Raw genomic sequence first — 72,089 nt, 5'->3', positions numbered from 1 at the left:
CTCGTCATTGACTCTCTGGAGCTTATAAATGTCACAGTAAGTGACATTACAGTAAGAAGCTTAGACTGAGTGTCTGCAGACCGTTTCTGACCAAACACAGCTGCTTTATCTTCATCGTCTGGTTTCTGAAGCTGCAGCGACAGTTTTCAAATGTCAGGACGACAGTGAACATCTCACAGACGTGTCCAACGTTCACGTATAAAATAATCATAATCTAGTTTCTCTGAGACTCCCATGGTGCCTTGCTCTTGTCGACGGCCAGTGACAGCCAGACATAATGATGACATCACTTTTTTAAAGTGCTTTTAAATGCCTCTCAGCTGATGCCTGATCTCCACTGAAGCCTGTGGTCTCCTTTGTTTCCTCTGCAGTGGTTCCTGACTTTGATTCGCTGAGAGAGAGAGAGAGAGAGAGAGAGAGAGAAAACTGTCACTCACTGTGATAATATAACAGATACTTGATATTTAATGCATTTCTTCACTGTAATTAGCGGAGCAGCGAAGCAGCAACTGCATCCAGCGGTTTGTTAAAGAGAGAAATGTTCACACAGTTCCAGTAGAAAAAAGGTTTGGGCCTCACTGTGGTCGCACTTCATTTCTACATCTCATATAGAGAGTGAATGTTCAGCAGCGACCTGACTCACAGGTGAACATGTGACTCATAAAGATTATTCAAGTGACAAACTGAGAAAACAGGAAGTAACTGCAGAAACTCTGACGGTGTTCATCTCTTTGCTTTTATCAATAAGTAACTTTTTTGTGTTAAAGCATTTTAATAACTATTTTCCCCACTGACATTGAGACATGACTAATATTAAACAACATGAATATTTAATGAGCCTGCTGGACGACGCTGTGCTGTTATTTTTTATCATCATCCAGTGGATCAGATTTAGAAGACGTGAATCTTTTCTTCGTCTTGTCACAAAAGTTAAAGTTAAAAACCGCTGAACTACTGTATTCCTACGCACGAGGTATCGTATTGTATCACTCCACAGATCAGCTGTTTGAGTCGGACAGAGCTAAGCGTAGGAATACGGTGGTTCTACGGTTGGAAAATGTAGTTCCAAAGTAGCTTCTTTTTTTTTTTTTTAGCCATTAGTCACTTTATTTTATGGATTTATTTTATTAGTATAATTATGTTGTAAATTGTATTTTTTATTCTATTTATTTAATTCTGTTCTTTTATCGTTAATGTTGTTTTTGCTTATGTTATTAAAGCTTTTTGAATCCGTCTTATTGAATCTCATTCTCAGCTTTCTTACTCGATTTGTCCTTTTTCTTTTCAGCTCATCGGTCTGTGAAGCTCTTTGAACTGCACCTGATTTGATTGATCCACGAAGCCTGGCGCCTACATTACCCATAATGCCACGTAACCACAGACAGTTATAGGTCTCAGATTCGGGTGTGTTATGCTACTAGTGGCTCGTGTTTGCATTTACAGTGAAGAGAGTCAAAGATCTGACCTGCTGGTGGCGCTACACGAGAAAGTGAGAGGATCATCGTTAAGGTTCATCCTCTGGGAACCATGAACGTCTGTGTAAAACGCTCCGGTCTGAATGTGACGGCGTCGTGCGGCAGGATTCAGTCTGATCCCGTCACATCACGTTTCCTGACGAAGAGACTGACAGTCGCTGGTGAAGGCAACAGCTTCCTCACCGAGTCTCATTCAGTGTGAATCAGCTCCGTGTCTGCGTCCTGACATTAACCTGCAGCTATCAGCCTGAAGACTTCCAACACTGTCCACCCTTAAATTAGCTTCTGCTTTATTCATTTTACTTCACTTTATTAGCTTGTTAACATTCATTCATTCCACTACTTATCTACTCAATGTTTAATATTTGAAGATATCACTGAATCTTATCTGATGTCACATTAATCACAGAGTGTAAAACAGCAGAGGTCACGTGACGACCAGCTGATATTAAACACTTCACATCACAGGGGGCTGTACAAAGTGGTTAGAGGAGAACATATGTGATTATGTATTTAATAATTAAGAGCTCGGGATCAGTGTAGTACCCGCTCTCTTAAGAACCTGGAAAGACTTCGGCGCTGCTTCAGGTTCTGGGTTCTGTCTCTTCACTGTTTTACGAGCCAGAACTTTTAGTCTTTGAGAAGGTGACACTGCTGGTGACATAAATATTTTTCACTTCCAAGCGCTGTTCAGTAGGTGAGTGCGTTTGGGTTCATGGACTTTTTAAATGTTGGTGTCCCTCCTCCTCAGCCTGTCTGTGGCAGCTCTTCAGGTTAGTGGCTTTATGAGTCTTTTTCATTTCTGAGAGAGAAACACAAAAGTCAGAACCACCCTCGAGAGACCACAAACTGAAAATGGCGTGACCCTGCTGACCTCTGTGTGAAGTGCCAGATGGCGACTCGCTGCCTGTTGAGTATTTTAAGCCGGTGTGTGAACTCGTCTGTGTCTCTCTGTCTCGTGTCCTGCAGGATCATTACGGACGCCGTCTGAGGCCGCTCTCGTCCTCCCTCCCAAAAAAGAAGAGGTTAATTACTCTCTTCCCTCCTCCGTCACATGTTTACACGAACGTGGACACACCACGACTCCCACTGAGCCGCCTGAAGGGCACTGGCTGATACGCAGTTTGATTGGCGGGTGATATTTGGGCGGGCGAGCCAGGGGGGAGAGAGAGAGTGTGACACACAAAGACTCTTGTATATGTGACCACAGGGAGGAAGACGAGGATGAACATATTTTTTTGTAGGTGCCCTGTAATAACCTCTGTTATGGCTCGTGAGGGACGTTCACCACAACAGAGTCGAATGGCAAAATAAAATAAAAAACTAGAATCGCCGCATCACGGTTGTATCCCTCCGCCCACCAACCAAGTCACAGGAAATATGGTCACAGTCGCTCCTTCCTGAGTTACATCGTTGGATAAAGGCCAGAGGTGTTTCTGTGATGTCACAGTGACGTTGACCTTTGACCTGGCGTCACCTCATTTTTATCCTTAGACATTTGAGTTAAATTGTTTCGTAACTGGCGAATGAATTTGTGAGTTTTGTGTGTGTTTAAGGATAGAGACGTGTTTAGCGAGGTCACAGTGTGCATTCACAAGAACGCCAGATCGCCGTGACCTTTGACCTTTGAAATCTCATCAGTTTTTTTGTTGAGTCCTAGTGAATGAAACCAAATCTAAATAAATTTCCTCAAGGCGGCCCAAACTGTGTTTTGTGAGGTCACCACGACGTTGATCTTTGACCTTTGACCCCCAAAATCTAATCAGTTCATCCTTAAGCCCCAGTGAATGTTTGTGCCAAATTTGAGTAACTGAAAATCAGTAAATCAGTTTCTGAATACAGGCTGTGTGCATTTCTCTGTGGACTGAGGCTTTGATACTTTCACAGTATTAATATAGAAGCTAGACCTGATCTATAATCACACTACACATGGACACAGACCTTTACACTGGAGGAGCTTTAACATGAACGTACTGTACAGAACGTCCAGGATGGACATGGCACCAAAGTTTTTTTAAAAGTTACATATTTTCAGTGGGATTTTAAACTTTCCCACTGACTCACTGTTAACATCTTCAAAGCTCACTTGTGTAATTGAATATTGTATTAAAAAGCAAAAAGGAGCCAACAGATGGAGTTTGAACTAATCCACTGTGTAATCATTATTTATTCTGATGGACTCTCGAACCTGATTACTATTCATCCTGTTGAGTGTTTACTCTGCAGCGCTGAGGCTGCTGGGACAGGGGTCAGCGGTCGGGTCCAGACGCCGCTCAGTTTGTACTCACACAGCAGCGTCCGTCTGTCGGTCTGTGGTTTCTAATCTCTGTCTGTCTGTCAGTCCAACACCGGTGGGGTCTCCGGACAACTGCTGGACACATTTCAATGAGATTCAGTTGCATACATTTATGAATCAACAGCGAATAAATTAAACCTAATGACCTTGAGCTTTTATCTTTCTCCAACTAAAACACAAGTTCCGCTGTTAGCATGCTAACCTGCTAACATCAGCGTAAAGCCTGAGAGAGACAACGGCAGCATTACTGGCGAGGAGCTGCAGACGCCTGAATGATGCAGACAGTCTGAGTTCAGTTGTATATCACTGCACAGTTTCATTAACACTCCTGCAACATCAAAACAAGCACACTGTAGTTTATAACGTCTGACTGATCCGGCAGGGATTCCCAGTTCAGGGTTAAAATTGGTCTTGATCCACATTGTGTCACATCTGAAGTGAACCGGAGTCGTGTCAGGCTCAGCCGATGGGAGAAGGATGATCACTGAGGGTGATCGCTGGTTAGAAAGACAAACCTCAGCTCAGGACGCTGTAACCCGCCAACAACAACGGACTCCACAGAGTCAGAAACCTGGTCTTCTTAAAGGACGGCGTGGTTGAAAGTATGAGAGCTGAAGAAAAACACGACCATGACCAGGAGTTCAGACGTGTCAGGCTGAAGTATTTACTGCAAGATGACGCATCACAGACTGAACCATGAGCAGTGCAATGACAGCGAGTTTTCTGATGATGTCTTATCCAGCAGGGCATTTATAACCCAGATGCCCCTTGACCTTATCTCACTATTGTCATTGTTATTGTCACTTATCTGGAGCTGGATGTGGGCGGTTCTTTCTAAGTTGTGCTTCTCCCTGCATTCTTATGTCAGAGACCTTGGTTACCATAGCTATAGGACAGAGCTGGCTCCAGCATGAGCTACCGTTCATAATAATGGTTACACAGCGAACCATTGTGCAATTCTTGAAATGCGAGTGAGTCCTACAAAAACTCCTTCACAGATAAGTTCACCTTTTTAGGTTCCTGTGTGAAACCTGAAAATGTTTTGATCGCTGTAATCATTCCTCCTGTTCATACTCATTCAAACACAGTCCGTGCACCACCATCGCTGTAATGGATTTTTAATCCAGAAGAGGCACATTTGATTTGATTACCTCAAACTACTGAAGCCTTGTGTATTCTTACCCAGAGCACTGGAAGGATTGTGCATTACTTCGCACATCATTGGGATTAATATCATATTCCAGATGGATCTTTTAATGGCCAGTATGAACAGGAGGAATGATTACAGCGACCAGAAACTGCTGCTGTATAATGTCCATATGTCAGTGTTGTTTAAAGCTCCATGTTTCTTCTTCTGTGTTTTATTTGAAGTGTTGATCCATCAGAAGATATAAAAACCATCTCAGTGTAGTTTTACATCTCCTCTCTCAGGCTTCTCTCTGGAGCTCTAGTAACAACAGGTCGGTGAGCCAATCAGAAGAGAGGAGGCTCTGAGCCTCTCTTCTGATTGGCTGACTGTTTTCTGAGTGATCCAATAAAAATAAAGCAGATTTCAGGTAAAAACACTCAGAGAAACCAAATCCTGCAAGGTTTGGATGGTGGGTCCAGGTGGGCGGGGCTTGGTGACTGCTTTGTTGTGACATCACAAAGTTCCAGAAGTCCTGACGGCTGGTTTTAAGGCTCAGTTTCTGAATACAGGCTGTGTGCATTTCTCTGTGGACTGAGGCTTTGATACTTTCACAGTATTAATATAGAAGCTAGAGCTGATCTATAATCACACTACACATGGACACAGACCTTTACACTGGAAACAGATTTATATGTAAGAAAAGAACAGAAATTCAAAGTCAGTAAACTGTGGGAAAGTTACAGGAAGTAAACATACAAGTATAAAATAAATACAAACGTCATTTTCAACTTTTTTATCCAGTATTACCATCCAGCTTTGTATTAGTCCGTCATCTTGAACACAGCAAGACAATAACTTTTCTCTAATTAACCAAAGAGCCAGATGGATGAGTCACATCAACACATCAGGTTTGAGTCTGTGGTGCAGAACTGATCACAGACCAGAGCTGTCATCTGTGCACAGCTGGACGGCAGTCACACCTCCGAAGATGCAGGTGAGCAGGACAAGACGAGACTTCAGCTCAAGACACACGACAGGTATGGACTTAAATGAGAGGCAGAGAGATGGTTGACAGATGTGTGACAGCTGTGAGCTATTGCTGCTCCTGCAGGGAAGTGAGGGCGACTGACTCCCACACAAATGTGTACAGTATGTTCGTATAGTTGTTACATAAGAGAAGCAGCTACAAAGAAGGATTTCTGCATCACAGCCTTGCAGCAAGTCTATCTGTGTGTGTGTGTGTGTGTGTGTGTGTGTGTGTGTGTGTGTGTGTGTGTGTGTGTGTGTGTGTGTGTGTGTGTGTGTGTGTGTGTGTGTGTGTGTTTGTCAGGATTTGTCCAATTACCCTTTATTTTGAAATGTGGCTCGATTCGTACTTCCTGGTTCTGCTCCTGGTGATCAGAGAGGAAACACTCAGCTTCTTATTTCACTGAGAAACATTTAAAACTCAGACGTTGATGAAAATGATGTAAAGAGTTCCCGCAGATCAAAGCGTCCAGGTTCTGTGGCGGCGGAGCAGGATGTGTGGATGAGCTCAGTCTGAAGCGGCGGCAGATTCATTCATTAAAATATAAAAGTGAGTTTGGTGAAGCGATGCTGTTAAACGTAGAATCACGCTTTGATTTTTGCAGGTAAATAACTTCAACACGGTGTGAAGCCTGACGACCCTCGAGTCTCTCAGTTTTTCTGCCTCTTAATAAATTTGACGGACACAGTCTGTGGATTTAAAAAGACGAATAGATGAAACCTTTTTCTAATTACTAATTAGTTTCTGCTGGATTTAATTGAGCTTTAGACACATGCATGTGATAACGTGAGTAATTAAAGTGAGACTAACTAATAAAAGGATTTTCATATCGGACATTATCTGCAAAACCCTTGACTTGGTTAAAACAGTTCCTTACAGCACCTGTGCACTGCAGCTATAAAATGGTTGATGTTGGGGAAATACTGCATTTAAATGTTAATGTTGGTTTAGCTCCAGACAAACGTTCAGTCATTCATTCAGTCTGTGTCTTTTGTAAAACTGAAGAGTCACATTTCCAAAAGTCAGAGACAATAATCACTGAAACAGTTCCCCCTTTGTTTGGAGGCTGGTTTTCATTCTTAACTCACTTTAATTCGTTTCTCATTGATTCTTTATTAAGTTTCATTCAGTGTTCACTGTGCTTCAGTAATGGCCACACAGACACCGTATCAATACGCCGGCCTAATCACACCCAATAAAACCACCTAGCCTGAAATATAACGATGAAACATGGTGTAGTTTAAAAAAGGAGGAGAGAAACAAAGTCCAGTTTCACTGGACCAGAGAGAAACAATAAAAAAGTTTGAGTGTTTCTCTTCACTGCTCTAAATCTCTTCAGTGGCTCCATTTTATTTCTGCTTTAATTAAACTCCCTGCTCAAAACTTAATAAAGAACTGATCAGTGACAAAGACACATGATGCTGGAGGAGCCACGTCATGTTTAATGAGCGGGACGTGATCAGGTGATGTACTGATGGAGAAACACTTTAACTATAATAAACTAGAATAAATAAATAAACACAAAACATCCACAAAAATAACAGATAACAAGTGACACACGCAACAAAGAGTGGGTCAAAAGACGGATTAAAGGAACAGCTGGATGAACACGAGCAAACAAAGAGGGTGTTTAAGTATTAATGAATCATTCAGTGTCTTTAGTTGCTGAGCTTCATCTCTTCACCGACCTTTCAGTCAGCAGGGAAACAGCTGCACCTGTGAGGACAAACACTGGGCTGCGTTCAAGATCAGCAAGGTTGACAAAGCGCTTCAATCACATCTTTTAGGTTCGTGTAACCTAGAAAACATTAAACTAATGAAACAATTTAAGAATTAAAGACATAAAAAAAACCAAATATATACTTTAAAAGAAGAAGGTAATTACAACTTTAACTCCACAGTTTCACACAAACAGTTAAAGACTCTGACGAAAATACGGTTTTTGTCCATATGATGTTTTTATATAATACAAGACGTGTGAGTGTCTCCCCCTTGAACTGCAGTGAACCAATGACAGTCTCATAACAACAGATTCATACGTCCGAGACCTGAGGAACCAATCCTGTCAACTTGTGGGGACAGGGGGGCGGGGCTTAATACACCTGAAAACATGTCAGTACAGAGAGAGAGAGAGAGAGTTAGCATTAGCACAACCGCTAACACTGTGTCAGGCAACAGTACAACATAAACGAATAAAAGACGCTAACTGTGCTAACTGTTCTGATGTACTCTCTGCTCTCTCACCTATCCACCTGGAGCAAGCAGGCGGTGGGCGGGGCTCAAGGCCCGATCAAGACTACTCAACCAGGAAGTAAGAGGAGATGAGCCTCAGGCCCAGTTTTCCATCTGTTTTCACTTTTTATTTGGGAAAACCAGGAGGAACTTTAAAATACCAACAAAGTATTATTACTGCAGTTTGTCCAAATGACTCATGAACTGGCAGCGACGCCACATTTCTACACTTTAATTAGCCAGAAAACTTAGTTTTAAGTCTCTGTGGGTGAGTTTCTCATGGATACTGCTCCACCGCTCTCTGCCTCACACACACACACACACACACACACACACACACACACACACACACACACACACACACACACAGTATGCCATGTATTAATCAGGCTGAGTCCAGATAATGTAAAGAAAGGAAAAACATTTCAATAAAAACAGAATCTGTATCAATGAAAAAAAAACACGTCAGCACGTCAAATTAAAACGTCAGTTTTACCAAAACTGCTCTGAAACCTCCGTCAAACCTCCGTCAGGTCGAGACGTACGAACTGGTCAAACACAGAGCAAATGTTTGCCAACACACACATAAAGTACACAGTGTGTGTGTGTGTGTGTGTGTGTGTGTGTGTGTGTGTGTACAGCACATTTCAGAGGAGTGTGTTCCCGTCACTGAGGTTTCAGGTGACTGACAGCTTTAACTGGCTGAGACTTGAGGCGGCAGCGTGAAGGAAATAATGTAAATACACTTTTCATAAAGAGCGGCGTCAGAAGTCCCTCTGTGTAAACACACGTGGATCCAGATTAAAGTCCTTTCATACCGTCTGATCTGATTCTTCTATTTATCTAAATGTTGATTAAACAAGAATCTGACAGGTTTGATTTTCCATGAGCCACTTGATCCAGATACTTCAGCTCCTGGTTCAAGTTTATAAGCTTCAGTTGTTGATGTGAATAAAGGACTAAATGGGAGAATGTGATGAGGAAGCTGATGAGAGGATGTCTCACTCTGTCGGATTTATTGGGACCGCAGCTCACACTCTGATTGGACAGTGGTGTTTCAGGGCGGAGCTCAGTTCAACAGACTAAGTAATTCCAAAACGTTATTGTGGGATTAAGTTTTATTTTATTACACACATTAATTATTCACTTTTTATCAAAATATTTTTACGTGTGACATTTGAGTCACCTATAGGAGCGACTGTAGTTTGAGTTCCTACCTGCTTGTGTTGCAGGGGACACACTCAGAGTGACACGTGCCTGGCCACTGGAAATCAGCTGCATTTCAGCACTTCCTGTGCCCTGGTCCTCAAGTCTGTGGGTTTTTGGTTCGATGTCTTTTTACAAGAAATGAATCATGGGAGCTGAACTTTTCAGATGGAGTGATGAATAAATATTTCCTATCTGATGGAATTATTTTGGTTTCATCACACTTCACCTGCTGATAGCACCAGAGGATGTGGCCTTTATCAGGCCTTATAGTGCTTTAACCACCTGCCTCACAGCAATAGGGTTTATATATGAATATATATAGTATATTTATATTGCCTATAATACTGTTTTTGTACACTTGAGCTTTGACTGGATCTTTTAATGACTTCATCTTCTTCTGCAGCAACTGGAGAATCAGCTCCACCAGCTGTTTATCTCAACATGCCCAACTCCTAATATTCACATAACAGGAGTGGATATAAATACACTTTAATATGATTTTCTTTCCCCCCTCCAATTTAATGTAAATTTGCTTAAAGTACGGGTCCTGTATTTTCCAGATTATTTCCTGGAAACTTTCCTCATCATTTTCTAAAGAATCAGCTGCAGTTTGGCTGTGAACTAAAAGTTTATTTTTAAAAAAAGGTAAAAGGAGAAAGTGTTAATTATATATTTAAAAAAACACGGTTTAAGGTAGTTCATTAAATCATGGAGTTGCCTCTTGTTATTTTACAGGTCTGTGGAAATTAAGATAGAAGGTCCATGTGTAGTGTGATTATAGATCAGCTCTAGCTTCTATATTAATACTGTGAAAGTATCAAAGCCTCAGTCCACAGAGAAATGCACACAGCCTGTATTCAGAAACTGAGCCTTAAAACCAGCCGTCAGGACTTCTGGAACTTTGTGATGTCACAACAAAGCAGTCACCAAGCCCCGCCCACCTGGACCCACCATCCAAACCTTGCAGGATTTGGTTTCTCTGAGTGTTTTTACCTGAAATCTGCGATATTTTTATTGGATCAGTCAGAAAACAGTCAGCCAATCAGACGCACAAAGTTTTGCAGGTCTATCTGTCGTTTTGAAGACGTATGTTACACAACGCACCGTGACAGACAAAACACAAGCAAATACAGAAACTTGCTGCAGAGACGTCAGCGGAAGTGTTTCCATAGCGATGAATCTGGCTGTGTTGTTCAATGCTTTCTGCCTGCAGACGTCATGAAGACATGTAGAGCTAAATGTACGTGTGTTTGGTTTATTTGATTCAGACATTACAGCAGACATCAGCTGCAGTGTGTCGAGCTCTCAGGGCCACAGTGACTGTCAGTGTAACAACACAACTGTCTGACTGACTCAGCACCATCACCACAGTGTTCCCGCTAAATATCCTTAAGTAGCACAGTTAATTTGACCAGTTCTAAACGAGTCTGCGCTGAAAATTAAAAACACGGAGCAGCTTTAATTCGACAGTTTTCATCTGTCGCCGCTATTATTAAAACCTCATCAACGGCTTTTAGAGCCCAGAGGCTCAGACACTAACGGACTAACGAGGATATTAATGACAACACTGACATCAATATATCAGTGGGGGGCGGGGGGGACTAATATCTGCAAAATGTCAGCTTTTCAACAAATATGAGCCACAGTGTTCAGTTTCCCAGAAGTTCATGTGTTCATGCTGAAGATTTTATCCCAGTGAGAGAGTGACGCTTCAGACAAACAACTTTTTTCGGTGTCGTACATGACGTCTTCTTTTCCCTTGTCTCACCTGCCTCAGCCCTCTGTCCTGTAAACACACCTCTCACAAGGATATCTGAACTAGAAGTGCATCTGTCATGTTTCAGTGCATTACGACTGTGTGTGTTTCCTCCGCTCGAGCGCTTGTCTGGAGGATTTTGTTTATGTGTGAAGGATAACGGACAAACCGCCGCCGCCTCTCGTCCTCTTTATCTCCCTCCTGCTGACTCCGTGTTTATCTCTGCAGCTCATCTGCCGCTAAGTCTCAAATTATCTTTATCCCCCTGTTCTTATCTTATCTTTTCCTGCTTCTTTTAGTGCTACAAAGGCAGGTCAGTGTGTGTGTGTGTGTGTGTGTGTGTGTGTGTGTGTGTGTGTGTGTGTGTGTGTCCTGGATGGTTATCTTTTACAATCTCTCGGATGATGATCTTCCCATCCATACACCAGACTGCCAGTATATACAGTCAGCGTCTATTTGAAGTTGTAATCCTCTATATTTCCATGAAGTCCAGTCTATCTGATGTTACCTATGCTCAGATTATATATATAAATATATATATTTATTAGTTTTCATTAAATTTTTCCATTTTTAGTTGCATTTTCGCTGTAAACATGAAAAAGATCAGTGAGTAAACGCTGACGTACATGAACATTTAAACGTAACTGGTGTCAGAGAAGAGAAGAAAACAGACGTGTGGAGCGATGATGAGGAGGCTGAAACCTTCCTCACATTAACACAGGAAACCAACAGAAATGTCAGGTGGAGCTTTTTAACTGGATCTCTGTGGAGCTGGATTCAGTTCGTGCCGTAGTCTCACAGAGCCCGACCTGGAGGACGGTCTGTCGGCACCGTTACCATGGAGAAATTAAACACAACAGCTTGTTTTGCTTTTATTTGATGTGTTTTGATTTTAATTCCTTCATTTGATTGTGAAGCAGTTTGTGAAGAGCGTCTGTGAAAAGTGTTGCCTTAAACTCGTCTGGTTGTGGTTAAATGGTTAAAAAATAAATTTATATTTTTTATGTCTGATACATTCAGATTCAGCCTAGACACAGAAACTATAGTGGAAGGTGTCAGTGTTTATGTAATGTTACAGGATTGATGTCAATATGACATCAGCAGGTCTTTTCTTTGTCTATTTTTGCTGGAAGACACGTCACGTGAAAAATAGCCGAGACGCCAACACACCATACACACGCCACGCACACGTCACGCACACACCACGCACACGTCACACACACGCCACGCACACACCACGCACACGTCACGCACACGTCACGCACACACCACGCAGCGAGTGTGTCCCAGGCCTCTTGTTTGTCGTGTGTTTGACAGTTCCTGATTCTCTGAAGAATCCCAGTGGTTTAATGTGTGAATTCATCGTTCGTATGTAAAAGTAGTGGACCTAGAAAATGAAGATTCGATTGCTTTTCTTCACCATCTGTTCACAGGTGACTGATACCTGAGGCCTGGAGCAGGTGTCACTGTTATATATAACAGCCCAGATCAGATGTGTGTGAATAAAGCTGGGGAGAAAATGAGCTTCATGCCCAGTGTCAGATAGTATAAACAGAGCTGTGGCCGAGGCCTGGGCTGATTGATCCGGGAGTAAAGTTGTTGTGAGAGGATCTTTAATGGTGTAATTCCTGCTGCTGCTGCTGCCGCCGAACACAAACAGGCAGGAAACAAATAAGAAAACGGAAACAGAGCGAGAGAGACAGAGGTGGAGAGTCTGACAGACCGTCTGAATGAGACTGGGTAAATGAGAGACACAGAGAGTGGACGAGGGAGACAATAATTACCCCGCTGACTGGGAGGGGGGGGTGGAGGAGACCCACAGGGTGCACTCTGGGTCCTGGTGTAGTTCCTTCAGCAGCTACACAGAGACATTTATATTTTATATTTATAATGATCAAAAAAACCCAATTACTTACATTAATGTTCAAATTACCATGGTAACAAAATAAAAGCTGCTTTGTGTGATTTCGTGTGTAACCTCTGTGTCAATGAAGCTGATGGGGAGAGGAGATAAAGAGGACATGTCTCCTTTATACAAACAAACAGTGGGTTTATAAATAAAAATAGTGAACAGAACTGTCCCTTCTCTGATATTCTTCTCTTACAAGAGAAACTAGAATCACCTCCTCACGGCTGTATCCCTCCGCCAACCTGCCAACTTACAGGAAATGTGTTCACAGTCTCTCTGTCCTGAGTTACAGTGTCGAATAAAGGCCAGAAGTGTTTTGGCAGAACATTATGATGTCACAGGGAAGTTGACCTTTGACCTTTTGGATATAAAATGCCCATTTTATCCTTACAGATGTTTGGGTTCACTTGTGTCATAATTTGGTGAATGAATTCGTGAGTTATGGCCAAAAACAGGTTTTGCGAGGTCACAGTGACCTTTGACCTTTAATCAGTTAAAGTGCAAGAAAGGAAGTTGAGAAAATGAAGGCAGTGGAGCAGTGAACAGTTGAGCTGCTGTGTTTGGCAGCATCAGTGGTGGAGATGCTGTTTCTGGAGAAAAGAACACGACTGATGAAGTGTCCAAAAAAATAAAAAATAAAAAAGGTTTGATCTCAAATCTGAAGCTAAAACGATTATAACACAGAAGAGAGACCGTGACCACTGGAGGGAGAGAGGTTTGCCCAGAGTTATCTGAGCTGCTCCAGCGCCTCGCAGCCATTATCAGTGAGACAGCACAGCCATCAGCTGAGCGTCTGGACTCAGACCTGGGCCCCGTGTCAGCGCTCTGATCTCCTATCTCAGCATCAGAGGGTGAGCTCGGTTCTGCAGAATTAATACAATTAGACGCCAGCAGTTTATCTGCGAGCTGCAGCTGTGAAACAAGGCACGTTTAACATGAGAGCGCCAGTGTGTTGGTTTGTGGTGAAAATTTAACCATCACTTTGGTAATGTAGACTGAGTGAATAGACTGCGACGGTTTGATTTTGATCTTTTCTCCCACAGATGAACTCCCTCTGAGGCGACCAACAGAGAATCTCTTTTATTTTTTAAACTGCGAATTCAAATTCAAAATAGTGCATTTGAACCTCTGTGAGCTGAACTCTGAGCTCTATTAAAGCTGCAGTAACAGGGTTTTTCTTTTTGGCCACTTGGGGGCAGCAGAGGGGAAAAATAAACACAACACTGACGTAATTATTCAGTTTATATGTTGAACTTATGTTGTTACGTGTTACAGATCAACACGGTGATTCACGTGTTGTGGCGTTTGGCAGGAATTCCGTGGCGTTCCCTGACGCAGCGGGGTCGTACGAGTGTTTTACAGAGAGGACGACGGGTGATGTTGTCCATGGTTTTCTTTGAGCTCTGTGTTTGGTCTCCACCGCCTCCTGAGGGAAACATCTGGCTCTGCAGCTGCTAAATGCTGCACTGTGTTCACCGGCTGCTCTCTGACTGAGCAGGTAGAGGACAGAGGCTGATTACAGATGTTTTTTCTGAAGACGTAGACGTACAAATGTAAAAAAATAATTTAACATCAGGTGAAAAACAATCAGATCTGTGCGGAGCAGTGAGGAGGAGGACGCTGGAACCTTCCTCACACTAATACATGAAAAAAACATTAATGTCAGATTTGCACCTTTTGAGTTTTCACTGGAGAATTTGATCCAAGATCCAAAATTTGTTCCTACATTTGGATGGAAACTTGACTGGAGGGAGAGAGAGGCAGCAAAGACACAGGAAGGTTCAGAGAGAGAGAGAGAGAGAGAGAGAGCAGTTGACTTGAGGAGAGAGAGAAACCAGAGAGAACAGGACTCAGCAAAAGGAGAGAGAGAGATGCTTAAAGAGAGAGAGCGAACCAATACGGTACGAGGGAGAGAGACCCTGAGTAAAGAGAGAGAGAGAGAGAGAGCACAGGGGATCCCAATGAGAAAGCTGCAGAGAGAGAGAGGGAAGCTGCATTCAGCTCCTGATCATCACTGAAGGAAACTCACCAACTTACCGACACCTGAACACCACATGAAACCTCTTCAGAGATTTCCCTCTTCTTCTTCTTCTTCTTCTTCTTCCTCCTCCTGCTTTTTATAATTTCTCTCTCTTTTACGAAAGTGATACAGAGTAAGAGACGTGGAAATACCCCCCGAGGAAAAGATGAAGGTTTTATAAACTGCAGATTTACGGAGCTGAAGGAATCCTGAGGTGATTTTAAGGAGGATTTGGAGAGCGACTGACGGTTTCCACCGCGGGGATTACGCAACCCGGAGAAGGAACAATTATAAAGGAGAATAAAAGATCTCTGGAGGCTGACACTGTTTTTGGACACAGGAATGTTTCTATTAAGAGTCTGGACCAAACTGACGTGAGTGTGTGTGTGTGTGTGTGTGTGTGTGTGTGAATGAAAAAGAGAGAAGGGAAAGTTAGGATAACACACACACACACACACACACACATACATGCACATGTCAGATATCATCATGTTCATCATCCATCTCTATCTGCTGCCGTCGCATTCTCACAGGTGCAGGGACGAGCTCAGACAAGACAACAAGGTTTTTCACACACGTCCCTGAAAGACACACACACCGTAGTTACATGTGTGCAGGTATGTAGTTCAGAGGGGAATCCCACCTTCACACGATACCTCTGAACTCATCGTGACAATCTGCATCAAAGTGACAGAAGCTGAATGTTCTTGTGTGTTTGCATCAGGAAACTCAAAGACCGGAGGTCACGGTTTCTCTGTTTGAAGCGACACATGATGATGATGATGATCCGTAACATCCCGGACTTCGAGGATGAGATTTGATTTTTATTTTCTGAAGTGACTGAAGACGTGAGTTAAAATCAGTCCAACGTTTGGTTTGGAATATTTCACCCGGAGACAAACGGGATCACTTGTTTCTGCTGTGTATTTTTCCCGAGGCTGTGCACACGGCGACGGCGTCCTTTGAGACTAAACAGCTGCTCTTTTTGTTGCACCTAATTCAGCAACGTGTCTGTTTCTGTTTCCCCGCGCGGAGAAGATCATCTGTTGATCCTCTCACAGACAGTTCAAGGCCGGAGAGTTTTCCTCCGAGACGATGGAGTGAACGAGAGATGGGACGTATCGCGTTACGATCCGTTACTCGAGTGATTCACCTGGACAGCGGAGCGGGAGAGCGACTCAACCATGACCAGACTTTTCCTCGCTCTTGTTTTACTCTGACCCGTTTTTCCAGGCAGCGCTCCTGAGGCGTTTGTGCGTCCACCAAGCTGACGCCATGAACCTGCGCGGTGGCAACGTGTCGGAGTTGATCACTAATGTCGTCAGAGCCGCCGCCGCTCCGGAGGCCAACCCCTGGCCTCCACGTGGACTTGAGGAAAGCACCCTACGGGTCAATAACGGGACAAACCCGGGGTGTCAAGGAAACGACGCGCTCCACAATGGCATCGACGCGCAGCTGGGGAACTGGTCTTTCCGTGAAGCCGGCGAGGAGGGGGCCGGCAGGATTTACGAGTCTCAGTGTCCTCCCCAAGAGATGGCGGCGGAGAAGAACTGGGCAGCGCTGCTGATCCTAGTCGTCATCGCCGTCACGGTCATGGGCAACATCCTGGTGATCCTGGCGGTCTCCCTGGAGAAGAAGCTGCAGAACGCCACCAACTATTTCCTGATGTCACTGGCGGTCGCTGACATGCTCCTGGGCATCCTGGTCATGCCGGTCTCCATGGTGACCATCCTCTACGGTAAGCACCGAGCGACACTGATATCGGGCTTCATTGAATTGACTCTCTGGTTTAGATCTGTGGCCACTTCAGGACTGATGCACGAGTGTGTGACGGTGCTGCAGGACAGAGAGAGAGCAGCAGTGATGGAGGTGTTGAGGGTTGTTGACAGTGATGTGTTTTATGAAAGTCTGTGCAGGGATGAATTGAAAGGAGCCCTTTAGGACAATAATGCAGCTGCTGTATCAGCAGCTTTAAAACTAACTTCAATGCAAATATTCAGCCGGGTCCAAAAAGGTCTGAAGCGGCGTCTGATTGGAAACGTGATCTCCGACTTTTGGAGCTGTGTGTGGAAATAAAACAGAAAGCAATTAAAGAAGGATGGAAAACATTTCCATTTTACACAGAGATAGAACAGGGCCGGATTCACCTGTTGGGGGGGGCGGGGGCAGGCACTTCCTGTTGGGACTCCCCAGCCCACCACCTGTGTGTGGAGTGTATTTCTCCTCCAAGGTCCCTTCACTCACATGTCACACTACTATTATTTGATCAAACTTTATTTAAACCTACACACGAGGTGAATTCAGAAAGTTAAGGAGGAACCTTTGCACTCAGGTGTTGGATTTAGATTCGACACGTCGTCTGTAACATCTGTAACATCTGCAACAGCCTTTACAGTCCGCATACTTGGCGCCCAACGATTTTGAAATGAGAAAACCAAAATCGGGGAAAAAGCTCGTTTCCATTTAGAAATAGAGGAACAAATGATGTGATTATTATAAATGGAAATTGGGAAAAGAAATACCTGTGTGGAAATCTCAATTTTCCGAGTTATATTAAAAAAGTAAAAAATAAAGTAGAGGTGAAATGAAAAAGGGGTTTGTGGGAGCTCATCAGAGCGGCACAGATGGATGATGACGTGTTTCTCCTTCTGTATACTTTCTCTGTTGACACTGAAGCGCCGCTATTCGCCACGATCTGACAGCTTCATACTGATGTTGTAGATTGTGTAAGTCTCATCTCGCACAGTGTGACACGCTGTAACACACACTCACACACGACTGGTGTCATCAGCTCAGTAAGATACTCCCAAGATGCTTTGCGCTCAGCTAACAGAGGTGATACCTCATAAGCTGCTTTTTGGCTATATTGTTATTTGCTCTATTGTTTAAATTCTATTATTGTCTATTCTCTCTTTCTAAGGATTTGTTAGTGGCAGTTACTTTCCCCAGTGTGGGACTAGTAAAGGAATATCTTATCTTAAAGTTTTATTAACTTTCCACAAACTGATATTGAACCTGATAATATATTTACTTCACTAAAATGTTCAGATCAATCAGTTTCTTAAATTGGCCTTTGATTATGTTCTAATAACGGATTACTCACCGACCTCTGATCTGCGGCTACGCTAACTGCTCCGCTTTGACTTAAATGCTAACATCAAGCTAACAGTCACGTTTAGCTGGACACAGTGAGTGAGAACTTTCACTAACTTCAGTGTCTGTCACTCCATGTAACATTTGGAAAGATATTTCAGTCTGAACGTCTCGTGTTAAAGCGAGGGGAGGAGTCAGGAGATCGCCAGCAGCGCTCGTCCTCTGGGGAACATAAACGTCAGTATGAAATTTCACGGAGGTTGAGATAGACAGTGTTTCAGTGTGGACCTGGCTCGAGCAGCTGACGCCGCCCTCCCCAGAGGGTAATAAATCTTGGAGGTATGAATACGGGGGGGGGGGGGGGGTTCTGCCCTCCACTCTGTATCTGAACGCCGCTGTCATTCAGGTGGCTGCTGATTTATGCTTCACTCTGTGAGCTTCAGGAAGTCGCCTCTCTCCTCTGCTCTCCCTCATTTTCTGTGTTTATCTGTCTGTCAATGCCCCCACACACACACACACACACACACACACACACAGCCGCTGATAACCCTGTCACACACACACACCTTCCACCGTCCGTCACTGTTGCCCATTTCCAGCTGATCCTCGCTTCCCTCTGTGTCTCTGTAAATGTCATGCACCGCTGCTCTCATAAGAAGCTTTAAGCCCTAAGTAGCAAATTCATTTGCATGAGGACGAGCACGGTAAATTAGTCAGCAGGAAGAGCGCCAGCAGGAAGAGCGCCTCCGAAAAGAACGACCCCCAGCGCTTATGACTCGCCTTCCCCCCCCCGTCTTTAATGAGGAGACAAAAGAACTCATTAGTGGCGCCCGCGCCAAACATAAACACACGCTGCAATTACTTCCTGGTTGTTGTTACACTGATTCATTCGGCGACTGGGAGAGCAAACACGGCATTGTCACAGGGTGAGAGGGCAGAACGATGATATCACAGAGAGGGAGGTCAGGGGCGAAGGGTGGACGGGGTTATTATTGAAGCTAAAGAGAAGATCACGGGCGAGATGGAGAAACAGGGCTGTGGCTGGTTATTAATGAGGTCGTGGATTAGTTTTGTGTTTGTGAAGATTGGATTATCAATGGGGTCATTAATGAGGTCACAGGTGATCACTGTTATACATGAGACTGGGTGAGATGATTAACGACATGATAATATTATAACTATGATGGATTGTGTTGAACCAGCAGTAAGACAAGCAACTGATACTGATGAAATATTTACTAATGCTTTCTAGAAAAGTTCTACTCCATTAATAATAACAACCTTTGGGTTGCCAGGTTGCGATAAATCCTCCTCCAGCACAACACTTTGTCTTTTTATCTTTTTAATTCATTAGTGAGGCGTCTCCGATGGACCATTTATCTTCTAGAAAAATGGCTGCAGGACACCTGGACTAAAACCCATTAAAGTTGCATCCAGTCTGCAGGTCTCTGTCCATGTGTAGTGTGATTATAGATCAGCTCTAGCTTCTATATTAATACTGTGAAAGTATCAAAGCCTCAGTCCACAGAGAAATGCACACAGCCTGTATTCAGAAACTGAGCCTTAAAACCAGCCGTCAGGACTTCTGGAACTTTGTGATGTCACAACAAAGCAGTCACCAAGCCCCGCCCACCTGGACCCACCATCCAAACCTTGCAGGATTTGGTTTCTCTGAGTGTTTTTAGGCTAAATCTGCTATATTTTTATTATGTTACTCAGAAAACAGTCAGCCAATCAGAAGAGAGGCTCAGAGCCTCCTCTCTTCTGATTGGCTGAACTTTAAATCCTGTTTCCCGTAGTTTTAGTAGAAACAACAGTAGACATGATTCACTTTGTTCCAGACTGAAATTTCACAACATCTTTTGGATGGAAAACTTCAGGTGTGCTTTGTGTTTGATGCTAACAACACGCTAATACCTGCTAAACATCAGCATGTTAGCATTATCATGAAGCCCCTCACGGAGCTGCTAGCATGGCTGTAGACGCTTAAACACATCTTGTCCAACAAGGACCACAGACACCAGCTATGAGTTTTTCATCACTTCATAATGAGTGTAAGTTTTTTGCTGAAGCTTCCAGGGTGATTCTCTTTTCCCTGTCGATGTGTCGTCATATATCTGAGCTGAGTTGCTGTTTCCCACTCAGCGTTTGGCCGGTAAACTGATAAATATCTGCTGATAGGTTGCGGATGATGTGTTTGTCCTGTCTGCCCACTTTGGCGGGAGGCCCAGTAATGATTTGGAAATCCTGTTCGACTAACAAATCTATTAGGCTAAAACAAATATCCCGAGTGTCCTGGGAAATTTGGGATTAAGTCGGCAGCGGGGCTGAGTGGACACTGTGGACGGAGCTTGTTTCATGTCTATTATACATGAAAGGCAAATAACCTTTTCCTCGCTGTGAAGTTTTAATTGTGTGTCTCCTCGTCCGCGCCTTGTTTTCTTCTTCCATCCTCCAGAGATGAGCTGTCATAATAAACTCGACAGACTGAGGCGCTTCCTCACCTCGCACGATCCTCCTGACGCTGCTCTCAGCGCTTTAAACAGCTTGAATAACTGAAGGGTTTCACATGACTGGAACTTGCACCCATGATAGTTGAAGTTGTAGAGTTAAGGGCCTTGATTTAATTATCTATCATCAAAAAATATATATATAGAAAATGATGGTCATTGCCTCTTTTAACAGATGGCTCCTGCATAATTTTGGACATTTCTTTGAAGAAAATGCAGAGACGTTCATTTTCCCCAAGGAGATTGACAGCACTTTGAAATCTGTTCGTTTTAAGGTGAGTTAGACTCTGACCTTGTCACCATACGGCAGATTTAGATGGTAACATTAAGATGATTTTGGTAATTTATCACATTTGTGGCACTTACTGGCAAATCAGAGCGGCAGAAATAATCTGTGTGAGCCGAGTTAAAGTTACTGCAGTGTGAAAATGTTTGGATCCAGAGAACTGACAGAATCCTTCAGAGAAACTTAGTTAATTGGCAAACTTGAATATTAAACAGGGAACTCACAAATAGAAACATAGTAGTAAAACCTCTTTAAGCCGTCCCTCCAGAAAGTCACAATGTCAGAACAATTAACGCAAATTCAACCAATCTCTTCACATTTTTTGTCCAATAGCCACAATTTTTCCACATCATCATAGTTTCCCACGAGTTGAACCAATCGGACCACTCCCTCCGCAAAACCCTGATGTACGTCACCAAACTCACTTCCTTCTGGTTCTGGTTCCTTTCTGGTGTTGATGCATGTTGTGAAGCTGCCGACGTGTGCGACATGAACGTCTCACATTTACCAACAAACATCACTGTTAAAGACCGTGTGAAGCGATTCCCCCGATGTTCTGCACGATGAAGGCTTAAATAGTTTTGTAACGCTGCAACAGAAGCAAAGATGTAGAGCTGCCGGAACGACGCTCCGCTCTGTTTTTATTCTCCCGATGAAATAAAATATCTACAGTTCACGTAATCCATTTAAAACGCTTGAAGATCCGATCATCACTAAAGAGTCCGTCGTGAAGAGAGCCGATAAAAACAAATGAAACGGTCAAAGTTGTCATATTGACATTTAAGGTGTATCGATTGATTTCCAAATGTCAATCAAGCATCAAGTAACACTCAAGAAAACATTCCACCTTAAGAGTCTCCGGTAGCCGCCAGAAGCCTCTGAGCTGCTCAGCACATTCGCACTGGTACAAAGTGCCTTCGATTTTTTAATGATCTATCATTATTCTAATGAATAATAATAATAATAATAACAATTAATGCTGTCGTAGAATTAGGACACATAGATATGTGATGATGTCTAGAAGAATCTCTACGGGAACCAGAGATCAATCTTCTGGTTTTTCTGTGTTAATGGGAAAACATCAGTCAGTGCTGGTTTGAGTCCGACTGGGGACCTCTGCGATTATGCACATGTAATCTGATCACTCCGGCGAACGATCTAGATGCTCTGATCATGTTATTCTTAGCCCTTTAAAAAAGGGATTATCATGTTCTTAATTATTCTTAGTCTTAATTCTTCAATCCTATTTTCTGTGTCTTGCTCTGCCGTCAGATTAATGCTGCCAGTGTGAAATAAATAGATGACTGCAGGGACTGAGCGAACAGAGAGCGAGAGATTCTGCTTCTCTTACTTCCTCTTTACTGAATCAGCCTCCTCAATGGGAGCAGTTTGCCCCCCCCCCCAGTTCCACTCAGGACGGGGCTTTTGTAATTCAGTTGCTCAGTAATCAGAGCCTTCACTAGAGGCAACAGTGAAAAACAGAGGACCTATGGGAACAGAGTCTTCCAGTGGACGCTTGCCGAGTCCTCGGTCTGCCAGCTCTGCTTCAGTCCCACCTCTGAGGCACAGAAACTTCATGTCGTATTGATTTTCTGTGAATTTTGGGTTCAGTTCCTCCCCCCTCTCCCCCCTCTCCCCCCTCTGAGGTTCTGATGTCTGTCGGCCGGTTAGTGTCCTTCCTCCCTTTTACTTTGAAGACTTTAACCCCACCAGCCATCCATCCATCCTCCATCACTGCTGCTCCTCCTCCTCCTCCTCTCAGAGGGCGTATGACACAACAAAAACAAACGCTCCTGTTTCAAAGCCCTCGGGTTTTGTCCTCTTTCTTTGGACATGCAGCTGTGCAGGAGGAGATTTACTTAACAGATTAGGCTTTGTTTCTTCTGCGGATTCCTCTGTGATGCATCCGCGACTTCAATCCACTTCCTTCACGTCCTCCCGTTAAATCCTTTTTTATGTTATTCACAAACAAATGATCTCTGTAAAGCCAAAAACAAGAAATCTGTTCTCTATTTACTCTCCTCATCTGTTTTTAAGTGACTGTGACGTCGTCTTCTTTGGACTTTCTCTTTTCCCCCCACATGACAGTACACTTGAGTCTGATCTATATATATTGGCATATTGATCGCAGAGCGGACCTCCTCTTCAGCTCAGGAGTTAAACGATGCAGATCGATTCACCTTGATGAGGAAACGGTTGCTAAGGAGGCGGTAAATCCTTCCAACTTCACACATCTCCGAAACTACAAAGACGCAATCCTCCTGTAACTCCCACCATCTGTTACCTGAAGAAAATCTTTATTTGTAATAAATAAAACTAAAAACCATGACAACCATGACAACAGAGACCATCTAATGTTATTTTAACCCAAATCACGATCTCTTCCTAACGCTAACCGAGGCGTGACGGTGATTATAGTAACCAGTGACCGCCGCAGTAGGGGGGCGCTGTTGCAGGAGACACTCGTATCAGAGGGTTATTGGTCATTTTCACCTCACGGCTAAAACAAACGTCATCTAACCCAACAGCCCTGCAATCAATAAATGAATGTACTGATTAATTATTGATTAATTGTTTCGTGATATTTTAGACAGTGTCTCTGTGCACAAACCCAGGCCTGTTAAAGATGGAGGCTGAAGAGCGGAGGCTGTTACAGCACAGGTGACGGTTTTCTCTCCACCGCCCCACGAACGGTCGACCTCTACACTGGAGCTCGGTGATGTCACCGGAGGAAATGCGACCAAATATAGAGTCGTGACGGTTCTCCTGCTTCTCGTGCAACAGGAGGGAGCTTCGCCACAGAGCGTAAAGTGGAGCAGCTGGATGAAGGGAGGGGATTTGCTCAGGATTTGGTTCTGGGAGCAGGATCTGAAGTGGGAGGTGCAGCGGCGGAATCTGAATCCCAGAGCGGCGGGAGAAATCTGGGTGAAAAGCAAAAAGAAGAAAAACCGCTGTTTAGACGAAGCACAATCAGTGAACTTTGTTTGATGTGATCCTGAAGTGATTTCAGACGGCAGTAAACCTCACTGAGGCGTTCAGGGAACACTTGTGGCTGCAGTTTTTCCTTCTTCTCTGTTCTCCCCCCTGATTTCTCTGATAACATTTCTGTAGTTTTCCAGGTTCGTTGTTTTACTCTTCAGTAAAGAGTGATTCATGCAGTGAAGGGCCTCATTAACAAACAGATGAAAATAGAGCAGAAGTCATTACGGCGGAGCTGTTTGTTCTTTCACCTCCTCGGGCTCTGTGGCGCTGACTGAAACAGGAACTACACGCCCCGCAAGAACAGCTGGGATCTACACACACACACACAAACAGGCCTTATCGCTAAAAATGTCTCGGTCCTGAACACACCTGTCCAGAGACCTGCTGCAGGCCTCCGCAGCCCGAGCTCAGTTCACCGGCAGTAGAGAAGCGACGGAGTGAAGTTCAACCTTCAGGTTGTTTGTGAGCTCATCGTGTGTGACAACTTCGGTTCTCGTCTGTGTGACAGAAGAGAGGAAAGTAACGTCGCTGTGAACTCGTTTTCACTCACGAAATTCATTTCCTCCGTGGCAGCGCCGTGGCCGACTCATTCAGGAGCGGAACAGAGAGAGTTTATTGAGGAGAACTCAACTTATAAGGTATCAAATCACTAATGAGTCGTGGGGACGTGGTCATTAACCGAAACGACCTGTAACATGAACCCAGGCCTCAACTTGAACACAATCCAAACAGGACAGAACCCATCGGGAGGGAGAGACGCCGCCATCTTGAAAGCACCCAGCTCATATAAGCTGTGTCCCACTTGAGGAGCCTTCGGAGGCTCCGTCTGAAGTGCTGGGACTAGACTGTCCCATTTCAAAGGCTCCTTCAAAGGCAGCTTTCTTTTCCTGGGCAACGAAAGGCTCCGGTCGGTGGATCCTTCACGGCCCAACCTGTCCCAAGATTCATTGCACGCCGGTAATGGAAATATCATGGCAGCAAATAACACACCAACAGAGAACCTGAGCATCGCACTTTTAAATGCAAATGATGCGTTTCAGCTCAGTTCAACAACAAACAAAAAAACAAGGGTTTTAAAACCTCAAGTTTTTGTTTTGTGTTGTCCCTGGTTGCTAGGTGACAGGAGGTAAGGGCGGGACCAGGTGGCGACGCAAAACGAAAAATGCTCCGTAAAGCAGAGCGTCTCATTTCGAATCGGCCTTCGTGGTCTATAGACGGCGTCCTTCAACTGGACGAACCCAGCACTGTTGACTGTGACAACATTAAGGCTACAAACAACCCATAATGCAATCTGGTACTTTCTCTGTTCAAAAACTAAATATCTGATGTTGTGAACTGGAATATTAAGACGATCCAGACTTTTCCAAACCTCATTTATAGAGAAAAATAACATCTTCTGTTCAGGCTAATACAATAGGGGGGGGGGGCTGACTCTGGATGGTGTTGGACTGACAGATGGCTCATGTCCCTCTCCTGTCCCCCGCGGGCAACATGGCAGTTTTCTATAAAGTGATTACATGATGAAATGATTAAGGAACGGATGAATCAACATCAGAGATGAAGTGACATCAAACAGACGACAGAGGCAGAGAAGGTTAAATAGATCAAACATGGCCGTCGTGTCGCTCTGGAGTCTGTTTTCATCACTGATAAAGACGTGCTGACGGGCTCTGGACTCAGGTCTCCATAATCTGAGCTCCCACTTCACCCTGAGGAGTAGAGCGGGTGTAACTGCTCTTACACAACAGTGACGACTCCTCGGACGCTGCTGCTTCTTCTTCTTCTTCCTCTTCTTCTTCTTCTTCTTCCTCTTCTTCTTGGTCGCCTTGATGAGGCAGTTGACCGCCCTGAGCAAAAATAACCTCTAATTCCTCTCCTGATGGAAGAAGAGGATGAAGAAGGGATGTGGGCCGAGGGAGAAAGAGAAAAATAGCCAGTTTGTGTTCAAATGCAGGAGATGGAGGAGATTTTTCCTCCTTTTGAGCGTCGCACAAAGCAGCCTGAACAAAAACAAGAGGAGAGGCAGCCTTCCTCCTCCTCCTCCTCCTCCTCCTCCTCCTCCTCCTCCTCTTGCATGACCAGACGGAACAAAATGAAACAGATGCAAACTAAAGGGCAGAGCTGGTATCAGGCTCTGCTGGCCAGATGTGAGACAACAGGGCAGAAGGTCGAGATGTGGAAGGAAAATGTCAAAATAAGAGCGGGGGGGGGGGGGGGGGGTCTACAGAAAGAGTCTACAGCGGTGAACTCTCCCTTTAGTCTGACATTGTGAAGACAGTAGTGGAATAAAAACATTCTCATATCTGGCTTTTGATAGTTGTGGCTTGTTCACTCGGGCAAACTTTTCTCCTCATTCCTGAGAGCAGTGTATAATTAACGTTGAATAATTAGGGCTTATGATGACACACTGCTTCGGCGCACTGTAACTGGGATCCAGCACATTTGCTTCGGTCTCAGGGGAGAAAACTCACTTTCCTGTCCAAGTCCACTGCAGACACAAGCTCATCTCATACGTCCTCACATGTGCAGCCGTCTAAACGCTGTTTAATCACCTGTGTGTGTGTGTGTGTGTGTGTGTGTGTGTGTGTGTGTGTGTGTGTGTGTGTGTTTAATGCTGCTGCAGTCACATGGCCATGTTCTTACTTCACTTCTCTTCTGTTCCAATAATAACGACTTTATTTTAATCACAGCCATCCCCCCTGCTATTAGTAGCAGCTACAAATTACATGTTTCTTGAACGCCTCACATGCAGGATATCAGTAGATGCTACAATTGACACACAGACTAGATGTTCCTTGAACGCTTCACATGCAGACTAGATAGATGTTCCTTGAACGCTTCACATGCAGACTAGATCTCCCCTGAACGCCTCACATGCAGGTTATCAGTTGCAGCTACACTTTATATGTTCCTTGAACGCCTCACATGCAGACTAGATGTTCTTTGAATGCCTCACGTGCAGACTAGATGTTTCTTGAACGCCTCACATGCAGACTAGATGTTCTTTGAACGCCTCACGTGCAGACTAGATGCTCCTTGAACGCCTCACGTGCAGACTAGATGTTCCTTGAGCGCCTCACGTGCAGACTATATCTCCCCTGAAGCCTCACATGCAGACCATGTCTCCCCTGAACGCCTCTCCTGATGGTGCACCTCTGATTTTCAGTGATGAACTCAGCAGCTGTGCTTGCGTTGTATATTTGCCTGAAAGCTGAGATCATAATATTTGTTTCCTGTTTAATTGTCGTCATTAATAAGTTAATTAATTAAATACAGAACGTGCTGCATAAAGCCTTGAACTCATGTAATGTTTTTAAAGTGTATTTGGAGCTTATATAATTTCTTTAGAAGTGTTCATGCACACATGCTGTGGGCTTATTACAGGTTGCATAGTGTTTTATTATTGTTGTTGACAGTGACAGAGCCTCTGAGGAGAGACGCAGCAAGTGACTCATGACTCTATTTCCAACAAGTAAATACACATTTCTTTTACTTTAATTCTTCTAGTCGCGTCTCACTGTGTCTGTGTGCGTCTCTGTTTTGGAGGAGAAGTGCTTTTGTTAAGATCTTTGTCTCACTGAAAAAAAAACGTAAAGAGAAATAAACCAAACCAGAAGGAAACAAACAAACGATTCCAGTGAAAGAGCACGGAGCTGTTTGCCTTCGGCGCGCCACATGTAACGATTAAAGAACTCTGGCTATGTTTGAAAAATGCATTAAAGAAACATCTGCTGCTAAAGTTCAACATATGATGAAGTTGTGATTCCTGTGATCTCTTTATCCTCGTCTCCTCTTTCTTCTCCAGAGCGCACGCATCAGTGTAAAACCACATTTAAATCCCTCATTTTAAAAAGGAGTAAAAACAAACGCAGAGATGTAATCCCTGTGATTCCTGGCAGTTCTGTCGACTTCCCCTTCTTCTTCTTCTGTTTTAAATCATGCACCCGCACAGCAGAGCGAGACTGAACATGTTTATACTCTTTTATTCGAATCAGCTTCATTAATCAAATGACTTTAATATGACTAAAACTGACTGAGACTCCTTAAACGACAAATGAGTTGCCAGAATGAACAGTAGTCCTGGACGCCTCCGTCTCCATGTATTCTGGACACGTCTGTGTGGACGGAGAACATGCAGGAGGGATTATATATCCCATCTGGCCTCGGGATGCCGCAGAGCGAGCAGCTTATCCTGCTGCCACTGTGAACTAGACCTGGTGAAACTATGGAAAATGGATGGATGGACTTGACTGGGTCAGAGGGGGGACAGAAGAAGAAAACCTGGGCAGTATGTTGAATCTGTCCTCAGGCTTCACACGTGTGACTGTGTGAATGCTGGGAAACCTTCATCTCTCCAAATATGAATCTCAGTCTTTAGATTTCAGTCTAATGGAACAGATGTTCACTCTCTTGTTTACATGTATCTGTGTTTATGTGCGTACATGTGTGTTCTGTCTGATCTCGCTGTGTGTTCACTGCCGAAGCTTTTCATGTGCAAAGCAGCTTCTCTCCCGGCTAATTAAATGTTCGATGTTTACTTCCAACTCTTTTCTGTGTCTACTCTGATCTGTTCTACAGCAAAGACAATTAAGATGATGACAAAGTTCCCCGCAGCGCAAACACCAAACACAGACACACACACACACACACACTGATAAACACACACACACTTGCTTCCACACTTGTTAATATTAACTTGACAAAGACATTAACTCTGCAAAGCAATGAAGCTTTTCACAGGAAAATGTCAGGAAGTGAAGATCATGCTGAGGAGCTGAGAGCCGCTGTAGACTGAGGAGGACGACGAACTGTGACAAACTGTGTTTCTGCCGCCGTGAATGAGTCAAAGGAAACTCCTGCTGGACCAATCAGAACGAGGCAGTGATGCAGGGGGCGGAACCTACATGTGTGACGAGCGCTCCCATTGGCTGATGACGTCATTAATGCTAATTTACCGTATCTGTGAGCAGAGGCGCACCAAATGTCTGGGGCCCCCAAGGGGAAAAGGGGCCCCTGATGGCCCCTCATATTGGCCCATTTTGCAATGACAGCTATAAACCCCTTTAAATGTGAGGCGTTCAGGGGACATCTAGTCTGCATGTGAGGCGTTCAGGGGACATCTAGTCTGCATGTGAGGCGTTCAGGGAAGATGTGGTCTGCATGTGAGGCGTTCAGGGAACACGTAAATTGTAGCTGCTACTGATAGCCCTCATGTGAGGCGTTCAGGGGACATTTAGTCTTTTCAGCCTCATCAAACGGTTCTGCAGGACGTTTGTCTCTGTTGTTGGTTCTTTGTTCCCATCAGCTTGAATCACTCGCCAAATTTTGATTTCCAATTACATCAACACGTTTTCACTTCTTACATGTAGGTACTTGCGGCTCACACACACACACACACACACACACACACTCTCACAGAAAGGGTCAGGTTATTAGAAATGCAGATTAATCCATTATTGGAGGAGTCACATGGCCGCTGCAGACGTGTGACTCATGGACCGGTGTTTGTCAGACAGTGGAGGCTCGGTATCCACAGCGATGAAGGCTGCGAGGAGTGAATGGTGTTACGTGTTACCATGGGCGATGTTGAAGCCCGTCATGCTGCAGGCTGGAGACGTATTCTTCAGATGGCAGATATGAGCAGAGAGAACAAAGAGAGGGTGAAAGAAAAAGGGAAACATTCACCTGCGAAAAGAACCTTTCCTTGTTGTCGTTACTTTTCACATTAAGATTCTACATAAAAATTATATAATAAGTCTATAAAACCAAAGCACTAATGATCTGATTACGTAACGTACACAATAATTATATTTTGCTCATAATGCTTTTGAGGCTTTGTGATGGAAACTCTGTTTGAGACCAGCCAATGGAGGAGCTGCATGGACGAGATGCGACGTGGCTGTGCAAAGTAGTTTCAGGATCCAGGCTTCGTCATGTCCCTTCGTTTGGCGTTTCATCCCTCAGCATCTATTGTTATGGCGCCACTGATCAAGGCACTCAACCTCAGTTTATACACTGAAAATAAATAAATGATCCCGCCTGATTGTGAGGAATAGAGTAGAGTAACAAAAAACACCTGTTCTCCTCGTTTGACTCTTAAAATCGTCTGGAGGAAACTGATGTCATTAGATGAGGCAGCTACTTGACAGACAAATGACTCTTTGTCTTTTATCAAGACACTGTAATGTAATGTAATGAAAAGGAACAGGTGACGTGCTGTCAGAGTATCACACACAGAGACAAGGGTGTGTGAACACATGAGAGCGATGTTTAAAAACAACCTGACGTTCACTTTCACCTCTTCTTTTTCCTCTTTTGTCTCCTCAGTTTCCTGCGGTGTAGAGCTTTGTCTCTTCCTCCTCAGTGGGTTGTTGTTGTCGTTGTTGTGGGTGTAACAGGAAGTCAGAGAAGCTTTTCAAATCCAACATCAGATTAAACCTGCAGTAACTGATTGTGGGGTTTTTTTGTCCACTAGAGGGCGACAGAAACTAGGTGTTAACACGACATTAACATTTCCTCATCTTTTAGGTTGATGTGGTGAAGTTGCCACCAGTTACAGCGCAACATGATGATTCATGTGTCGTGTTAGTGTCGCCTGATCAACCTAAGTCCAGTGTTCCCGCTCTTTCAGCTCTGTGTTTGGTCTCCACCAGCTCCTCAGGGAAACATCTGACTCTTTAGCTGCTAAATGCTCCATTACACTGTGAAATTTCCTGTCTTAACTTAAGAGGAACTTCCTAACTAAATTTAGGGGTTCCTATCTTATCTTACTTCATCCTGTCTTATCTCAGGTTATGAAACCTAAATACTTAATCCAACATCAGTAACAGCTTTTATTTCTGTTACCTAGCAACTGATGCTACTTTCTTCATCTCATCTCGCTGAGTTATTTCTGTAAACCATTAAATTTGTCATTGAAACGTACAAAAAATGGCCTCTTCACTCCGAAAAACCTCCATTAGCAAAAAAAAAAGAAGCATAGCTGTCAGACAACCGGGAGAGCCTCGTGTCGCCGGGTCGGCCTCTCCACAGACGGTCGTAGCTGCTCAGCTAAGTGCAGGATCATGGCCCTAACACATGGTTAGGGTCACACATGAGCCTCTGAATGAATAAGGTCCTTCTGTTGATATTTTGTCGGTTGTGTCATAGCAACAAAAGAGCAGCGATGTGGATGAAACAAGTTTGCTGAATGGTGGGAAAGTGAAAGTCAGAACAAGATTAACGGCTAACGGTTCAGTTTAAGATTTCGGGAAGTCAGGAAAACACTTCCTGTTTTGAGTAAGGATGAATCAGGTCCTAACCCTGGTTACCATGGTTACCACACATTTAAGAAAGGATCTACAAGTTTGGAGGTTTCTGTGAAATGGCCCCCGTGTCAGGAGTCAGGCCGTCGGACAAAAGCTAAAAGATGCAATAAAACCCAGTAAAGCTGAGGAGAGCTGCAGGTGTGTGAGTGTTAGCGACAGGTTTCACATGACAGAGTCATACAAATATTGATTATAGCTGCTTTTAGAGAGTCACTCGTTATATCCACAGTCACAGGAGCTTGCATGTCAGGAAAAAGTACACAAGCACGTTCATCATCATCATCATCATCATCATCATCACACATGCATCTTGGGGGACGTGTATTTATGCTAGCAGCGTGACTGTTGTGAAAATTGTGTGCAGACATTATCCAGGACCCAGAGGATGCAGAGTCCTAGACTTTTCTCCAGCGCCATCGGACCATTGGACCATTAGTCCATTACTCTAGTTTATGACCTGTATGCTATCATGCTAACACGCTAAGCTAGTGAAGTTGGTAAACATTTTTCTGACTAAACATCAGCATATTTGTGTGGTCACTGTGCGCATGTTAGCATGCTAACATTAGCATGTTTCTCTAAGTACAGCCTCACAGAGGAGCTAGGAAGTCTGTAGACTATTGATGCATGATAAAAGTATTTTAATGACACGTGTGACGGCTCGTTTGGGGAGAATTTAAGACCAAAAGCTGCAACAATTTCAGATTTCAGCTCGTTCTTCATTAGTGTAACATTTCTCGGTTATTAATTAAGCGCATGTTGTTTAAATAACTAGCTGTAAGAGAGCAGGGCGCAGGGTCTTTGTATTCCTGCTGAATGTGTACATTATGTGTTCAGTGTGGGTGGAAAACATTAATCAGAGGAGCTCACAGCTCTGATCACCGTGTTGTTACGATGTCTTTGTTGTGGCTGCAGCCACAGCTCACAACACACTGATTACAGTCATCTGGGCTGTTATTTGTGCAATTACATGAAGACTTAAAGAGTGGGCAGTGAACTTTGGCCACTGTGCGGTTTTTCAATTCAGATAGAGACAGAAATGGTGAAGAGGAGGGAATTTAGACAAGAAACAAAAAGGAGAACGTTCTGGTGGAAACGAAACCCGGTGAGAGGAAGAACATGTTTTTGGTGGTTTCAGGTCAAGACGTCTGTAGAATTACACTGAGAGGGATTTGTATAAAACTTGGCTAACACCTGATCTCAGCTGGTTGCAGTTCCCTCCATTGAAAACGCAACACACTGCTGCTGCTACATGCCATTCATGTAGCATTTGAAAAGTCCCACCTCCACAGCAGCCACCCGTGGGCTCTTAAATCCCCCTGAGGGAAGCGACAGTCATCACTCCATCACCTCCTGCTGTGCAGAGTTTGGTGTTTCCTTGTGGGGGAATGAGTCAAGATGCTTATGTCACATGACAATCTGAACCACGTTAGCTGGCTGACTGAAGTGCAGGCGTTTAGCTGCTGTTGGAAAAAAGAAAACTGTTAGCAGTTAGCTCACATCGAACCGAAAACGCTAAAAAGGAACCAAGTTCAGTTCAGTTTTGAGATGATGCCTTTTCACTGGATCACAAAACATACAGTAGCTTACAGGACTGTTTTCTGAGTGATCCAATAAAAATAAAGCAGATTTCAGGTAAAAACACTCAGAGAAACCAAATCCTGCAAGGTTTGGATGGTGGGTCCAGGTGGGCGGGGCTTGGTGACTGCTTTGTTGTGACATCACAAAGTTCCAGAAGTCCTGACGGCTGGTTTTAAGGCTCAGTTTCTGAATACAGGCTGTGTGCATTTCTCTGTGGACTGAGGCTTTGATACTTTCACAGTATTAATATAGAAGCTAGAGCTGATCTATAATCACACTACACATGGACACAGACCTTTACACTGGAGGAGCTTTAAAGCCATTTTTTATCTAAAGTTAACTTACACTGGCCAAACATGTCTGTGACCAAATGTGAGTTTTATTACTGATGATTTCAACTTTTCATTTGTAGAATAAGGAGTTTCTGTTTTCCAAGATGTTCATAGTCTCACTTCAAAGTTATTTATTTAATGTGTTTCAGCTGTTCCTGCTCCTGAACAGGCCGTGGCTGGATACTATTATATATATTATTATTAGAGTTTGTATTTTTTAATCATCTCAAACTCGCTGCAGAAGATTTATCAAACTAATAATCTTGTTTGTAGAACAATTCTCTTCTTGACGTAAATAATCCAGAACGATCATCCATGATTAAAGATTTACTGACTTGGCTCCATTAATGCTGCAGCTTGTTCACTGCAAAGATAAAGTCCTTCATGTGTTAGCATTCAGCAACAGCACCTCCCAGGAGCCTTCACTTTGGGTTCGCCGTCAAAGCTGCTCAGTTACAGAGCCGGGGGAAAAAATCAGATGCTTCAATGCTTCAAATCAATGCTTTAGATACAAAGAGAAAGAGATTTTTTTTTTGTGGCTGAGAGAAAAGCAGAGGAGGAAGTGGAGCTGAGACGTCGGGTCGCAGGAAACAAAAGGTCATCGACGCCCTTGCTGAGGAGGACGGGTCAGGCTGAGGAGGACGGGTCAGGCCGAGGAGGACGGGTCAGGCCGAGGAGGACGGGTCAGGCCGAGGAGGACGGGTCACTCTGAGGAGGACGGGTCAGGCTGAGGAGGACGGGTCAGGCCGAGGAGGACGGGTCACTCTGAGGAGGACGGGTCAGGCTGAGGAGGACGGGTCAGGCTGAGGAGGACGGGTCACGCTGAGGAGGACGGGTCACTCTGAGGAGGACGGGTCAGGCTGAGGAGGACGGGTCAGGCTCAGGAGGACGGGTCAGGCCGAGGAGGACGGGTCAGGCTGAGGAGGACGGGTCAGGCTGAGGAGGACGGGTCAGGCCGAGGAGGACGGGTCAGGCCGAGGAGGACGGGTCACTCTGAGGAGGACGGGTCAGGCTCAGGAGGACGGGTCAGGCTGAGGAGGACGGGTCACGCCGAGGAGGACGGGGTAAACGTGGTTGAAGTGTTACTACAAATCCACTGAGGTGGGGCATTACATAAGAACAAGAATCCGTATGATCGCTTCGACATGTTGTTATCGGAACAGCTCTTCTCCAAACTCTCCTCCACCTGTTTATCCACCAGCTCATGTGTTGGAGCTGTAGCTCACGGAGCCGGGCTCACCTGTGACTGGATGCAGGTGATGATCCTGTTCTGTGGTTTCCCTCCTTTGATGCAAAGTGAAGAGAGATCATCGGGTCTCAGCTCTGACTTCACTCAGAGTTTCTGCAGATGAAAAAGTTTGAATCAGCAATTTCCTGCACAGAGAAAACCCTCGTCAGCACTTTTCATTTTGAGAGATTTCACATCTCAGTGTTTTGTTGTAAAAAAACAGAGACAGTCGACGGTGGATGAAACAATGACAAGACATTCACCACATTATTCATCATGACGTCCTCCTGCTCCTCCTCTTCACTTTCTTATATTCCCTTATTTCTCCTCTTCCTCTCCTTGTATTTCCGTCTCCACTAAATTTTTTCATAGCGTTTCTTTCATTTTCCACTTTTTGCTGATTTTTCTCTCTCTCTTCTTTTATGTTTTAATCATCTACATTGTTTCTCCCTGTGCCATTTATCAGTCTGTTATTTGGTCTCTCTCTGTCTCTCTCTCTCTCTCTCTCTCTGTCTGTCTCTCTCTCTCTCTCTGTCTCGTCTCGTCTCGTCTTGCCGCCTCAGGAGACCGAGCGCTCTTTAAAAACTAACACAATCAACTTATTTTATCACCACAAACATACTGTGGATGGAAGCGTGGTAATAATTACCGGCACTTCTCACCCAGCTGAGACTCGTCTCTCAGCCCTGCTGGGGGACAATTAGAAAATGCATTTGCAGCTGAGCAGCTTCCCCCCTGATCTCTGGAGGAAGAAGCACCTGAATGTGAAGCTGTTTGGCAGCTGAGTCGGTGGGAGCAGTGAATATCCGAGGTCGAGCCCCGCAACACTGTACAGGAAGTTCTCTCCATCGGTTACTGAACACAGAATGGTGAGATACGTCGCTAACAAACAAACAAACAAACAAGATGGAGATGGATGTTAGGTGTGAACAGGACCCCCCCCCGCCAACCTCAGTCAAGTCATTTTAACCCAAACCCTCATGTTTTTAATGCTTTAACCAAACTAAACCTTCAGCTCAGCGCTGTCAGACCAGGACCAGCGATGTCTTTGGTTGATCATCGTCTCAAGATTAAAATGCTTTTATTGTGAAGGACACGCAGGCAGCAGCTTTAGGAGCATTAGCTTCTCAGTGCTAACTGCTAGAAACACATGGGTGAACTAAATAACCAGGAAACTTATTTATACTAAACACACAGAGAGAGAGAGAGGGGAGAGAATCTGTCGAGTCAGCAGAGAGGCTGGCTGAAACTGTGCTGTCAAAGCAAAGAACCAGGAGCCACAGACTGACTGCTGCTCTGGCTTTTATACATGGAGCTCACCTGGCCAGGTGTGTCCCATGATGCTGATTAAGCTCCTGATTGGCCTGCAGCCGTGGAGATACAGCAACAGCAGCGATCAGTGCATCTCAGCGTGTTTTAATAATAACAATATTAGTGTGTGTGTGTGTGTGTGTGTGTGTGTGTGATCTGTCTTCGTCCTTGCCCTCTCTCCTCCTCTTCCTCTTCTCTCTCTGTCTTTTCTCTGCTCCTCTTTTATCAAACCATCCTTCTTGTGCATCTCTGGCCTCCTGGGAGCTCATTTTCCCGCTCTCCATTCTCCGCTCATTCTTCTTCTTCTATCAATTATTTTCATATTTCTTTGCTTTAGAGAGAGCGTGCACGCTTGGCCGTGAGCAAGGCCGACTCTGCTCTCTCATCTCCCTGCTGTTTTTTTTTTTTTAACTGTTTCCTCTGTTGAAATGAGTTTTTTCTTTTTCTTTTTCTTTTTCTTTTTCTCTTCTTCATCACGACTCATGATCTTTTTCTTTAATCAGAAACAAAACAACGTTCCTCCTGAGCTCTCTAGAAAACCTGCACTTGTATCTGTGTTTGCTTTTGGTCAGATTCTTGACATATTTAATTTCCCAAATGTGCGAATGTTTTTATAAAAACCCGACGACAGCCTCGTTACTCGTCACTGACACTTTTATTGACTGAGATCAAACAGTTAAGGAGTGCAGCAGCAGCAGAGCCAGGACAGCAGGAGGACTTCTCATTGTGTGACTGTTGAGGTGAACAGCAGGTCAGACTTTAAAGTCCTCAGAGCTGCAGGGCATCGATCGGCAGAGGAGAGATTCGATCGCCGCACTCGTCCCTCGGGGAGGATCGACTCCGGGTGACTGCACCGACTGAACGCTGTAAAACCGCAACGGAGGCTTTCGTGTGACGTGACCTACACTCCGGCTGTCGTGTCGGAGGTCTCCAGCGGTTTGGAGCCGTGAGCAACAACAGGAGGCGCCGACAGAGCACGTCTCTGTATGCCTGCAGCTTTATCTGTTTTCTTTAGTGTTTGTTATTTGAACTCTTTTACCTGGAACCTGCATCAACTTGCGGGTTAACAGCTGACTCACACATACACACAACAACTTCCCTCATGCATTTTTAAACTTGTTAAACATATAACAAAACAAAGACGAGCTGGTTGGACTCGGAGCCCACGGTCTGATCTCAGAGAGGAAATGAGAAGAGAAAAGTGGAACCCAAAAGATAAATTATTAAACGTTAAAGTCATAATGGAGCCTTTATTTCATTTTGAATGTAGAAGGAAATAAAAGATAAAGGTGACGTTGAAAAAGCAAATGGATCTGATGAAGATGGGAAACTGGAGATACTACACAGTAAACCAAAACTGCATTTTGTGAGGTGACCGTGACCTTGACCTTTGACCTTTAGTCACCAAAATCAAATCAGTTTGTCCTCGAGTGCCATCAAGGTGTTACTGAGACATCGTGTCCACGAGAATTAGATTAGATTTTCTATAAGGATAAAATGAAGTGATGACATTTCATATCCAAATGGTCAAAGGTCAACTTCACTGTGACATCATAATGTTCTGTAAAAACACTTCTGGCCTTTATTCAACTGTGTAAGTCAGGAAGGAGAGACTGTGACCATGTTTCCTGCAGGTTGGCGGAGGGATACAACCGTGAGGCGGTGATTCTAGTTAGTCATCAGTCATTTTTTTTGTTTTGTGTCATATTTTACGTCACATTTATTAAACTGTCTCAACCCTGTCTTTATTTTTCTGTCTATTGTTGATGAAAACAAAGTGAGGATTTTAGAAACACGGGTCATGAATCCGACATGCTGCTTTTTAATAAGAGGGGGTTTAATACGTTTGTCGAGCTGCAGCAGACAATTATTTCCATTATCAACTATTGTGCAGATTATTTTCTCAATGATGTATTCAGATCAGTCCGTCCCACGAACAATCAAAACATGAACAGATTTCATTTACTATCATAGATGAGAAGAGAAAAATGATTGAACTTGTAGCTGTTAAATTTTTCTGTCAATTAATCAATTGGCCAAATTTTCTTTTGTTTGCTAAAAGTGATGAAAGTGATTTTAGAGCTGCACTGATTAGTTGCTCAACAGAAAATGAATTAATAACTATTTTGATGATTGAATAATCACCTCAGGAAAAATACCAAACATTTGCTGCTTCCAGCTTCTCACACGAGACGATTGTTTTTTTTTACAATTTTCTGACATTTTATATCATCAGTTGATTAATTGAGAAAGCACTCGTCGGATTAATCAATATGACAAGTTGCAGTTCTACTTAGTCAAAGTCAAAAATGGTTTCAGTGAACATTTCTCTTCAGTCACAAGCTGATTCAGCCACTGCAGGATATAAAATACTGGAGCTCAGGGCTAAATTTCGTCCACACTATAAAACTCTCAGGGCACTTGTGTAACACAAGAGCTTGTTTAAACAGGAGGGAAACGGAGTCTCCTCACAGACTGACGCCTGCTGCAGAGCTGACTGCGTCTAATTGGTGTCAGGTACCGAGAAATAATGTCACAGTGGTCTGACTGCTCTGAAGCTGCTGAGCTTTTACAGGCAGAGGAAGGAGAGACGATGGCGCCCAGCGCTGAGAGGGGAACAAGGCAGAGGTGACAACAGCGAGGAAAACTACAGCAGCTGTTTCATTCAGGGAGCGAGGAGTCACATGTTTCAGTTGTTTTTCTCTTTTATGTGAGTGTGGAGGAGAGAATTTCTCTGAGAGGAATAATTCACTCAGGTTCCAGGTCTTTTCCATCAGTCGTTAATACTGTGGTATTTTAGCAGTGATTCCCCCTCAGGGTGGACTCTCTCTTCTCTCTCTTCTCTCTGTCTCGCTCTGTGTCTCTCTGTGGGGAGGTGAGAGTGGAGGATCAGCTGCAGAACCAACATCCCTGCTCAAGTTCTCTCAGGCTGAACCACATGAGGACTGAACTCAGGTCAGCCAGTTTAAAGTACGTGTAGTTTTACATCTCCTCTCTCAGGCTTCTCTCTGGAGCTCTAGTAACAACAGGTCATTCGGTTGCTGGCTGTTTTCTGAGCGATCCCATAAAAATACAGCAGATTTCAGGTAAAAACACTCAGAGAAACCAAATCCTGCAAGGTTTGGATGGTGGGTCCAGGTGGGCGGGGCTTGGTGACTGCTTTGTTGTGACATCACAAAGTTCCAGAAGTCCTGACGGCTGGTTTTAAGGCTCAGTTTCTGAATACAGGCTGTGTGCATTTCTCTGTGGACTGAGGCTTTGATACTTTCACAGTATTAATATAGAAGCTAGACCTGATCTATAATCACACTACACATGGACACAGACCTTTACACTGGAGGAGCTTTAACAACTGTAGTGGATAGAAATGTACTTGTGTTTGGCTGATTGGTGGATGTCTCCTGTAGCAGTATTTGACTGAATCCTTTTAGCAATTTTCAGTGGATCCATTGTAGCGTGAAGGTTTTGTTACATTTAGCTAACTACCAAGCTAATCTAACTAATTTCCCATTGAGAAAGTGGAGCATTAACGTTGATGTTACTCTCTCCTCCTGCGCTCTCCTCGCGCTGACATTAACTGTCCTTTGTTCATTAAACGTGTTGATGGAAAATGAGCAGAATCATCACAACTCGTCCTGGTCGTCCTGAAGCTTCACAGCTCAAGTCGGGTCAGTTGGTTCACTTCCTGTGTGTCCGCTGGAAAATAATTTGATGCAGCAAATTAATTTTTATTGTCTATACACACAGAGACTGTAGCAATCAAATTACAGAAACTACACTGTCAGACAGAAGCAAAGATTCATTCTCCTGGGGTCCTATCACTACAAAAAAAATTAGTTCATTGAAAGGCCCTGAGTGCACACTCACACACACACACACACACACACACACAATTAGATCTCTGCTGGAGAATGATAAAGGGGTCATTTCTCCTGTCTTGACAGGTGTTACAAAGTTAACAGGAGAGTGAGGAAGATGTCAGTCACACACAGTCTGACCACACCCACATCGTCCTGAAACCTAATCAGGTAAAAACGATTACAGGCACCTGAGTGGGTGGACGTGGATGTCTGGTTCGGTTCAGCCTCACTGACAAAGACATTCAAAGGATGAATCTGAGTTCGGTGATCTCCTTCGTTTTCTCGTTGTCACGCCGACAGATCAAAACCTTCACTTTTTTCAAGAGGCCTGAAAATGAAAAATAAGATGAAAGAGACGAAGCAGAATCAGAGGACGGCGATGAAACGAAAAACAATTAGGATAAAAAACTAAAGAAAGGGGAGAGCAGAGAGCAGGAGGGGGAGGAAGAGGAGGCGGCGATGGCGGAGAGTTTGGCAGTGACCATGGTGACATGGATGCGTCATCTTCTCCCAAATAATAAAAGCCTGGCTCAGGTCGTCCCTCACCTGTTGTATGGAGGCAGAGAATCAGGAGGAGGAGGGTGTCAGTGCTCCATCCTGACCCTGAACATGACGCAGGCGCTCCTGATGATCTGCCTCTGATCCTCCTGTGTGCCGCTCCTTTGGGGCTTTTTAATGTGGGCACATTATTTTCAGGCTTCTGCACAAAACCAGAGGAAGTCAGAGAGCGAGGCGAGAGAAGAGACGAGCTGAAGGCGCTCTGCATCACCACCTTAAATCAGCGCCGTTCATTGGACGCACTCGTTGTTTTGGTGAATGATGAACTGAACGAATCCGTTTGCAACTAATGAACGTGAACAAACCAGAAGGTGGCGCTGCTGAACCAAAAGGCTGTTTGTCAACCACCAAAAAAAAACACCAGAAGAGGAAGAGGAGAAGAAGAAGAAGAATCTGTGTTTTGGTTTTACGGCTACCTGCAGCAGTTTACGGCACCTGGCAGGTGTCAGGTGTGGTGTCTGGTGTCGGTGCTGCTGAAGTCAGTTCGTGTGAGCGTTTGAAGACTTTTATGAACAAATCAGTTCAGATTCAAATGATGAAAATCACCTGCTGCTAAACCTGCTACAATTCACTGTAATTAATAATATCATTAGCTGACATTACTACGTTTTTTAAAAGTGCAGTATCGTATCTTGTGAATCGGCGCTGTACGAATAAAAATTTACTAAAAATCTCAGAGTCTGAATAAACAGACGCATCAGTAACGAATGTGAAACGACACATCGAGGTAAAACATCCGGACCGTGTTTAGAAAATATCTGAGTGAATGATGATCACAAGAAATCATTAGGAGAGAGTCAACAAGTCTCACCGCACAGACACAGAGACACAGACTCACCCTGGTTTGTCTCGTCCTTTAACAGCGATCTCTGTCCGTGACTCTGTAGCAGGGAACTTAGGTTTTGGATTATGAACTTCAGAACTTCGTGAACTCGTTCATTTGAACCTTCGTGAACTGAACACTGCGAGCTGAGTGTAAAAGGTCCCACAGTGGTCACAGAGGATGAATTCATTCATTTCCCATGATGCCACGCTCGGGACAAACCGTAGTGGTAAAGATGTAAGAATCCGCCCCTCCCTCCCTGTGTCTGTTTCTGCTCTGTAACAAGTGCTGCAGCCCCGCGGGGCGGCTGCTGTGACGGTACATCTACTCAATCTATTTTTAAAGGAAACAATAGAATTTTCTTTATAGAGAAAAGATTGTTTTTTTTTTCTTCCTTCCTGTGGTTTGTACCTGTGAGTCCTTGTGAACTGCCTTATATAAGAAACAACCTCGGTAAATAAACCTGCCTCACCTTGATGTGTTGAACATTAAAAGCCTCAATTCGCCGTAATATTCAGAATAATGTAATATGTTGTTTTCATCAGCAGCTGAGACCAATTTACAAACCTGTATGTATATAAAGAAGTTTCCTACAGGAGCAGCATGACGACTCTGTGTGTGTGTGTGTGTGTGTGTGTGTGTGTGTGTGTGTGTGTGTGTGTGTGTGTGTGTAGTCTGAGCCTGAGCACCTGCAGTTCAGGAGGCGTGGATGTGCTTTCAAAGCCTTCGGCCATGCTCCATGTGTATGACTCATTTCATTTACAGTGTGTGGTCAGTGTGTAATTAACTTCTCAGAGCAGCGAGTCCATGAGAACGTCACTGCTCAGCTGATGCTCTTCATCACAGACTCCAGTAAACATTACAACAAAAACAAATGTTGTTCCAGCGAATGATTCCTCTTCATCCATGTGAAAGAGAGCAGCTGGAAAACAACAGTTGTTTACTTATTATGAAACGACACTTTTTTATTTGTGGGATTTTCAAACTGTCTTTCAGTTCTGATCCAGTTTGTGTTCACACTGACTTTTTTTTTTTTTTTACAACAAAACCAGGAATAAACATGGACGGATCTATAAAAGGACGGACGTGATTCACTGCTGCACTTTACGTTCTCTGGCTCATCAAGAAATAACGACTAATGATGCTCATAATTACAGACTAAACCTGGACCTGGTATGTTATAAATACCATCATGCACTAGCTTGCAGTCTTCTTCCCTCGTCGCAGCCGCACTGTCAGGATTATATTTCATAGTACGCACAAGAACCGCCTCTCCTGCTTTTAGGCAACGTTTAGATTTCCCACACTCGCACAAATGTCTGCTGATCGATCATATTTTTTCATGTCTGGTCATGTTCAGTTTCAGCCTGGACACAGAAACTACAGGTGTTTTATGTGATGCCGCTGCCATCAACAGGTCTTTTCTCTGTCTATTTTTGCACTGACACGCCCACGGCACCATTAACATGCGCACCACGTTTATGGTAATCAATATGTTGCGCAGTCACCCGCTCACGCCACACTCACTCCACGCTCATCCAGTGTGTTTCCTGCTTCACACGCCCCAAAAACAACAGCAGCAGCTAAATAACAGGCGACAATACACAATCATACTCTACTGAATATCCCAGAGAAACGTGAAAGTCGACATCAACAGACATGTACAGGGGTTACGTTTGCCGGCGCCGACACGTCGATCAGTGGATTGGTGTGAATATGTATTCCTGTGGCAGGAATATGTAGCGTGTCACCTGTGTCGCCTCATGTGCGTGCACAAGATAAACAGAACTGAGACCCACCCATAAAAAACTGCTCCATAGTGCTACTGCAGGGTTTTTTAAAGGTCCATTGCACCTTTAAAAAGCCTGAGTGGAAACTCCAGAAATTCCAACACATGAAACTCGCAAGAGGTTTGATGCTTCGCAAAGATGCAAAAGTTGGTACATTGAGAAAGAGACGCCGGAACAAAGGCTGGGACGCGCCACAACATCTTCTTCTACTGTAAACAAGGTATTTCTGTCCTGCTGCCACACGTCATTACAGGTCTCTGCTCCGCTACAAAGACCAGAGAGCCGGTACAAACCGACCGGTAACATCTGGACGGGAACTGAGTCCTTCATTAAAATCATTAAAAAGCCATCTCAGGTGGAAAACAGCCATATATTCTGAACATTTACCTGGATGGAGGCAAAAGCTTCACGTCACAAGGTTCTATTAATAAAAAGGCGAGGCAGGTTTATTTATAGAGAGGCCGTTTCCATAGTTACTGCTGCTCCGTGACTGATGTCACCTCGTCACATCCTCTCGAGTAATACTTGCATAAAAGCCGTCGATGCAAACACGCAGTAAGTCACATTTTATTTAGCTGTAATTTAAATAAAAACCTGCTGAATATGTATTTTTCTCTCGTTCCCTCTCTTCTCGACCAGAGGAACACGTGTCATCACAGCTGCTCCGACGCCGTTCAGCCTCAGTATGAACGAGTCAACAGGTCTGCAGGAACTATATGTTTACTCCAGTTAAAACAGATGTAATGATACAGTCGGACACGTAGAGAAAGTTTTTCTAAAACAAAACTACTGAAACTGCTTCCTCATTGTGTAACTCCCCTCAGCTTATTTTCTATAAAGAACGTGTGACACAGTTTGTCCTTCATCTGGTGTCGAGTCAGTTTCACCTGACATTTAAATACAGTTTTATTTGGTGGTGGATTTTGTCTTTTTTTCTGACAAACCAACATCTGGAGTTTCAAAACAGAATCATAATTTTAAAGGGAGAATATGAAAGTTTTGCTATTTCCAGCAAACTGAAAAATGTAATTTGATTGCTGTAGAGAGTCAAGGTTTATGTGGATCTGATCACAGACATGATCAGAAAATAGCCAGATAAATGTATTTGTTTATTCCGGTTTAACTTTTGATTGACAGCATTTCAACCGACCTTTTGAGAGGACTGTGGAGAAGCATTGTGGGAAATCAGAAGCATCAGATTTACTGCAATCAAAACTCCCGTCACTGATTCAGATATTTCACTTCTTGTGTCCTTCCCTTCGTCTTTCCTCCGACAGATTACGGGTGGCCCCTCCCGCCCGACCTCTGTCCCATCTGGATCTACCTGGACGTCCTGTTCTCCACAGCGTCCATCATGCACCTCTGCGCCATCTCTCTGGATCGATACATCGCCATACGAAACCCGATCCACCACAGCCGCTTCAACTCCCACACCAAGGCCCGCGTCAAGATCATGGCAGTGTGGACCATTTCCGTGGGTAAGGACACGGATACACACACACACACACACACACACACACACAAACACACACACACATTTTAATTCCGGCTAAGGATTCATGTTATGGGGGACATGAACCTGTGAATCTAATTCGTTGATAATCCAGCAGTTGTTGTTGAGATATTTAACATAAAGTGTCGGACTGATAGACGACATGTCTGTCCCATAAAGATGGACGTCACCCACGGGTTTCTGAAGAGCTGTTTTGAAGCTCAGAGTGAGCTGCTCCACTGTCGCCATCTTGGCAGCGCCTGACTCCGCCCCTAACTCCCGGCTAATATAAAAATGGGCGAAGGACCAGGCTGTAAACATGTTTATTTCTGCTGTAAAGTTGGACATTTTAACATGGGAGTCTATGGGGACTGACTCACTGTTGGAGCCAGACTCTAGTGGTCGTTAGAGGAACTGCAGTTCTTGGAACAGAGGTTAGCTGTGTTTGAGAGGAAGTTTGATTTGATTCAAAGGATAAGTACTGTAGTTAACTCAAATAGTCATGAAAATAAAATGTACCACACATCTCTGAACAAACACCAAAACACAACTGAGCGTACATTGTGAATTCACCAAACCAAGGCTGTGAAAATAACAGTGGTGGTGTTCTGAGTAAAGGTTTAGGCTCACAGTCATCACTGATGTGTTCGTCCTTGTTCACTGCAGCTCTCTCGTCTTTGTCAGTGGAACATTTTGCACGTGGACTTCTTCAGTAATGCTTCAGGTAAAATAAAGCAGCTAAAATGCCAGTTCTGTAAGTTCTTAAATAGATGAAATTACGTCTGAGAGAGGCCACGGTCGAACGCACAAAACTGAAGGAGGAGAGAGAGAGGGCAGGAGGAGGGCTGACAGCTCCTCATGAGAGGCAATTTTCCTGTGTTCAAGACAGAAGTGACGTTTATGACTGCATATAATTTTTATGGAGGCGAGGGAACAATCAGCTCCTGATAATTGGCTTCTGCCTGTCTGGCTGGTATCCAGCTGCTCAGGTCAATGGGCCTAGATGAGCAGGAAATGTAATGATGGGCCTGCAGACGAAGACCTGCAGCCGCTCGGCGCTGGAGGTGGGGGAGGGACGAGCTGGGGGCAGATCAGCTCTGCACCGACGTTATTTACACTCGCTGGGTGAAAACAAGGAGGAAAATTATGAACGGCATGAAAATCATGCAGTTCAGCTTCAGCTGATGACATTTCAGTAAACAATCTGCCACAACACACCTTCCTGTTATTGTTTGACTGAAGCCGAATTATCCAAAAACTTTTCCTCTCCCGTCCTAATGGATTTGTTTTTCTCATTATTAATCGGCAGGCTTTCACACCAAGCTAATTAAGATGAGAAATGCAAGGAAAGCTGACTTTCCTCCAGGTGGCAGTGCGCCCAGCCCTGAGATTTTATCACATTAATGGATGGCAGGAACATTACAGCAATACAACGTCAGCGCTGGTTGGTTTGGCTGAATGATTTACAGCAGATGTAACTGAGTTACTCTGATTTCTGGGCGATAAGAGACGATACAAGCAACACTTTGTTCAACAGAGTGACGCAAATCTGCAGGAGGAACACAGAGGAACGTTACAAAGAACTTTCATGTTACTTTTGTATGATTAGATTTCTAAAAGGTGAAGCCAAGAGGCAGAAAATGATGCTAAACAACCAAAAAATGACCACAAAGAAGCACAGAATATTTGTTAAGAGACGCAAAACAACCACAGAGACATGCAAAAGGATGCAAAACAACTTCAAACCGACACATAATGATCTCAAACAGACAGAAAACGATGCAACAGAGATACACAAAATGATCAAAATGAGACACAAAAAAGATACAAAACAACTACAAAACAGTCCCAAAAGCACCAGAGAGGCACAAATATAAAGTGAAATGACACTAAATAACAGAAAGCTTTTACTATTCGACTGACGGGATACGTTGTTGAAATGAAATCGTCCCCTCGTAAGGAAATGACCCGACTGACCGAATGATGAAGCGCTGCTGAAACTCAGCAGTCGCTCGGTCTGATGATGAGACCGAAGCCTGGCCAGGAGCAGACGGGACAGAGCGGGAGGAAGATGAAGACGGAGGGTTAGTGATCCTGTGTGACGCGTGAGTCACGTGCGACACCAGGGAGCGAAATGTGAAGATTCACAGGCAACGATTTTAAAACCACGAGAAACTGTCGACGTCGGAGAAGATTCTGACTTTCAGCAGCTGGAGATGAACCAGGAAATATGACGATGGAAATATGGACGTAGAGGACAGATCTTTTTTTTTTTTAATATTAACAATAAAAGGTCAAATCTGCATTTCCCACTCGACACACTGGGTTTAAATAAGTAAGGAAGGGTGGCCAACACACACACACACACACACACTCTACACAGGATAAGTGGCGAAGTGGCGTTGGGGTCGTCACAGTGAATCCAAATCCTCACATCAGAGGTTCAGGAGCCGAAGACCTCACTGTTTCCATGGAGCTAAAGTTTCCGACCCTGTGACTCATTTCAAAGTGTGTCCCTGAACGCGTCTCAGCAGCGTTCATATCGGCAATACAAATGAGTCAACTCTCGGTCCTTGTGGACTTCATTAACTGTGGATTTGGAGACTTCAGAGTTGTCCTCTGCTTACCCACAACTCCTTTCTCTGCACACAGGATCACAGAGACCCGAGGTGAGTCTCCACGCCCTAATCCTGCTCATGATTGGTCAGGTGGACCCACGACAGACCCGGTTCCTGGCCCGACTTCACTAAAGACACTTCCTGCACTCGCAGCTGTGAGGAGGGGAAAAAAGCAGATTATAACAAATGAATATTAACGGTTAATGTTAATACACAGTCCAACAGTGGGATTAAACTGAATCCGCTGAAGCCTGTCGACAGAACAGGACCATTACAATAAGTCCAATTAAAACAAGTTCAAAGAAATGCTTGTGTGTGAATAAATTCAGTAACAGTTCTTCGACCAAAAGCTCCACCTCCGTGAAGCTGCGTCCGTCTGAGCGAGTCATCCCGCCCTCCGTCCTCCTGCAGATCTGAAGCTCGATACCTCGGGTTCACTCATCACTCAGCTTCTCCTCCCGGTTAATAAATGCAGTTATGTCATTTCTCTGAGATCTGGTTACTGCCGGAGATAAGTTTTGTACATTTAGCCAAGAGGGAAGTGACTGAATGAGGAAGTAGTGCAGATAAAACTTTCTACTGGGAATTTGTTTCTTTATTCATTCGTTCACATTTCGCCAGCAGCCTGTTTTCATCTCTCGTCCCCGGACAGATGATGTAAAGTCGTCTTTTCAAAAGGTCCAATATTTTCCTCTTATTCTGTGTTTAATTTTAAGTGTTGAAAGATATATTTGTAAAAACCATCTCAGTGTAGTTTTACATCTCCTCTCTCAGGCTTCTCTCTGCAGCTCTAGTAACAACAGGTCGGTGAGCCAATCAGAAGAGAGGAGGCTCTGAGCCTCTCTTCTGATTGGCTGACTGTTTTCTGAGTGATCCAATAAAAATATAGCAGATTTCAGGTAAAAACACTCAGAGAAACCAAATCCTGCAAGGTTTGGATGGTGGGTCCAGGTGGGCGGGGCTTGGTGACTGCTTTGTTGTGACATCACAAAGTTCCAGAAGTCCTGACGGCTGGTTTTAAGGCTCAGTTTCTGAATACAGGCTGTGTGCATTTCTCTGTGGACTGAGGCTTTGATACTTTCACAGTATTAATATAGAAGCTAGAGCTGATCTATAATCACACTACACATGGACACAGACCTTTAGTCTGTGTTTCTTTCAAAATGTATTTGTTGCTGCAAATCCATGGAATATAAACACAATTTTAGGAGACTGATTCATCCGAGTTATGACTCAGACTGGGAAACACGTGACTTCTCAGAAAGCTCCAATATTTCCAACTTTGCACTTAGTGATATTGAAAAGTGTGGAGCGAGCAAACAGTCTGCCCTTCACATTAATTAAAACTGGAGTTTAACAGATGTAGTTGTTGTATTGTCAGCGCAGAACGTTTTAAAGGAACACTCTGCAGACACGCTCCTTCTTCCCCATCTCCACCACGTCTTTAACATATGAGCCCCAGTATGATTCTAATTTCTTTACCTGAAGAAGAAGAAGAAGAAGCCGTTCAGAAGAAATATCAACTCCTTCTGCTCACTCTGACTTTTCCCGCCGTCCTCCGCTGTTTACTTTTAATTCCACAGTCACTTGTGCTGCAGGTTTGAGAGGCCAGTGTTGGAATCAGAGACGCCTCAGTTTGTTTTTCAGCTGAGAGTTGATGTTTCTCTGGATCCAGAATCAGCAGAGATTATATATAATCGGGAGTAGTTTTAGGTAGAGCGCTGTGTTCATGTTAACTCACTTCTAACAGGCTCTCGTATCACGAATATTATTTAGTTTCTCCTTATTTCTTATGTATTGTATGTTTTTCACAGCTGTTACACCATCTCTCATTGACAGGTTTCATTTGAAGCCAGAAAAATAACACGGGAATTTGAAAAAACAAGAATTCGAGCCCCGTAAAGAAGCAGAAAGAAACGTTAGTGTTAAAACTAAAAAAAGTGTTGAAATAGTAGAAACACACAGTAGAAACGCTGCAGACCAAAGGAAGTACAGTGCATGAGAGGTGACGTGTGGAAGCTGCCGGTGTGAAACACTCAGCAGCAGTGAAGTGAACAGTTTGGAGATAATGGATAAAAACAGCAGCGTGTTCCTCAGAGAACTTCGTAATGAGCGGAGCGCTGTGGTCGTTGTTGGCGGAGGAACCGGGCGTGTGCGACGCGCCGAGTCTCTCCTGTGAGCGGTTTGTTCGACTCCCACTCTCTCTCTCTCTCTCTCTCTCTCTCTCTCTCTCAGCTGATTATTTTCTGCAGTTTTTAACATGTATCTGCAAAGAACTCCGGGCTAAACATTAAAAGAAAAAAAAAGCTCTGCGGTGACGCAACCGAGCTGAAGCTCAACAGAGTCGACAATGTGATGTCAGTGTGGCGGGCAGCAGGTCCCGCCCCCAGGCTCAACACGCCTCAGTGCCGTGCAACGCCGCGCCGCCCACGACCCCAATGAGATTACTGCAGGTTTACTTATTAGGGATACATTTAAAACGTGATCCACGCGCTCGGCCTCGGTTTTCTCCCCGGGTTTGTCAGGAGGAGGAGATGGAGGAGGCGGAAGGAGCGCTCTGGTTTCCTCGTGGGAGTGTGGCGGTTGGCGTTAAGTCGAGCCTGCTAATGTTCCCGCAGTGAGTCGTGGTTACGCTCTGATCTGATTGGACGTAACATCAGGAGGGGGTGTATGTGCACACACTGGCACCCGTGAATCCATGCTGATAATGTGTGTTCCTGTGTGTGTGTGTGTGTGTGTGTGTGTGTGTGTGTGTGTGTTTTACATAAAAATTACATAATCCAGACCGAAGTGTTCATGCTTTTCTTCACAAATGTGTTTCTCTGCACCCTAAAAAAAAAAACACACACACACACACACACACACACCTCACTTCACTTTAACTTTTCACAGTTTAAAGCGACTTCACCGAGGAAAACTGTAGAGAAACAGTGACTGTCTCAGTGTATTTTTTTATAACGTTTATATTTTATATGAATAAATTTCCATTTTGATTGAAATTACAATTAATCAGTTATTTACCAATACACAGTTAAACCAGGAACACTGTTGTTTTTATCTTAACATGAATTCTTGATTCTTTTTTCTCTGCTGTAAGCTGCATAAAAACATAACAAATAAATCATTATCAAGTTATTTAACATTATAAATATATTGTTTAATGAGTTTATTTATATATAGTCTCCCGGTAAAGTACATGACTGCTGTGGAAGTACACACCTCACGTTTGGTGTGGATCAACTCTTTGATCCAGATTCAAATACTGTTGATGGATCAGGTTCATGGTCCCCAGAGGATGAATCCCTCGGGGAGTGTGGCGATCCTCTGGCTCTTCCTCTGGCGCCACCGTGAGGTTTGTGGTTGTGAGGGAAACATCTCGTCATCTGTCGGATGAAGCTGTGATGACGTGGTTCAGATGTTCATGTTCCCCTGAGGATGAACTGTAATGACTTTGCTGATCCTCTCACTTCTCCTCTGGCGCCACCATCAGGTCAACATTTTTAATTTGACTAATATTTTGCTTCATGATCAAACACCTGTCGAACTGATCACATTCCCATCAGCCTCTGCTGCACTTTGTTTTTCAGGCTCATGCTAGCATGCTAACATTAGCGTGTTGTGAACATGTCAGTATTTATAGCTGCAGCCTCACAGAGACGTTAGCATGGCTGTCTCCCCCAACGCTCAATTATACAACAACACAATTAAATGTGAATCATTAAACACCAGCAGGCTCGTATCAATAATCAATAATCTTCAGCAGCTCAGCACTTTAACATGTTCGTCCCACCACAGGATCAGTTACTAACCTTCAACAGTAATTTGCATGAGCTGAAACAGAACAGTGACGTGTGAACAATCTCTGCTGCTGGAGAAGAAATAGACGGGTTTACAGACACCTGTCAGTGATTGGGTCAGGTGATCAGCTCTGAGGTAAACAATCAGAATCAAAGTGAGAGAGGGAAACAGGTGAGAGAGGAAGTGAAGGGTGAGGAGGGAGGAGAGAGGGGAAGGCTTATGAAACCGGACAGATGAAGCTCCCTGTGACAGACAGTGGTGTGTGAGTGTGAAGCTGCATCTTCAGGACAAACACACGTTCATGAATTTGAACATGAACTCGACAAATATTGATTCACTGAGGTGGAAACGTCTTTTGACACAAACCACATTCATTACAGTCCATTTCCTGCGAGGCTTGTTTTCACTTTTCCGCTCGGTGGAGTCTGAGGGAGAACACACACACGCACGCACACACACACACGCACACACACATGCACACACACACGCACACAAACACAATCACACACACGCACACACACACGCACAAACACGCACGCATACACACACACAGACACACACACACAATCACACACAAACACACACACACACACATCGCTCTTTATTTTATGTTTTACCTCCTGCTGAAGATTTAACCTGAGTTTATTTGAACGGATGATGATGAGAGACGCTGGAGGAAGAACACAAGCTGTGCCGAGGGATAAACACGAGACACTAAAGACTCGTATCAAACACGTTCCTTTTCCTAGATGCATAAAGTTTAGTATGTTTTTAATGTTTATTCAAAATTTACATTTTTACGTACTAGAATCACTAAAACGTTCCCACCTTCTGACACTTTTGATCCGTGTGTGTTGATCCAAGTGTTGATGACTCGATGACTAGAGACATGACTCGGACTTTAAGAACTTATTTTAACCCAAAACCACGATCTTTTCCTAAACCGAACCGTGACCGCTCCATAAGCTGAACCACGTTTGTTACTGTAACCATGACGACGGAGGTTTGGTATACCTATATTTCAGGTTGGAGGACTTGTTGTTTTTCCAGGGGGTTCCTGCAGGAAACAGCAGGCGGTTCAGGTACAGTCTGTCAAATACAGCGCAGCCGCCCCAACACTTCCTGTTCACTATTAAATGTGTCAGATTTCACATTAAGACTGGAGCTCGAGCTATTTCTCCAGTTGTGTGTGTGTGTGTGTGTGTGTGTCTCAGCTGCTGCAGCTGCTCGACTTTTGTCTGTATACTGACTTCTTATCTGAATTTCTATATATGTCATCTTCTCACAGAGGAAGTCAGGGAGTCACTGTGAGTCCTGGTCTCTCTGGTTTCCTCTGCTTAAAGTCCTATTTTTAGTTTATGGCGGTGATGATTTATGTTGATATTTTAGTTGGTGCCGTTTTGCCCTTTTTTCGTCCGTATTTTGTAACAGGCTCCGTATCAACAGGACCTGGGCAGAGGGAGATAAACTGAGCAGTCTTCCTCACACTGTGTTCTCATTACCAGCCCGTAACAAACAGGAGGGAGGTGAGAGAAAGAGAGAGGGAGGAGGAGGAGGGCAGGAGGGTTGGACAGGAAGTCCAGAGCAGGAGAATCAGAGATGGATATTTCTCATTAAGTCTCAGTGGTCTGACAGAAAAGCAGCAGGACTGGTTCAGTCTGGGCTCCAGGTCCCGGCCTCATGAACAAATATTTATTTTCCATTCCAGTCTGACACAGAGAAAAACCAGAAAACATGTCAAACACTCTCTGTGCAGCTTCTGTGTTGTGAGCATTTGCTGTTTTTCCATAATCCTGACACACGACCCACGGGCCCACTGTGCAGCAGCTGGAGTCAGGTGACCTCCGGCTGCTGGAGTCAGGTGACCTCCAGCAGCTGGAGTCAGGTGATGTATGCAGTGAGTCCACATCAGGAGGAGGTCAGGGAGGATGGATTGGGTCGACAAAACACAGGAGGCCGACGTCTGGTTGCCATGGTTGCATTATTTCAAGACAAAGGACCTGGACGTTGGATCGACACAAGGGAAGTTTGTGTTTCCAAGATTCATCCAGTGATAAACGTGATGAAAAATATTCATGAGAGCCGTGAGACGTGGTGTGCTGGTCCTGGATCAGAGGACTGAGAGCCAGACGGTTCATGTAGAAGCTCAGAGGTGTTTCACAACCGTGTGTGTCATTTGTCTCCCACCAGTTTGTGCAACACTCCCACATTGAAAACACTGAGCCGTCTGTCACACGCACGCACACACACACACACACACACACACACACACATGCATAATGCTGCTTTGACAAAAACAACACACACGTGCTCGGTCTGTCTGCTGTGACTCACACACAGATGGTTCATGTTTTACTGTGATTAAAATCATTAGAGTGAAACACTGACGCAGCTTCTGTCTCACATCCCTCTCGACTTTCTGACTACGTAGGAGGCAGTCAAAGCTCTGCTCACCTGCACAGGTGTGTCCAGTTCCTCTGATTGGATCTCAGCTCGGGCAGAAGCTGGGCTTCCAGTCCTGAGAGCGAACACGTTTTTACAGCAGGAGTTAAAGTCTTAATCCACAGAGAGCTGAACACAACCCTCACAGCCTGCCAGCTCCTCCTCTTCTCTTCCCTCCTTTTTCATGACCCAGAAACCGGTCTCTTCCTCATCAGGAAAATTCTTCCACCTGAGCCAAAGCAGCGTTTGGATCTGGATTTAAAGTTAGAATTACAGAAATCTTCACAAGGAGTTAAAAGATTCCAGGTTTTACACTTTGAAGTGTTGATCCATCAGAAGATATAAAAACCATCTCAGTGTAGTTTTACATCTCCTCTCTCAGGCTTCTCTCTGGAGCTCTAGTAACAACAGGTCGGTGAGCCAATCAGAAGAGAGGAGGCTCTGAGGGTAAAACACTCAGAGAAACCAAATCCTGCAAGGTTTGGATGGTGGGTCCAGGTGGGCGGGGCTTGGTGACTGCTTCGTTATGACATCACAAAGTTCCAGAAGTCCTGACGGCTGGTTTTAAGGCTCAGTTTCTGAATACAGGCTGTGTGCATTTCTCTGTGGACTGAGGCTTTGATACTTTCACAGTATTAATATAGAAGCTAGAGCTGATCTATAATCACACTACACATGGACAGATGAATTTGAAGATGAATTTACTCGGGTCCATGTGGCAGAAGTTTGTTCATCAGTGTGCGGACGTCAGTTCACCCTCCGATCTGTCACTACACAATGGCACCAACCACACTCCTCCGAGCAGAGTGGAAATATGTTTAATAAGAACAGCTGTGTGTCGACAGTATGTTGTATACAGGTGTGAGCAGACTCTTCTTGCTGTATGACTGTGATGAATTCCTTTTCCACCTTCACACCAGAGTTACATCAGGTACCGACGCCTGAGAGAACCCACAGGTTTTTATAAAGTGACTGCGGTGTAATAAAAAGCACTTATGTGAGTCATATTTCAAAATGAAGAGTTTTCAGTGTGTGTCTGAAACATTGTCCGATCAGTTTTCAGGCTGCGGCGTTTCTTTTAAACCTCTCTGCTGCAATCTGACAGCAAATCCAGAAAGTCTCCATCTCCTCTGTCTCCTCTCCTCTTCCTCTTCATCTCCTTTGTGTCTCACTTGATCCTCTTTAATCTTCTCTCCGACTCGTGTCGGGATTTTTTTTCTTTTTCCTTTTTCTCTTTTCCGTCTTGTGTCTCTTATTTCATGTATTTAGAGCAGAGAGGTGCCGTCAGGGACAGAGGGAAGAAGAAGAACTTAAAGATGGAATAAAAAGCAGCTTTAGATTTCTGTGATTGTGTGTGACGGACACTCGGGGGTTTTATCTGAAGAACACACTGGCTCCGGGAGAAGTGCCAACAATGTCACCTTGACAAAGAACATTTGATCAGCTGGATGAGAAGCAGACAGAGGTTTAAGGCTAATAATGATATTTTCTGTCTCTTTGTTTCCTCCTCTCCTTCAGTCTGTCAGCCACAGCACCACCGGACTGTGACCGTGAATATTATGGCCGCGGTCGTTCAGACAAACTAATCACCTTCTTTGTTTGAACCCACGTGTCCGCGTCACACTGCGCTCACCCTCCGAGCAGCAGCTCGACATTTAGCCTGAATATCATCATCCATAATAACAGCAGCAGCAGATGCTCGTCCTTGAGTTTCAGGGTCTGACAGCTCTCATCGACTGTGCTGTCTCTGCTCGATCACCTGTCAATCACGCAGTGCGGGGGCGGGACTGCGAGGTTGTCTGTCTTCACTTTTTGTTTTTTTTTTGTAGTTTTGCAGGATTTCGTGTCGTGTCTGTTTTGCTGCTTTTTTAAAAAGCAGTTTGACACTTTGAGAAATACATTTTACACTTTCTGATGCCTCGTGTCTCTCTGATATATACGGTGTTCAGTGGGTTAGCCTAGCTTAGCATAAAGATATCAATCGGTCAACTTTAGAGAGAGTGGATTTCCTTACCTATGGACGGACCCAGGCTAGCTGTTTCCCTCCGTTTCCAGTCGTTATGCTAAGCTAAGCTAAAAAAGCTGCTGATCGTAGCTTCATATTTCCTCTACAGTGATTATTTGACTGTAAAACTGTTTCTGATGATGATTAGGGCTTTACAATAATAGTTTGGTTTTGGGGAATTATTTTGTAATTATTCAAGCAGATGTATTTTTGCTTTACACACACACACACACACACACACACACACACACACACACACACAACTACATGAATCACAGAGGCTCATTCCCTCCTCTCTTCTGTCTCCTGCAGGGATCTCGATGCCGATTCCTGTGCTGGGACTCAGAGACCACTCCAAGGTTTTCAAAGATGGCAGCTGCGTGCTGACGGACAACAACTTTGTGCTGGTCGGCTCCTTCGTGGCGTTCTTCGTGCCCCTCACCATCATGATCGTCACCTACTTCCTGACCATCAACGCCCTGCAGAACGAAGCCACCCTCTGCCTGGACCAGCTGGTGCCGCGGCCTAAGTGGAGCACGACGTTCACCTTGAGCTTCTTACCGCAGACCTCGCTGTCCTCTGAAAAACTCTTCAGACGCTCCATAAGCCGCGAGGCCGGCGGCAGAGGAAGCAGCGGCGGCCTGGGAGGCGCCCGCGGGAGCGTGTCCGGCTCGCTGTTCGGACGCCGCACCATGCAGTCGATCAGCAACGAGCAGAAGGCGTCCAAAGTCCTCGGGGTGGTGTTTTTCCTCTTCGTGGTCATGTGGTGTCCGTTCTTCATCACCAATGTGCTGGTGGTGGTGTGCGACCCGGCGGTGTGTGACGCAGGACTCATGGGAGGCCTGCTGAACGTTTTTGTCTGGGTGGGATACCTGTCCTCCGCGGTCAACCCGCTGGTCTACACACTGTTCAACAAAACGTACCGCGCGGCGTTCCTGCGCTACGTTCGCTGCCAGTACCAGCCGCAGAAGAAGCCTCTGCAGCTCATATTGGTGAACACCATCCCGCCGCTGGCGTACAGCTCCACCCAGCTGCCCCTGGGCGACATCGGGAAGCTAAGGAACGGAGCGCCGCACTCTGGTGGCGAGGAGAAGGAGCTCTATTTACCCGGGCAGGAAATGGAGACGCGTAGGCCGGACAAAAGCCACGGAGACAAAGACGAAAGCTGTGTGTGAGACGGAAGAAAAACCTGGTTCAAGCTCGATCCTGAATCAGATCAAACTCTCGCGTCTAACCTCTGCGGTCGCGTCGTTCTCGGGAGCAAAGGGTTGAAGGTGTAAAGTCAAAGTGCCAAAGACAAAGTGCCTCCCAGTCAAAAAAACAGAGGTCAAGCTTCGCCTTTCAGTGCAATCTGAGCATTTACAGAGCAACTCCAGGAAGTTTGTTCCAGTCCTGATCCTCCTCATCAGGGTCAGTCGCTTCAAGTTTCCTTGTTACAACAAAATCACCTTTAACAAGCATTTACCCCCAGATGATGTCAGTCAAGAGTGATTCATGTATTTAAATCTCAATGCTGTTTAAAGCCTCCTGCACACTGCCACAAATCAAATCAATCTTGGAAAACATGTTTTATTTTTCACTTGAGATTCTTTTTTTTCAGTATCTTTCAGTCTGAGGGTCAAATGAAACAGAAGCAGGTGCAGTTCGTGTAAATGATGTTTTCTAACAAACTCTTCAGACAGGAGAATAAAAAAAAAAAAAAAAGTTCTTCACATAATCTCATTTCCCGTGGAGCGACCTCAGCCACCCCCTTCAGTCAGGTGGCCTCTACCTCCCATCATACCTTTGGGTGGATCAGCGGGGCTTAGAATGGATTTCCTGCCCCCTTATCAGATGTTAGCGCCGGAGAGGCAGATCCAGGAAGATCCAGGAGGAGCCCGGACTCACCGGGGCTCCAGACTCTCGCAGGGGTCGGATAAAGCTGCCAAAAAAAAAAAAAAAGAAAAGGAGTAAATGCTCCTGCTGCTTCTGTGTTTTCAACACTGACAATAAATATCAGACGGTGATGAGGTCACACTGTTACAGAGAGACGGCGTGAATAAATCTATATTTGTATTTTGTGCAGATGTATGTGAATAAATGTAGATGATTGTCGCGGGTGAAAATATTTTATTGACCGGTGAGAGGATGGTTTTTGTTCCTGATGTGACGCAGTGAGAAGAGGAGCGGAGAGCTAATGTTCCCAGAGACTAGACATAGACCTGGTCCAAGATACTTAAAGAGGAGGGAAAACATCACAGGTGCGTGGTGTTGCTCAGGTGTGATCTGAGATGCTGCAAATAAAGTCAAAGATAAACCTGGGGGGAAACAACTCGTCATAAATCCACTCTAGAGGAAGTAAATACATATCTTTCAAAACAAAAGATATATTCCAACATCCGGTGAAGACCCAGCAGGTGAAATGCTAAGCAGGGGCGTTGTAGCTAGGTGCTAGCTCAGGTGATATTAAATGTGGTTGTTGTTAGACAGGGCTACACACACAGCTACAGGTGTGCACTGTAGTACGACACAGTGTGATGAGTGTAAAGGACAGGATACAGTTTCTAGGGGCAGGTTGTAATATTGCAGAATTATGTTAACAGACAATTACAAGATATGCTATAATATGTGTATTATTTAAGCACTTTAAGAGTTCCGGGTGCTGGAGCGGTAAAATTAAGTGTCCCACCCCCACCTCCACGCCCCATTAGACTTTACACTGACTGTATATGAAGCACAATAAAACTGCTCTTTCTAGTCCCTGAAGGCGTCTTCACAGCCAATTAAATCATTACGGTTAAAACATTCACAACACAAACAGTAATAAAGGAGCTTATTTTAGATCGAGGTGTCACATCGACAGTTTTAACAACATCGTTTGTATAATGTTGGTCTACAGGGAAACACAGTTTGGGTTTAACACTGTTAGTACATCCACGGTTCATCTAACGACAAGCACGTGAAACCAAAAGCAACAAGAAGAAGAACAGTCCACAAATCGCTGTTTCACTCTGGACCAGAACTCCTCGCAACTGAAGAGAAGGCTAAAGGCTAACGCTAGCTCAGGGTGTATTAAAAGTTAAAGAGTTGATGCTCGTTGCACAAAGTGTGAGAAGAAGAAGAAATTTTTTCAGCCAAAGCAGCAGCAGTCAGGTTATTTATCGTCACTACAGGTGTTACTTTCAGCTGCACACGAGGAGCTTAGACATGTATAAACTCTTTAGCTTTACGGCAACATTTAGCAGTGATGGACTTTCTACTTCCTGCTGCGTCACAACCGGGGTTAGGTGGCTGAGAGGCGGGAAAGGCAGGAGGGAGGGGCGGGGTGAATGAATGAATAAACTGAGACACGTCATTTTTACTCCTCAGTTTTTGTACAAAACAAACAACAGCTGTTTACCACATTCCCAGTCTTTATGCTATGCTAAGCTATGCTAAGCTAACCAGCTGCTGACTGAGGCTTCACATCTACCATCCAGACATGAGAGTGGGATCCGTCTGAACATCTAAGTCTCAGTTTTTGAATGAAGTGAAATGGAGATTTAGTCTGAACCATGAAGGAAATTTAAAAATTGAATTTTGTTTGTTCATCAGAAAAATGTAAAATTAATATTTTGGTTCGGTTTTTCCACTTTTGGACTACAAAACTGAAAAGTGAAGTAGCTCCACACAGATCCATGCCGTCATCTGATGGTTCATTTTCCCGCTCTGTTGGACGCTGTTGCAGTGACGCTGCCTCGGACAAAAACTTTATTCACACTGATCACGGACAAAACCAGAAAAATAAAACAAAACCTCAGAGTTTCCCTGTACAGGCTTCAGGATGAGCAGAGCAGCCACGGTGGATGAAGGACTGTCGTCTGACCATCTCGTTAAGTCTTTGTCGTGTTGCTCATCCCGGTCCAGGACCTGGACCCGCTCAGATGATGTAGCTGCAGTCTGTGTGTAGTTCTGTTGCTGTTGCAGTGATGTGAAGAGCACCAACACCTCCCTGCTGACCTAACTGTGGATCCACAGAGGAGGTGTGTTTTTAAATCTTCAGTAGTGTTTGATGTTTGATGGTGACGGTCACGTTTCTTTTCTATGTCAGCTGTGGAACCGTTTTCAAATCAGAGTAAAGAGAAAAACTGGAGACGAGACGTTTTCCACGTGTGTGAAAGTTTCATTTGTTCACGTCAGATGTGTGTGTGAAGAAACATTCACTCAAAATGCTAATTATGACACAATCTAACACAAATATGAAAAATGCAGAAAATGCAGCACAGGAAGTGTCAGGTTCAACATAATTACCACACAGAATCCCGGTTCTGGTCCTGCAGTCCGGGTGTTCTCACCACGTTTCTTCTGTTTAGCCTGAGGGGTCTGAATCCAAATCATTTCCAGGACAGATCCCCAGATACTGACTGAGCTTGGTGTGTTTTGATGCCTCTTCACAGACTTGTAGCTGCAGCTGAACACTCACCACATTTACATTCATAAAATAAAGTAGGTTACTGGGAGAAGCCAGATCAGAGACTGTGTTTACAAGGACTGCAGCAGCGCAGCTGTTAAAGCAGGACTATGAACCTTTCTGCTGAGCAGCAGATACGGCGCCCTCTGCAGCCACAGGTTGTAATTACAGCACGCTGGTGCAGCTGTTAGCTCCAGAAGCTAACAGCTCGTGTGTTAGCCTCAGGTAACAAACACAAAATCACCACCTCAGTACAAACCAGTAGTCACACTGTCTGAACTCATCCGAACTCACAGCAGCTGAGTGCTAACATGGAGATGCTAGCAGCTAGCAACTTCACCTCTGCCATGATGTCTGTACTGAGAATACACAGCTAGCTTCTTTTAGCTAGCTGAAGACCTGTAGTTGCAGGTGCAAGATACAGTGTCGCACCAAAGATACTCTGTAACAAAACACTTTTTAGCCGTTACTCCAGACTTCACAACAATCATGACAAAATCTCACACAAATGTTTAATATTTTATCTGACTCTGGAAAAACAGGGATGTGACCTGGAACTAGTCTGAGTGGTGGAGGCAGACAACCAGGAGGAGGTGATCTGGACCCACAAAGCAGAACAACTGATGAGGTGAAAACATGTAAAGTCCTCTAATTAGAAAACTAGCTATCATAGTTGAGTTGTAGGGGTTTGGTTGGGGACGGTGGAGCTGGGCTGACCAGCAGGAAACCCCCGGAGTCCGACTCCGTTTCTTTGTTCTTTCTGCAGCACAAACAATAAAAAGCTGCTCTGCTCTGATTCATTCGTCATGATTCATGTTCAGACTGAAATAAATGTGGAGAACCACAGAATGCACACACTGAGACCTGTGATGGAAATTAGGGAGGAGAGCGAGAGAGAGAGAGGGAGAGAGAGAGAGAGAGCGAGCGAGTGAGCCTGATATTGTACTTATCTGATTCGCCCACAGCAAGTTCTGTCCAACCATCCAGTTTTTCTTTGTGAAGAATTTATCTTTACCCCATCTGTCTTCTGCTGTTTAAAATAGCACCAGCCAAGAGCTGTTCAGAGAGCACACACACACACACACACACACACACACACTGTATCTGAGTATCTTCACCAGCTGCTGTACAGCGATGCTTCAGCCAAATGCTAACATGCTGAAGTTTAGCAGGTATAATATTCACCGTGTCTTGGTTTAGCATGTTAGCATGCTAACAGTTGATAATTAGCACTAAACACAAGGTGCAGTTGAGGCTGATGATGTCGTTGGTTCTGCAGGTGTTTGATCATAAACCAAAGTACTGGACAAATTAAAATGTGACCTGAATTCTTTGAAAATCAAGCAATTGTTAATTAAACGTCACTTTATTCTGAAAGGATATATTGCAAAAAGAAATGATGTTTAAAAAAAAACATTTAGAAAAATGGGACATTTAGAAAGTAGCAGGTTGGTTGTGATTGATAGTTTGATCTGTGCGAGTGTCTGGTCTTCTGTCATCTTCTGTCATTTCAATAGTTATTAAGATGACACATCTGAAACACTTGAACCTTTTTAACCTCCATCCAACATCCAGATGTTTTGACGTGCACATCAGTGCGACTGTATCTGAGCAGCTGAGATTAAAACTTTTACTGGCTGGTTTTATGAGCTGCAGCGAACGAGCTAATGTAATCATGTTGAACATTTTATAAGGGTTTTAAATATTCACTTGATGGCTGTCGTTATTTCTGCACGATCACAGTAATCCGTCCAAAAGTTGCTGAGATATTTCTTTCAGGACCCGACTGACAGACTGACGTTGATGTTGACGTCCTCACACCAGCAGCTAAAAGAAGTGTGACTTGTTTATAACTGAGATGGAAACAGAAGCTTTTAAAACCTACAGAAATTAGCCATGGAGTTTGACGTCTCATTACACATTTATCAGTGTGTGTGTGTGTGTGTGTGTGTGTGTGTGTGTGTGTGTGTGTGTGTGTGTGTGTGTGTGTTGATAAGATGGTGAAGGCTGTGACTTTATAATCCTCTGGGTGGGTCATAATCCATCAGCCAGCTTTCTGTGTATGCAAATTATGGTCGTGAAATGTCAGTCAGCATGACTGCTCTGGTTGGTGCACCTGCTGCTCCACACACACACACACACACACACACACACACACACACACACACACACACACACACACAGGCCATATCATTACCCTTTAAATACACACATATCTCCTCCTATTTAATCTTGTTCCATTTGGGCCATAAATTATTCAAACAGACGATCACTTGAATATTCTCGACTCCTCAGCTCAAAAAAAAACAAAAAAACAGAGATATGAGGATATGAGAAGAGTCTTAAAGAGCAGCTCACAGTAGATACACTTTCACTTTAACCCCAGCGTGACATTTAGGTCCAAAATCAAAATGTCCTTGCAGAAGTTTCCTCTGAGGGTCGGTCATCTGAGACGAGGTTTTTGTTGGGGAGTAAAAAGTTCAGTTTTTAAGTGGTTTTAGGGAGCGAGAGGTAATTAAAGGATTCCTCCCAAATCCCTCCGGAGATAGGCGTAGGCAGAGGAGGGGGATTAATTACAAATCAGAGGAGGGAGAACACAGGAAGAGACTAAATGAGAGAGAGGGGTCTGGAGAACGGATGAATGTGCAGAAAAGACAACAAAAAAAATGAAAAACAAGAGGGCAAGAGGTGGAGGGATGACGAGAGGAGAGGAGATGATGGCATGAAGAGAGAGAGGAGGGGAGATGAGAAATAAGGTCAGGGAAAACAAGAGAAGAGGGGGGGGAAAGAAGGAGAGGAGAAAAGGAAAAGGAAGGTGAAGAAGAAAAGACTCCATCCCTCCATCTTCACCTCTCCTCCTCCTAGGGCAGAAAGAGAAGAAGGTGCATCCAACATGGCCGCCTCCGTTACATCTTCTGGCTTTTGTTGGTTTGTTTCAGTTCAGCTCCTTTAAAAGACAAAACAGCCGTCACAGTTTTCACCTCAGCGACTGAGGATTCGTTCCAACATCTTCCTTCAGGCGTCAAACTGAACTCTAATGAATTTAACTTCAGTAACAGACAGATGAAGCGATAGTGAGTTTATCAGAAGATCTTTAAGGTTGAATATTGACTCTGAGGTCCCACCCCCCCCGAGGCCGAAGATTAAAACACAAGCAGCAGATATGAAAATAATCCAGAGGCAGGAGAAGATACCACAAACCTGATCCCACACTTGTCACTCATTCACTGCCTCCTCATCCTTTCATCTCCATCGTCTCCCCGAGCGGATCTCACAGGGATTAGAGGATGTGTGTGTGTTCAGGCTCCGCCGGGTTATTGATCATCATCTGCATTTGTGGTTTTACTCCATGTGTTTACACTCAGCAGGATCCACACCGCTGTATCTGAGCGGCCGCTGATCACAGAGGACGCCGGGTCGATCCGGTAAATCTGTGTCGAGTGTAAAGTTACCCTGAGTTACTGCGTCTGCATCAGTAACCAACATTAAACTTAGATTTTCATCAGACGAGGGAGTCGGCTCGTCTGTGATGAACCGGGATCAGCAACAACACCGATACAACACTGAACTGTCGTGTTGAGTATTTTAGAAATTCATCTTTTGCGGTAATTTCCGGAATAAAGCTCAGACCCAGTTTTCACTCAGTCACTGATGCGTTTTGGAAAATATCAGGTCACATCTCAAAAACCTCAAAGATGTTAACAAGGTGTAAATACAACCGTCTCTCCAAGACACTAATCATGTGACTTAACACAGCTGTTTGTATTTTATGATCATTTTCAATTTGTGTATAAAAAAGTTTTTATCTTTGACTGAGGTGGAAAAGTTTATTGAGCGCAGACACCGATACTTGGTGATTAGCGCTAACATGTAAACATTCCCAGACCGTGCTAATGATGCTAACAGGAGCGTATGAACCAAAGCGCTCCGCAAACGCCTTTGTTACGTTTTGGATTAGCCGGGAGTTAGGGGCGGAGTCAGACATTGCCAAGATGGCGTCGGTGGAGCAGCTCACTCTGACATTAGCCGTTGTGCTTTCTGTTTTATTAAAGCAACAACAGGAGGAAAGCGGCTTCAAGTGATATCAATACGTACGATCACAAAGGAGGTGCTGATCCCCAGCCAGTCGCACACGTTCACGCCCACTTCGCTGTGATTGGTCAGCTGTGAGAAGGTGAGACTGGAGGTGAACAGACAAGAGCAACACTATGAATGTCTTCCTGGAGAACCTGTCTTGAATATAACGCAGCGTTATATTCAAAACAACATCCCGCCCTGAGCCACCTTCCTTTCATCGTGCTGGGCCGTGAACTTTATTAAACTCCTGGAGGAGCTGTTAGACTCTGACTTTAATAGTTCAGATGAGAGTGTGCCGATGTGTTTGATGATAAAATCTCAGTCGGGAACTGATCCTCAGTTGAAGCAGATTTCTGGAAGAAGCTCGGGGACATTTTGAAGTGTTGATTATCACGTTTTTATATCAGAACATCTCTTCATGTGATCAGGCTTCCCCAGAGAGAACTCCTCTTCACACAGCCCGACTCTTATTATCCGAGGACGAGGAGGAGGAAGAGGAGGAAGAGGAGGAGGAGGAGGAGGAGGAGTCCACAGAAGACGGACTGACATGTGCTTTAATAAAACAACTCATAAACAAGAACAGAAATAAAGGACGAGCTAAATTGAATCTCTCACACCCACATTCACACACCCACAGAAGAAAGTTTCAGTGTGTGTGTGTGTGTGTGTGTGTCCACAAAGTGGGGACATGTTGGTCACTTTCCTCGAGTTTACTCCTGCAAGACAAGAACATGCTGCTCCTTTAGCGGTTATTAATATACAGGAAACGTGGTAAACAAGTTAATAAAAAAAAAACGCCATCCTCCAAAAACATCACACAGTAGAATCAACAGTTTCAACACAAACTGAACATGAGAAGCTTCATTAAGGAGGATTTAATGACTTGTTATTTTAATATGTGAGTATGTAGTGTAGTGTACGTGTTTCAAATATTATCTCCACAACGGAGAACTCAGGAGCCGCTGTCCTCGCCGTGGTAACCAGATACTGACCACTCACACAGAGGAAATGCTATTTTCAAAGACAGATCGATGCGTTTCAATAAATGTGCAGGTTCAGATTGAAATAATCCTGCTGCAACACACCGAGCCTCTTCATCCTCCTCCTCCTCCTCCTCCTCCTGCTGTGATTTACCACCAGATTACATGGATCCAGCCCATCTTCAGCCCATGTTACACACAGTTCACAGCATCCAGCTCTGTCCAAATGAATAATGCCCTGTAAAGACCGGCAGGCCACACGCTGGCTGACGGATTACAACACATGAACACACTGTGAGTTTGATACAAGAAGCAAAAGATGTAAGAAGAACAGGCGGTGAGAAAAAATACCAAACGAAATGAGGAAAGACAAAAGGAGAAGAAATGGATGGTTAAAAAAAGACAGGAATTGCAGGGACAAGAGGAGCGGCCAAAACTAATGAAGAAGAAAACATCAGATTTTTGTTGATGTGAGTGACAGATCTGTTGAGAGGCTCCTCAGAGGACCAGCGGTCTGCCTCCGCCGTCCACAGAGAATCAGTAACTGTGTGAAACCGAAGGAGCCGAGAGCCACAACACATCTGAAGAGTTCAGCAAGAGTTGAAGTCAAAACAAAACCGACACAGACTCTCGTCACTGCTGCAAATACAAGTGCATGATGGTGTTGTTCGGTACCGTACGAGTCTGCTCGCTCTCTGTCCTCGTCCCTGTTTCAATAAAGGTTTGAATGGTTGAATGAGGAGCTGAATCTGCTAATGGTCACCAGTCATTTTAATTTCAATGAAGAGACTCTGGTGTAAAAGTTTGTTGCTGTAAACGTTGATGTGACTGGTCCTATAGAAAGAAAAGAAAGAGAGAGGGAGAGAGGTTGTCATGACGACTCTATTCAGTTCTTCAGTCCGCTGCTGCAGTGGCTGCTGGGAAACGCGGGATAATTGGCCCTGTAATAAAAGAGAAGCAAAACAATACATCAGCTGAGAATTCAGCGAGAGCGCGCGCACGGACACACACACACACACACACACACACACACACACACACACACACAGGAGTGAAGAGGTTGTGTTTGGTGGGAACATGAGGACCAGGTGCTCTATTAGTACGTTTAAAAACCACATGAATTTGACGTGATCACATGGTACATGCTTTTTAAAAAAACATTTTTTTTTGCACATGTGAAATTTAACATGTTAAAATCACATGTGAAATATGTGGAACACGTGTGCTGGCACATTAGAAACGTGGTTGTGGAACATTTTCGTGGCGTACTGTGACGCCCGTGTACATGTTGTTGAAAATGTTGTGGTGAAACTTTGAAAATCTGAGTGTTTGTGACATGTTACAACATGTGGTACCATATATGTTGACCCGGTCACCTGTTGACCCGGTCACCTGTTGACCCGGTCACCTGCTGTCAGACTGTCTCTGTTGGTGTTCTAGCACTGAAGTCATTACAGTTACCTGTTCCCTGTTGTCGGCTCCTGACTGAACCCTCAGCAGGTGTTGACCTGCGTCTCTGTCAGAACCTGATTCTGCCTGATTCTGTTGTTCAGGTGCAACATCTGTCTCAGCTGTTAATTGGCACAAGGTTAAATGTTTAAATATTCCACCAGTCACATGGGAATCTGTTTATCCTGCTGACAAACCAACAGTGAGGTCATAAACAACCTCTCACACGGACGAAGTGGTGTGTGTGTGTGTGTGTGTGTGTGTGTGTGTTGCTGAGGACCTGAGGAAGCTCAGTGTCTGTAGGCTGAGAAAATCTAGAACACACACCCTAATGATCAGTGATGATGTCACAACATCAAAGCCCTTCTCAGGCGATGACATCACACCAACATTGTCTAGTTCTCAGAATCACAGACTCACACACACATTTGAGCTTCAGACACACAAACACACACAGTGACTCGACCACAGCCGGAAACACAAAGAGCCAAACGGAGGTCACCACTCTGACAGACACGCGCGGTGACTCGAGGAACTCCTGCTGTCAGGTGAGACGACAGGTACGAGCGGTAGAAAAAGAGACAGTGAACTCTCTCGTCTGCTGCAACAGGAGAGAGAGCTGCGAGTCAGGGAGCAGCTGAGGGCCACAGAGAGGGAGAAGGCCCTTCGACAAGAGATGGAGAGTATGAGACAAACCATCATCGACCAGAGTGTCCTTAAGATCGAGGCCCTGGAGAGGGAGAGGGACAGCTTGTTGGAGGAAGTCCACCTTAAAACCAACAACTCCACCGTCAGTGACATCGCTGATGAGGTCACGGCCGAGAGGGCAGAGAAAGAGTCCGTTATAAAGCGAAGGGACGAGCCGCAGGAACAGCTGGAACAAGTTCAGCTGCAGCTTCACAGAGAGAAAGATCTGCGTGAGGAGAAGCGGCTGAGGGACTCCGAGCGGGAAAAGGTCCTCCGCCAACAGATCGGCGAGCTCAGAGAGCAGCTCCGGAGGGAGCGCCACGAGTGCACGGCTTCATTTGTGCCGAAACTCAAAGCCTTGCAGAGGGAGAACGCGGCCGTCATCGCTCAGATTCAACAACTTCAAATGAGCAGCGGGGACAAACAGCTGACTCTCAGAGATTTGTCCAAAAAGGACGGAGCTGAGAGCGAAGACAGAGTCTCCGAGATCCATCACGACGCATCAGCCAACGACTCAGAGGAGACAAAGGTCCTGGGTCAAGAAACCTTGGTGAACCTGGTTGAGAAGATCCAAACCAAGGTTCTGGACACACTTGAAGCTCTGGACAGACGCGTCAACGTCTTCAACAATGACTTAAACCATCTGAAAATGAGCTTTGAGTGTGTGGCTGAAATATACAGAGAGAGGACAGATGTAGAGATGGCAGGTGTAGCTGAGGACCTGAACATCAGGCTGCAGGAAGAAATGGAGCTGACTAAAGAGCTGCAGCTGAAGGACTCTGAGAGGGAGAAGGAGAAGGAGGTCTACCTCAAACAGATAGAAGACCTGACTCTGGTCTGTGAGGGAAAAGCTTTAAGAGTAGACGAACTGAGGGAGAAGTTAAAGGAGGTCAAAGGTCACGCGGAGGCCGTCAAGGACGAACAGTTCAAGAGAATCCAGGCCCTCAACACTAAGAACAGACAGCTGCTGGAGACCAACGCCCAGCAGAAGCTGAGGGAGAACGTCCTCTCCCTCAGAGTGCAGGAGCTGGAACAAGAGATGTCACCGCTCACGGCCACGTCCGACCTGACCGGTGAAGACGCCCAGCCTGAATCTTCTGGAGAGGAGAAGAAGAAGAAGAGACGTAAAGGCTGGAAGAAACTGGCCCACTACACCAAACCATGGAACTGGGTTCAAAGGTAGAACTTCAGTAAGAGTTTGACCTTCTGGGAATCCGTCATGTATGACTTCTTCTTCTTCTTCATCTTCTCCCCGCGCTCACGTGGGTTTTCTCTGGGTGCTCCAGTGTCCTCCCACAAATAACATCAAATAATAAAAAACATTAGCACTTTAATCTTTCGTCATGATTTTCCTCTCACTTCCTGTCAGCATTTCTGCTGGTCACACTTCATCAGGGTCAGAGACGTGTGTGTAGAGAACTGTCCCGTGTTTCTGATTCATGCACCAGGTGGAGACTCAGTGTAGGAGGTAAAGAATATACACCTTAATTAGTAATTATATATTAAACATAACTTTATATGTAACTTCTGCCTCTGGCGTCTCAATCAAAACAATAACAAAAGACAGCGTTGGGTGACGTCATGACATAGCGTGGGATCGTGTTGTCTCCTCCCGGTTTAGATTCCTTCAGTGTCAGTGGTTCAGGAAATCAAACAGACCCGGTGATTCTAACCGTTAAAAACACAGAATGAAGCAGTTTCACCTTTAAAAGTCAGAGACTCACCAACACAGTTCATCAGACACAGGACGTCTGCGCTGACGTTTCCTCAGCTTGTTTCTCTGATAACTTCAGAGCCGGACGTCCGACGACTAAAATCCTTCATCTGGTTCAAATATAGATCCAGGTTGTAACTTTAAAGTGGAATACACATTAAATGTGTGACTTCAGAGTGAGACTGTGTACCATTTGCAATTGAAAAGTTGAATTCAAGAGAAATAAAACTCACATTTGCTGAGTTCAATAAGCTGCATAAACTTTACGTTAAAATAACTGCTGTGTAATTATATTAAAGAGTCAAGTCCGTGACTTCATGATTCTCCATTGATTCAGCTGCTGTTGCATAATGTTTTAGCATTTACCATCGTCCCATAATCACCAGCTGTCGGACCAGAGTGACGGTTTAAAGGACGCTCGTGCTCCCCAGTTATTGTAGATGGAAAAATAAAAAGTCTGAAGTTAGATGTTTGTTTAGATTTCAGAGGGACAGCAGCTTCTCGCCCTGTTTCCACACTGCTGAGGAGAAACCTTCTGTTTGTTCCCTCGCTCTTCTCCCAGGGATCAAACACAAGAGCCCAGAGCAGAGCAAAGAGCCGGGAGAGATCTGGACTTACATCCATGAGGTGGAAACAAACGCACAAATATCTGGTGTTTGTGAGAGCTGGCAGCCGGTTGCCAATTAGTCGTTTTTCCTGTCATGTGCAGAGCGACGTCCCCGGCGCTTTGACGTGTTTCGCGTCACACGGTCCTGCATCAAACGCCACTTTGATCTGACGGTGAAACCGCCTGTGTGTAAATCACACCAAAGGAACACGGTGTTCCCTAATCTGCCGACTTCAGGCTGTGGCAACACGTCTGTAATTACCGGAGACACGGCAGCGTTACTTTGTGGGAGGGAGAACTGAGTGAGGGGAGCGCAGCAGGTGTACGAAGGTGCTTTATGATAGACGTTTGGCAAACACGAAGAGACGGAGGAACACGTGTTTTTTATCTGCCCTAGATATGAAAACGAGAGGAACATATTAAGTTATTACAAATAATCCTGGAACCATATTTATTTATTTTATCTATTTATTTCTATTCATTTTATTTAGACGCTGGATTATTAACAAGAATGTAAGGTTTCTATAATTCTGCAGTAGGGGGCGATAATGCTCCACATGGCTGCAATTTGCCACAAAAACAAAGAAGAAGAAGTTAATTATAGTTTGGCTGCTCATCAACAAGAAGCCGTCACACAGCACGTGTCACAACTCAGGCGATTAATATTCACACTCTTCTTTTACACTCAGTGTGACTCTATTCAATTAATAATTTCCCTTTCAGAAGCTCATGAATGTGATGAGGGCCACGTCACCGCCCACACACCCACATCTCGGTCAATTAAATATTGATTTAATTACAAAATCTTCTGTGAAATATTTTGGGTCACAATGAATTTCCTGTTTCCACCTGAGAAAGGTGAGAGACCCTCCACAGCCTCGAGTGCGACTCCACACTCTCTGAGTGGCATTGGGTTTGGGTTTGTTGAAGAAAACCTGCCGGCGAGCAGGTGAGCTCCACAGAGTAAGTTACCATGGTAACAGAGAGTTAAAGTGAGTTTTCATTAATACCCCCCAGGAGCAGGAGAAACAGGGGGAAACTTCGCAAAGGCAAACAGATGAAGTGGGAGCGCAGAGACTAAATACACACCTGTGGAGCAGGTAACAAGAAACAGGTGTAACACATGAGGGCGGGGCAGACAATCATCATGGAGGGAAAACAAGACAAAGACCGGAAGTAAAACAACAGTGGGCACACAAGGTAAGTGGTTTCAAAATAAAACAGGATATAATCCAAAGGTCCAAACAAATTTCAAAAGAAAGAGACCATGACATCATGGCCAAAGGTATGTGGACACCTGAACAGTTCACCAAATCTCACAGTTGAATATATATATATATATATATATATCATGTGAAATGTGGCTCAAACATTCACTAGGACTCAAGGATGACCTGATTAGATTTTGGTGATCAAAGGTCAAAGTCATGGTGACCTCACGTTCTTGTTGATGCAATATATCAGGAACGCCCATCACCTTTCATCACCACTGTCACACTGTGACATCACAAAACACATTTTTGGACAACACTCACAAATTCAATCACTAATTATGACACAATTTAACTCAAATGTCTATGAGGATAAAATGAAGTGATGACATTTCATATGCAAAGGTCAAAGGTCAACTTCACTGTGACATCATAATGTTCTGTAAAAACACTTCTGGCCTTTATTCAACGCTGTAACTCAGGAAGGAGAGACTGTGACCATGTTTCCTGACACTTGGCAGGTTGGCGGAGGGACACAACCGTGACAGTAATTCTATTTTTTCCTGCTTTCTCAGGTTTTTACCTTCTTTTTTTTTTTTTTTGGCAAAGAGCTTCAGACTGTCATCTTTAATCCCTGATGTCATCCCAGCTGCAGGTCACTGAAGAAGCCTCCTTTTCCTGAACAGAGTGAGACCTCTCTCCTCTGCTCCTGAGAGAGGTCGTGCAGCCGGTTTTAGCGCTTGTGTCACGCTCCGTTTCCCCCCGGCGTTATCCTCCACCTCGGCTCCATACGTTCTCTACATTCTAGTAGAGTCACACCTCCTCTCAGTCGTCGGGGGAAATCAAATTAACTTGAGGGAAACTTCCCATTCGCTCTGAGATAAAAGAAACAACAAAGCTCCTGCAGAGTTTAATGACTGTGCCGCTGTTGTTGTTACAGACTCACATCGTCTCCGACAAGCAGCGGATCTGATGAACGGGAAAATGTCTTTGGTGCAATGACGTCGTCATCTTGTTAACAACAGAAGGAATCACAGCTCCCTGTGGAGAACGCAATTACACCGTCAATTAACCTTTATTAACAGCATCAAACCTCCACTGACAGAGGTCGCACCATGTGACTGGCCCTCTGTGATTCGCCCTCAGACACAGGTTATTGGAAATGTTTAATAATAATTGATGATTGTCGAGAGTGAGCGAGCACACCTGGTTCATATGAGAAAAGTGTTATTTCAATGGCAGGATTTACACACATGGCTGTATTCATTTAAAGAGGCGATATTGGAGTTTAATATTTAAAGTACCGAACCAACATTATTAGTTAATAGGTCGGCCTGGGGCTGAGGTTGAGAGAGAATGTGAGAGGAGGGTGAGACGGGCGATGGTGATCGGACTGATTATTTCCAAGCAGCTCAGCGTCAGAGCTTCAGACCGAGCATCGATCCTCCCTCTGGGCTGTTTCAGGAAACTGATTAACCCATCACCTGTTCAGTGACCGGGCTGCAGTCACAGTCAGAAGTTTTAATGCAGCTGAAGTTAATTAAAAATCAAACACTCATCTCTAAGCTATCGAGGTCATATGGAAAATGAATGACGGAGCACCTGAACACAACAGAGAAGGGATTTCTGCAGGACTCCTGTGACGGACTTCATCTCTTCATTTTTAATGAGAATCAATCAACAGCCACGTTTCCTTTCAAATACAAAAACTTCCCACAAATTCTGCAAAATGAGGAGAGCTGGAGTCGGGTGGTGGAGGTGAACAGCGAATCGTTACTGCAGAATGAGAAGCAAAGATCCTGTGAGGCACCTTTGAGTCAGAAACACACGTTGATGTCATTCAACGTCTTTTACACTTTACTGAGG

At 44.5% G+C, this 72,089-nt stretch overlaps 1 protein-coding gene across 1 annotated transcript; it reads left to right on the top strand.

Moving 5' to 3' along the window:
• Nucleotides 1-16,328: 16,328 nt before the first annotated feature.
• Nucleotides 16,329-56,246, top strand: htr2a (5-hydroxytryptamine receptor 2A). The gene is made up of 3 exons (XM_022767316.1): nucleotides 16,329-16,791; nucleotides 43,992-44,192; nucleotides 55,382-56,246. Exons 1-3 carry the CDS (start codon nucleotides 16,329-16,331, stop codon nucleotides 56,242-56,244), a joined length of 1,527 nt encoding a protein of 508 aa, XP_022623037.1. The 3' UTR covers nucleotides 56,245-56,246.
• Nucleotides 56,247-72,089: the final 15,843 nt, after the last annotated feature.

Source organism: Seriola dumerili, unplaced genomic scaffold, assembly GCF_002260705.1.
Source record: "Seriola dumerili isolate Sdu_G_001 unplaced genomic scaffold, Sdu_1.0 BDQW01001125.1, whole genome shotgun sequence".
Lineage (NCBI taxonomy): Eukaryota > Metazoa > Chordata > Actinopteri > Carangiformes > Carangidae > Seriola > Seriola dumerili.
This window is presented reverse-complemented; position numbering and strand designations above follow the sequence as displayed.

Bases quoted from the DNA above. Each gene is read 5' to 3' on its own strand.
- htr2a (XM_022767316.1), top strand. From the start codon at position 16,329: ATGAACCTGCGCGGTGGCAACGTGTCGGAGTTGATCACTAATGTCGTC. The intron at 16,792-43,991 runs GTAAGCACCGAG...TTCCTCCGACAG, and splicing joins CATGGTGACCATCCTCTACG to ATTACGGGTGGCCCCTCCCG. The intron at 44,193-55,381 runs GTAAGGACACGG...TGTCTCCTGCAG, and splicing joins AGTGTGGACCATTTCCGTGG to GGATCTCGATGCCGATTCCT.